Source organism: Sciurus carolinensis, chromosome 17, assembly GCF_902686445.1.
Source record: "Sciurus carolinensis chromosome 17, mSciCar1.2, whole genome shotgun sequence".
NCBI classification, from domain to species: domain Eukaryota; kingdom Metazoa; phylum Chordata; class Mammalia; order Rodentia; family Sciuridae; genus Sciurus; species Sciurus carolinensis.
Window position 1 is genome coordinate 11448853 of NC_062229.1, and position 72089 is coordinate 11520941.

Below are 72089 nucleotides of genomic sequence, written 5' to 3' on the forward strand. Positions count from 1 at the left end.
AGGTTATGTCTAATTCAATCTACTGTCCTTCCTATTCCCATCGACCTTCCCTCCCTTTATTCCCCTTTGTATAATCCAATGAATTTCTTTCCTCCCCATCCCCTTATTTTGCGTTAGCATTGGCATAGCAGAGAAAACACTTGGCCTTTGGTTTGTGGGATTGGCTTATTTCACTTAGCATGACAGTCTCCAGTTCCATTTTGGTGGTCTTTTCTTGACCCAGGTTGAGAACTTCTGCCTTTGATACCTCCAGACATTTAAAATGGTGCACTAATATTACTTGTTATTACTGTGAATAAAAATACCAGTTTGAAAAATAAACACTTAATTGAAAAATAAACATTAAATGGCATATGCTTCTTATGTAACACTCTATCATGGTTTGATTTATGTACAAATTTAAGATCTTGATGTAACTGCCTCTCTCTCTCTCTCATAACATTCATGCACACACACACACACACACACACACACACACACACACAGCACACACAGTTTCAGAATGTCATGAGGGAGCAGATTTCCTCATCATGCCTCCTCAGCCTGGTGTTCTGCCTCACCACAGGGCTGCTGACCATGCGTTGAAATCTCTCAATCTGTGAGCCAAAATAAATATTTCCTCCTTTCAAACTTTTGAATTGTTCTTCTCAGGTATATTGTCACAAGGATAGAAAGTAACACACACAGAGACATTCACATTTACACACATATATCTATATTCAGGATATTTTTGTAGCCTGATATCTTTAATTTCTTCATCATGTTTCACACTAGGAGAGAGATACCCAGGTCAGGGGGGAAAGGAATGGGGAGATTTTGAATGCAGTGCAACTTCTCAGTTGAAGAGGATGAAAGATTTCTGGGGACTGGTGGCATGGCAGATTGCACCACAATGTAAGAACATCATGGAACTGTGCTCACTGAAAATGGTGGAAAGCACACTCTGGGTATATTTTACCACAATGAACAACAGAAGCAGAATGAAAATGGGTATTTCAAAAAATAAGCCAAACAAACAAACAAACAAACAGAAACCCTCTCCAAAAAAAAAAAAAAAAAAAACAAGACACAGCAAGACTAGTATGCATAATCTCTCTCATATCTGGAAGGTGACCAAAGTCAACCTGTATGTGGAGTCATGATTACTAGGAACTGGGGAGGGTGCCCAGGCATGGGGAGACCAGACTGATGGTTGGATGAGGATCAACATGCACTGTGAACATGGAGAGAAATACCACACTGTGCTCCAAAAATGTGAATAAAAATGATGTGAAATAAGTAAAATTTTACATATAAGTTTCCAACTTAGTAGACGAAGAGACAATACTCTTTAGGGGACATTCATTTCCTCTATAAACTGTCATATTTAATAGTGTTCAAATAATGGATTGCTGGCTCTAGCACAGTACTTATAAATATTCTAATGAAGAACATTTGTGCCAATGTCTGAGAATAAAATTGGGTAGATTTAACAGCTTCTTATTTCCTTTAATGACACTGTATTTTTTAAATGGGAAGGATGTTCCTTATTCTCTGCTGCCTTTGAAGACAGTGCTGTACTTTGCCGTGACCATGGCCTTGTTAGTGTGATGTTCTTGGTCTAACACTGCTTATTTCAGTGCCTCTAAAGGACGTGTGTTTCCAAGGAAGAGAGTAACACAGAAGCCAATCATTCAAGAGATCTAGGATTGGGTTTGTCACACTGAGAAAAGTGCTGCAAATGTATTGAATTCAGGTGTGAACCCTTCAGTTGTGCTGCATACCTGATTTTGAGTTACCTTATTCTAAGCCTTTTATTCCCCAAAAGGTGTGCAAGCAATACTCAACAAAACAATCAAACACGTGTCACAGAATTCCAACTCAGGGGCCACTCAGAGGATCCAGACTTGCAGCCCATCCTCTTTGGATTGCTCCTGTCCAGGTACCTGGTCACAGAGCTTGGGAAGCTGCTCATCATGCTGGCTGTTAGCTCTGACTGCCCACCTCCACACCCCCATGTACTTCTTCCTCGCCAATCTGTCCTTGGCTGACGGGGGTTTCATTTCCACCATGGTCCCAAAGATGATTGTGAACCTCCTAAATCACAGCAGAGTCATCTCCTACATGGGTTGCCTGACACAGATGTCTCTTTTTGCCATTTTTGTCTGTATGGATGGCATGCTTCTGACTGTGATGGCCTATGAAAGGTTTAGGGTCACCTGTCACCCACTGCATCACTCAGTCATCGCGAGCCCGCACCTCTGTGGTTCCTTAGTTTTGGAGTCTTTTTATTTAGCATTTTGGACTCCCAGATGCACAACTTGATTCTGTTACATTTACCAATTTTAAGGATGTGGAAATTTTGAATTTCTTTGTCCCCTTTCTCAATTTATTAACCTTGCCTATTCTCATACCTTCACCAATACCACAGTTATTTATTTTTTGGTGCCATATTTGGTATTCTTCCCACCTCAGGGATCTTTTCTCTTACTGTAAGATTGTTTCCCCCATTCTGAAAGTCCCATTTCAGGTGGGAAGAGGAAAATTTAATGCAAATGCAGGATGGTAATAATTCCAAAACAACACAAATGTATTGTCACACAAAGGTGCATTTAAAAATAAAGTGGTAAGGTTTTTTCATTCATTTTTTTTTACCAAAATTAAGAATGAAAATAAAATAAAGTGATATTTAAAATTTGAATACATGACAGAAGTGAATATTTGTAAAATAATTTATAATATCCATGTTGTGGATTAAGCCTAGATATCCCTCAATGCATGAATGGATATGGACAATATAATATACTAACACATGTACACATATATGTATACATGTATATATACATATATATGCATACACAATGAAGTTTTATTCAGTCATAAAGAAGAATGAAATTATGTCATTTGCAGGAAAATGGATGGAACTAGATAGTATAATGTTAAGCAAAAACGTCTGTCAGACACAGAAAGACCAGTGTTGTAGGATTTCTCTCATATGTGGAAGCAAGAGGGCAAAAGATTAAGAAAGGATGTCATTAACATACAAGGAAAAGCATTTGGGTAGTTGAACAGGATCAGGGAAGGTGTATCAAGTGAGGATAAAGGGAGATGCTGGGGAACAGTATTGAGTCAATTAACTTTTAAGCACTAAGGTATGAAATCCACTGTTCTATACAAATCATGTGTGCCAATAAACCGAGAAAGAAGTAAAGAGTACACATGATTCTTGCTTACTACTAGAAGAGCCAAAACACTCTGTGGTCATCTTGTCTCTTCTTTGTCCTCCACTAATATTAGGACATTCCTAGTATTTGAGATAACAGGGAACATTTTGGCTAATTATGAGCTCTGTGCAGGGAGCCTCCAAGCTCTTACCATAGTCAGTGCTCACCCTGGTGGTTCAAGTCCACAGGACCATGCATCTATCTCCTCTCCATGATTGACTTCATCTCATAGCCTTCACTGTATTCACCTCAGTCCTAAGGACAGAGCCTGAGCTTTCTTTAGGCACTGGGTGGAGGGACTGGTATTTATTCTTGGTCCTTGGTCATGATTCTGCAGAGGCTCAGTATAATTCAGAAATTGCTGAGGGAGAGGATGTATCAGGGATGGATTGTCAAAAGTTTTGTTTCCTCCCCATCAGGACAAAATAATACTTGGAACAACATGTTGGAAGGTCACCATTAAGCCAGATTTAAACCTTGTGGAATGTGAACATTTTGTACTTTGTTGTGGAAATGTCATTGAGAATTTTGCTTCCCTCCCACACTGGATCTGCTTCTCTTAAATTTCTTCCATGTTAGGGAAATTTGTGTCCTTCTACCCTGTTTTGCGAGCACTCCAAAAGGTTTGTGAAGGAGAGGATAAGAATGAGGAGGGTTGACAGCAAGCACAACATCATGAAGTATTATTCATGGCTTCTCCACAGCAGGAGTGGTGTTGCTGCTTCTTTTTTGGCCAAATTTTGATGATTGTACATAAAAAGAAAGAGGGCAGATTTGCATATTAAGTGTGTTACACAGGTAGAAAAGACTCAAAACTGGTTTGAGATTTGGTGCTTGAATAGAGACTCCTGGTAGGTCCTCCCCATGAAAATCCAGCCAACCATCTCTTCCCTGTCTTTCCTGAAGGGACCCCTTGCTCTCCATGGTTTTGAGGTTCCCAACAGGTCACAGGAGAGAGCACTGAGAGGCACTTGTGGCCTCTGCTGTGGGAAGGATTCCTACATATGACATGCAAAGATGACAGGAGGGGTAGAGGCATAATAATCCAGCACAGAGCTGTCTCTCTGGCTCCCAATCCAAGAAAGCCTTGTGCTCTCTGCATCCTCCTCTATTCTTGTAAATGGAGCATTGAAACTATAAAGGAGAGGCTGATTCCATTCCTGCTCAGGAGTCTGGAAATGGTTATATGGTGTGCCTAGACCTCTCTGCGTCTGAGACCGCAGGACCTCTTCTCAAACCTTTCTGATGATTGAGAAACAATTAAAATATTCTTTGCATTGAATCCAGAGGATGGTCATTTTATGTGCAACCCTGCTGGGTCTATTACTGTTCTAAGCATCTCTAAGATTCAGCACTGTTGTGTGTTTGATGTGTAATTGATACAACTGCATTGAGTATGAAAGACAGTAGGTGTGCATTGTGTGATGAAAATGTAAAATAAGGGCACAGTCAGAAATATTGCTAATAATCACAGAACTAATGATTGTATTATGGACTTAAATATCCTGTGACCGTGAGTTCTGGCTCTGCTAGTTCCCTAGTGCAATATTTCATTTTTGTCCTCATGAAATAAACACTAAATATTTAGAAAGGAATGATGAACCCTTCATTTCAGGCTACCCAGAGCTTATACTTGGCTAGAAAAAGCATCAGACTCTCTGATGCTTTGCACATAAAATCATCATCCTCTGGATTCAATGCAAAGAATATTTTAACTATTTCTCAACCGTCAGAAAGTTTTGAGAAGAGGTCCTGGGGTCTCAGATGCGGAGAGGTCTAGGCACACTCTCTGAAAATGCTGTTAGACTCCTCTTTGGTCACAGAAACAGAACATGAGGTACAGGGACCCTGCCTTCCAACATTCATGCCTGTATCTTCTTCCTTTCCAGAGTTGTTGAAAGACCCAGATATGAGGTAAAATAATACCTTCTTGCATCTCTGTCTTGTTTACAAGGGACATGCTATTATGGAAAATTACCTATAACATTCAATTATAGAAACATCATGGAAGAAAATTTCATGAATATAAAAAAAAGTGATTGCTAGGGTAATCCTTATTACTTGGGTTCAGAAACACTGGATGTATAGATGGATGTATCACAGTGAGTTCCACTTTTATGTCTAATGAAAATGCACCTATTAAAGAACAGTAAATTAAAAGAAAGGATAACATCAGAGGAGAGGAAGAGATCAGGAGAAGGAGTAAGGAAGAGCAGTGGAACTATTGGGGACTGAAATATAGCATATTGATATATATATGTATATATATATATATTTATGAATACATCCAAATGAACTGACTCCTGTGTATAACTTTAATGCACTAATAAAAACATGAAAAGGAAAGTCAAGATTCAAATAGTCTCCATTGTGTGTTCTAGCAAGGACAAAACAAGAAATCAAAAGGAGATCTTATGAAACTAACAAGGAGAATAGTGGAGCAGAGAAAGGAGATTCAAGGGGAGGGATGGGAGGGAGAGGGAAGTTACTGGGGATTGAAATGGAGCAAATGCTGGTATATGCCTAAACCTGCATAAAACATTACAAAGTCAGTTTTCACATTACAAGACATATTCATTGATGTAGTCTATTAATAATGCCTCCTTTACAATTCACAATTTCATATATTAGGTACATTTAAATCATTTTCTTTTGAAACCTTGATATCCACAAATGCCAGGGACAGTACTTACATATTAAATGCTGCTAAAGAAACAAAAACAAATTGTGGTGCCCACTTACAGTCACAAAGGAGGGCAATCAGAAAACCCTACTATATATATAAACTCACAGTAGGTTCGTGTCACATAACAGTGATTGCTGATCATGAACCTTCAGCTTAGACTGCTTGTTTAGGAAGGCAGTCCACGTGCTTATAGGGTGTTCACAATTATTCCAAGTCAAAATAAATTTTACCATTGTCTAAAAGTAAAATAAAGTATATTTTGCTGCTTAAAATGCCTTTACTTTGAATGCATTTTTCCTTAAGTAGGTAATGAAATTTATTTTATGTGTTCTCTTAGTTTTAAAAAGGCTGCTTTTCACTACAATCATGGAATTTTGTTACCTCTAATACTACGAGTTTTCTACCATTGTTCAGATGATGCTCTAACCTAGTTGTGCAGAGAAGGGCATGAAAAACAGAAATCATCCAGGAAAGAATGCTCAGAAGTTTGGGTTTGTCACCATGGGAAAAAGTCCTGAGGGTGTATGTAGGTTGGGAGTGGCATCAAAACTAAACCTATAGACCTACAAAACCTACCTCCTTTTCATGTTATTTTTATAGATTGTACCTATATTTACTTATAAAGTTTTGTAGTAGAACAGTCATCTCCATGACTTGGAGGGTTCAGGAATATGGGTATTTTAAATGGATTCCAAGTCGCAGTTTAGGAAGACAAATATTTTGGAAATGGGTGTTGGTGATTGCTGCAGAGCAAGGTGAATGTAATCCACACAAATTGATGGTACACTTAAAAAGGTAAAAATGGTAATTAATGTTAGATATATTTCATGTTAATAAAATGGAAATAAAATAGAAGTGAATCTTAGAAAATAAAAGAAAGAAACACAGTGCAGAGCAGACAGAATGTCCTTCTGGGTAGAGAATGAGCCCAAAACTTTGCTGGGCCTTCCTTTCCTCTTCTTTCTTCCTCTGTTAATATTAAATGTTCTTAGAGATTTGGGTGACCTAGACCATTTTGGTTAATTGTGACCTGTGTGTGTGTTGAACCTCCAAGGTCACCTGGTAAGTGATGAGTCTGTGCCTAGAGGTTTCAGCTTGAAGGTTCCCACCCAGTGGGCCCCACGCCTCTGTCTCCTCCTCCCAGGGCTGTCTGCTGGGGAAGCTCATGTCTGACACTGTATTTATACCAAGGCTGAGGACAGAGCAGGAGGCTTCAAGGAGTATGAGGAAGGGGAAGTGCAATGGATCTGCACACCTTGGTCATGACCCAGCAGAGGAGCAGCTTAAACCAGTAAGTGACCAGGGAGAAGATGGGTGCAGGAAGGCCCCTCAGAAACACTGTCTCCTCCCTGTCAGGACTGACTGAGGAAGTGGGTAGCAACATGGGGGACAGTGATGGGCAAAAATCCAGCTCTGAAGAGTGTGTGGTTTGTGTGCTGTTGTGTTCTTAGGGTCCCAGGTACCTCATTCAAAGCCTTGTTTTTCTCCCACACTTGTCATACTTGCTGGACACATCGCAACATGAAAGTACTGGTCCCCACTCTGTTGCCTAACTCTGCAAAGTCATCACAAAGACGATGATGTTGAAGACGAGGACCCAGTCACCATGGCATCGTCACCTGTGTTCCAGGGATTCCTGCAAGCCAGGCTCTGGGCTGCAGGGCCAGCGTAGCTTGATTCATTTCATGTCCTCTCAGAGTCTTCCCAAAGCACTAGTGCCTACGTTTTCCAGGGAAGGAAGGAGGACAGCAATGCTTTATAACTATGCCTAGGTAGAGAAGTCAGAAAAATGAGGAGAGTTTGAATGAGTCTGACTGATTACAGACACAAGGCACCTTCCAGGAGGATCCTGGCAAGTGATCCACTAAAGAACTCGAGAAGGCAATTCACATCCCTGTCCCTCCTTCCTGACTCCCCTCTCAGAGCACCATGTCCTCCACTGGAGCCCTGGCTCAGGGGTGCTTCCACTGTGAGTCTTGGCAGAACAGAGTGGAGAGCTGTGTCTGGTATCTGCCACGCCACGTACAGCAAGGACAGCTCAGGGTCACGGGCAAGGTCCCTGGAGGAGCAGGCACAGGATCACCCAGCACAGATTCCCTTCTGACCACTCCTGGGTCTCCTTGCAACTCTCCACACCCATGTCCACTCTTGTGTTCTGTCCCCTCAATCACAAAAAGAGAGATACAGTAAGTGCTGGTTTTCTTCCTACTGAGGGTACTTCACAGTTTAAATATGTTGCTCAAGTTTCTCTGGGTTTTGGACGTTTGTTTTACCTACTTAAAAATTTATGATTTGTGGAAGCAATGAAAATTGTCAGTGCAATTAAATTTAAGTTCATTTTGAATCGGTTGCTTCAACAGTAGTGTCTGTGGCTCAGGGCAAGGTAGTACTCTCATGCTCAACATTGTCTGCTGAGATAATTTCTTTTTTCTGCATCTGGATTGATTAAGTACAAAACAGAAAATAGTGCTCCTTATCTGATTAATGTGTGATGGACACATAAAATAACAGTGAAACACACCTAGGATTAGTAATGATACAGTTAAGCTTACATTCATCAATAACATTCAGCCCAAATGTCCTTTCATTTGAAATCACTGTTTTCCTATTTCTGTAACAGGACATGTTATTTTACCTTTACATAAACATATGATGTGTGTGTGGAGAGGAATGACTAATCCTCTTTCTTTCCTGATTCCCAGAGCATGACCCTTGCTTAGGAGACAGGAGTCTTCACAAATTTTAATTATCTCTGTTAAACATTGAATGGACTCTTCCTTGTTTCTAGAGCTTGTCTGTAATCAGTGTGGCTTCAACAAGCTTGGTACTCTCCTCTCTGCACTTTTATCCATTTCAGGAATGTTAAAACAAACAGGACACAAGAAACAACAGTTCTTGCTTGAGTTTGTATGGTGGTCACACAAACATCTATGTTATTGAGTTATTCAGAAATGATGGCAGAGATGTTGAGGAATAAAGAGATGTGGCCAAGTCACCTTTACTTTCTGACATACACTTTGGAGTCACAGCTTTTCAGTATTTGCCAGCCTATTGCAAATGTTTTTATCAATAAACTCATTATTTCCATAAGGATTGAATTCTTTACATGGAAAAAGAATACAATGGCCAAATGTTTATTAGGATCTGGTTGTGTCTTATATGTTTTATATGTGGAAGATGTTGGTGCTTTCATCTCCATTTGCATTAAGCAGTATGCACCCTGAGAAGTGGACAGTTTTGCACACATTCCATTTATATTAGCAGGTCAGAGAGCCAGGACTGTAATGTGGATGTTCTGACTCCTGTCTCAGGGTGCTGTGTCCTCTACTGAAATAAAAACTAAAAATATTATTCCCTGTGCATGATGACATTTCTTGATTAATCATCACATCAGGATTATTATGAAACATACATTGGCAGTATTATTTTATTTTGTACACATTTTACTTTATTCCCTAAAAGTTATAGGTTGTATTTGACTAGAATTGATTTTTACTGAGACACCAAACGTAGGTAATAGTGAATTGGAGCATGCAACTAATGGAATAAAAATAACTCCATGCCCATATCACCTGGAAATTTTTATTTCTTTGGTATGGAAAGAGACAGAAGGAGTTCAATTTTTATTTTCACTTTTTTTTTTTTTTTTTGCTTTTCCTGCCTCAGGATATGATATGCATCATCTCAATCATGTGAAGTAGCGCATGTACTTCACAGACATACTTAAATATACATGACTATGTAACTTAGTCCATTTGAGGGGCATAGGACTTATGTTGTATAAAATATATATAATTTGGGGAAGTTTTTAGGTAAGTCTTAAAGAAAACTGCTTATGGACATACAAATCAGTACTGACATGCATATATCTAATACTAATCATACCCACATTGGAATGGGATTTCAGCTCAGTGTGAAGGCATTGAAAGTATGCCCAAGGTTCGAGCTTGTGTCCCCAGTGCTAAAAGTGAATAAAAAAGTTTTATAATGTATCTACTGAGCCATAAGAGCTGTTTCTTTTGCAGAGCAGGTGAGCATTAGAATGGATTCCTGCAGAGAAGGCAGGAAGTGAAATTTTGTAAGCTGACAATTCAAATTCCTATAAATTACCAGTTCTGAAATCCATATTGCTAAATGTTGTTTTTAAATACATGAAGTGGGACTTGCAGGTTGTATTAATGGAGTCTTTTCTAGGTGTTAGCAAAAATTCTAAGGCCCTGGGTCTCAACCCTGGTGTAGGAAAAGATCAAAAATGTTTGAAAACAATCACAGCTATGTTTAATGGTAAAGGAGATTGTAATATAGTAAAGATTTTAATAAAAGTGTTACAATAATACTATAAGCTAAGAAATTATCATCTTCATTTTAGACACGAGTAAATGGTCAAAGAATATTCACCACATTTCTTCTAATTTTCCCTTTTGAAATTTTTTTCTGAAATATATCATGGTGTTTCCTCAAAAATAATAACACTGAATGACCTCCAAGTAGCTGAGGTAAGAGAATTGCATCCAAGTACAGAGATATTGATGTGAAAGTCTGATAAATGGTGTAAAAAGGAAGGACTCACACAGGCTTGGGGTTTTCCCTGGTTCTACAGTCCTCAACCATGTATGGGAGAGTTTAAGGTCAGAAAAACAATGAGATGTTAATCACAGGACATTAGGAAATTGATTTTTTTTAAAGCAAATGCCTGTCTTCCTCACTAGACATTTAATTCGAGTTTTAAGGGACTGACACAAATTATATGCATAAAATATTGAACTCCAAAGTATGTTCCAGCATTTCTTTTCTGTTTTTCCACTGACATATGTGGGGCACAGAGAGGACACGTTTGTGGTCTGTAATGTCAGTGGTTGTGTGTGTGTGTTTAAATGCACTGACAAATAGTGAGAGCCACCAAAGCTAATGATAAAAAATTCTGTATGAATAATTTAAAATATAGAAGTAAAATTTGAGTGAGGATATCAATAACCACAAAGGGATATATGAAAAGGCAAGAAGCTGACATTCTCCTGGGTGGTAACATGCTTTCTGATATGAATTAAAACATTAAGAAAGTACTCTGCTAATACATTCCTAGCTTTTATATAGTGTTTTAAACAGTTACAATCAAAGGAATTGGTGTCATTGAGTGCTTGACATTTATTTGTTCCCTTTTCTAATCATGTTTTCTTTTTCAAAAGTTGTCCAAGCAGAATAGAAGCACAAAATCTATCACTTGCCTTAGAATTCTATCTCATGGAACTGTCAGAGGACCCAGACCTGCAGCCCATCCTCTTTTGACTGTTCCTGTCCAAGTACCTGGTCACACTGCTTGGGAACCTGTTCATCATCCTTGCTGTCAGCTCTGACTCCCACCTCCACACCCCTATGTATTTCTTCCTCTCCAACCTGTCCTTGGCTGACATCTGCTTCATCTCCACCACTGTCCCAAAGATGCTGGTGAACATCCAAACTCACAGCAGAGTCATCTCCTATGTGGGCTACCTGACACAGATGTCTCTTTTTATCATTTTTGCATGTATGGATGACATGCTTCTGACTGTGATGGCCTATGACCGCTTTGTGGCCATCTGTCAGGCAATGCATTACCAAGTCATCATGAACTCTCACCTCTGTGGCCTCTTGGTTTTAGTATCTTTTTTCTTGGGCCTTTTGGAATCCCTGCTGCACAATTTGGTGGGATTACCACTTACCAATTTCAAGAGTGTTGAAATTGCTAATTTCTTCTGTGAACCCTCTCAGGTCCTCAGTCTTTCTTGTTCTGACACCCTTACCAAAAATACAGTCAAGTGTTTTGTTGGTGCCTTCTATGGTTTTCTCCCTCTCTCAGAGATCTGTTTCTCTTATTATAAAATTGTTTCCACCAATCTGAGAATCCCTTCATCAAGTGGGAAGTACAAAACCTTCTCCACCTGTGGGTCTCACCTCTCGGTTGTTTGCTTATTTTATGGAACAGGCATCGGAGTGTACCTTTTATCAGATCAGTCATCTTTCACCAGGAAGGGTGCAGTGGCCTCAGTGATGTACACTGTGGTCACCCCCATGCTGAACCCCTTTGTCTACAGCCTGAGTAACAAGGACATTAAAAATGCCCTGAGGAGGATGCACAGGAGAACAGTGTGATCTCAGGTGTGTGGCATACATTTGGAATGTATTCTGGAAATGCAGCACAAGTAAACATTTAGATATTAAATCCAGACTCATTATCACATTAACTTCAAGGATGATGTCTTTAATTCCTCGTCATGTTTTAGAGTGGAATGGTGGTTTCCAGGGATGGGAGAAGACAGAATGCACAGCTTTTATTGAGTGGTTGCACATTTTTAGTTTAGGAAATTAAAATTCTGGGAGAATGTAGTTAGTTCACTCTGTCTTTACATATGTATATGCTGTGTGTTTGGACAGGAATAACTAAATCTACTTCATTTTCTCTTCCCACATTCCAGACCCTATTTTCTATATCCTACACCTTGCTTGGCACACAAGAGGCCTAAAAATAAAAACCTAATTTATGCATGGAATAGACATTTAGAAAAATACGTTTAAAAGTATTGGTACAATCAATGTACGCTTAAAGTACGTGGTATTTTCCTGTGTCCAATGTCATCTATTTCAGAATCATTCAATAGAAATCAAATATAAAGTAGTCCTTGTTTCTGATTGTTTTATGCTCATTAGGGACTTTTAACTCAACTTTACACAATATACATTTGATTATTCAAAGATTACAGCAGAATATATTAAGTTCATGAAAAAGAAAAAAGAAATAAGTAAAGAAGTGTAGAGGTAGAGAAAACTTTTAAATTAAGCTGAGGGATGTTTACAGTTTTACATCATTCCAGATTCCCATGCCTCCTCACAACTGAATTCATCAATAAACTCCCTGTTTGCTAAGGATAGGTTCTCTATTTGGAAAAAGTATTATGACTAAATATATATTATATTCCAAGTGACTAGGGGCATGCTTATTGAAGAAATGGGTGATACATTTAGCTTCCCTTGGAGTCTGCACGTAGCTGTGGAGAGATGCACACTTGCTGCATATTGCAAATGTCCAGGGACAGGAGACTCCAGTGCTCAATTCCTGACTTTCTTCCAGAGCAGTGAGTCCTCTTCTGCAGCCTAGTGGAAATATCATTCCCTTGTCAAGGTGAAATTTCTTGATTGGTGATCCTGGAAGAATTATTGCTGAATATACTTCAGAAATGTTTTGAATGTAAGTATGAAGGGCAAGAGGATGTGTTCATAATGAGGCTCTTTTATTTGTTGTTTTTAGATATACATGAATGTAGGGTGTAGTTTGACATATTATACATACATGGGGTGCAACCCATTACAATTTTGATCCCATTCTCATTGGTGAACATGATGTGGAGTTACATTAGTCATGTATTTATATATGAGTAGAGGAGAGTGATGTCTGATTCATTCTACATTCTTTTCTATTCCCAAATAGATGTATAAACAGCAAATAAATATTTAACTGAAAAGCAAATATTTAATAGCATGTACTTCATATGTAACATTTTATCATGATTTGAGTTCTCTTCAAATTTAACTTCTTGATATTAATAAGTGCCTTCACATGCTCTCCTTTCTCTTTCTTACACACACACACACACACACACACACACACACACACACAGCTTCAGAATGTCATAAGAGAGCAGATTTCCACCCCATACTTCCTCACCATGGTGTTCTTCTTCACCACAGGGTCACTGGTCATGCACTGAAACCTCTAAGTGAGCCAAAATAAACATTTCCTCCTTTTAAGCTTTTAGTATTTTGTCAAAGGGAGAGAAAGCTAACATACACAGAGGCATTCATATATACATAAGTATATCTATACTCAGAATATTTTTGTAGCTTCATATCCATAATATCTCACCATGTTTCATAGTGGGATGGAGACACCTAGTGTCAGGGAGAAAAAAATGGGGAGATTTTGAATGAAGTAAAATTTTCAGTTCAGGAGGATGAAAAATTTCTGGGAACTGGTGACATGGCAGATTGCACCACAATGTGAATGTCAGAGCATCATGGAACTGTGCTCACTGAAAATGGTGGAAAGCACAATTTGGGTATATTTTACCACAATGAGCAATAGAAGCAAAATGAAAATAGATATTTAAAAAAAAAAAAAACAAAAAATAAAAAATAAACAAGACGCAGCAAGACTAGTACTGCACAATCTCTCTCATATCTGGAAGGAGACCAAAGTCAACCTGCATGTAGAGTGTGATTGCTAGGAACTGGGGAGGGTGCCCAGGCACGGGGATACCAGACTGATGGTTGAATGAGGATCAATGTGCACTGTGTGCATGGAGAGAAATACCACACTGTGCTCCAAAAATGTGAAAAAAATGATGTGAAATAAGTAAAATTTTAGACATTTCACTGTATGGGATTAATTCAAATGAACCTGCATAACATAAAAATGTTGAAAGTGTTTCTTAGCCTATCTGTGTGGTGTCACCAATGACAGATGCAGTGCACACAAATCCCATGGTCGCAGTTGGTGATGAGTTTCACTCCATGACTGCTTTTGTTATGAGCTATCAGCTTTAGCTGAGTGTTCAGATAATGCCATCCTAGCCCTTATATAGTGTTTTAAATATTCTAAGATAAAGGAATTTATATTATCGTTTGACTACGTGGTGCCTGCTTATCTATTTTCTTTTTCAAATACTCTTTTCTCTTTCAAAAGATGTCTAAGAAAAATTGAATTGAAAAAGTCATGTAGCAGAATTCCTCCTCCTGGGACTCTCAGAGAATCCAGAGCTACAGCCTGTCCTCTTTGGCATGTTACTGACCATGTACCTGGTCACAGTACTTGGGAACCTGCTCATCATCCTGGCTGTCAGCTCTGACTCCCACCTCCACACCCCCATGTACTTCTTCTCTAACCTGTCCTTGGCTGACATCTGCTTCACCTCCACCACGTGCCAAAGATGCTTGTGAACATCCAAACTCACAGCAGAGCCATCTTCTATGTGGGCTGCCTGAGTCAGATGTCTCTTTTTAGCATTTTTGGATGTATGAATGACATGCTTCTGACTGTGATGACCTATGACTGCTTTGTGGACACCTGTCACCCCCTGCATTACTCAGTCATCATGAATCCTTGCCTCTGTGGCTTGTTAGTTTTGATGTCTTTTGTTTAACCTTTTGGAATTTCAGCTGCACAATGTGATTGTCTTCCACTTTGCCTACTTCAAAGGTGTGGAAATTACTGATTTCTTTTGTGTGACTTCTCAAGTGCCGAATCTTTCCTGTTCTGATAACTTTACCAAAAATATTTACAAAAATGTATTTTGTTGGTGCCATTTCAGGATTCTTTCCTCTCTCAGGGATCTTTTACTCTTACTACAAAATTGTTTCCACTGTTCTTAGAATCCCATCATCAAGTAGAAAATACAAAGCCTTCTCCATCTGTGGGTCTTACTTCTCAGTTTGCTTATTTTATGGAACAGTGGTTGGAGTGTATCTTGCTTCCACAGTTTCACAATCTCCCAGAAAGATCACTATGTTCTCATTGTTGTATGCTTTGGGCCTCCCTATGATGAATTCCTTAATCTACAGTCTGAGGTACAGGGACATTAATAGTGCTCTCTGAAGGCTGCACAGCAGAAATGTGTAATTTCAGTTGTGTGGCATCCATTTGGAACATGTGCTAGAAAAAGCAGCAATGCTAAACATCTATACTTGCCTGTAAATTATGCCTCCTTGTGATAACATTATTTTCTTAGTTTGATGATTTTATTTCTTCATATTTCATGATAGAATGGTGTTTTCCTGGACTGGGAGAAGGAGGAATGGGAAGTGTTTTTAAAAATGTGTTCAAAATTTCAGTTTGGGAGGATGGAAAGTTTCTGGAAATTGATGATGGTGATGTTTGCACAAAACAGTGGATGCAATTAATGCCGCCCAGCTGTGCACTTCAACAAGAGTGAAAGGAAAACCAGTAAAATAGAGGAAGGAGAATGAGGGAAAGAAGAGGGGAGGGAAAGGGGTAGGACAGGGAGTGAAATGGAGTAAATCAGATTCCATGCATGTACAATTTTGTCAAGATGAACCCAACTACTATATATGATTATAATGTTCTAATCATTTCTTAAGCAACCAAAAAAAAAAAAACACTGAAAGATACATACAAATATACTTGATTATAGGAAGCACCAAAAACCTATTGTAGATGTTCATTTCTCCCTTCTAGTAATGTGAGAAAGTCCTTTCTACATTTTGATATTGTGGATTAATTTGACAAATTGTGAGTTCCATGCTGAGCCCCCAAGCTCGTATGGTAGTAAAAAAATTAGCTTTGCCTACAGCACTTGATTTGAAGATTTCAGTCCACTCCACTCCATACCTGTGTCTCTTCAACCATGGTGCTCTGTATCAGAAAGCTCCCATCCGTCCCTGTATTCATGCTAATTGTTAGCGTGGAGGCTGAGCCTTCATTGGGCACCTGTCATGGGATGAATGTCAGAACCACAGTCCTTGTTCATGGCCCAGCAGAGAAGTATCACAACTCATTCAGTGACAGCAAAATGAAGAGTGGAGGAAGGCTACATGAACCATTGTTTCTCATCATGAAGACAAACACTGAAGTTTAGGCACTGAGATGGGAAGGCACCAATATGCAGTTTCAGTTGTTATGAGTTCCATGAAATATGGGTATTTGGTTATGTTGGGGGGTCCTGAGAATCTCATCCAATATTTCCATTTCCTCCCACACTGGTTCTACCTCTCTTAGACATCTCATCCATGATGGCAGAGTATGCATTCCTGTAACCTGTTTCCCAATCACTGCAAAAGGGCTATGAAAGTGAGGTCAAGGAGAAGGAGGAGAAGAGGACCCATAATATCATAAACAGATATTGAGGGCCATCTAGATGTCAGTATCACATATGTGTTCTTTGTATCTTGTGTCATTTCACCTGTATAATCTCTCACACATTTAAACTCCTATGTTATTATATCATCGTTGTCCTCGTCGTCATCATCATCATTTTCATCATCATCATCATCATCACCATCATCCAGGAAGGGAAGAAGCACCATGCTTTTATGTAGCTAATGCCATGTAGTCTGTTAGAAAACAGAAAGGCATATTTCTGTGTCTGATTAGAGACACGGGGCATCTCGACAGGAGAATCCTGGAATGTCACCCACTGAACAACCCAACCAGCAATTTCACTTGCCTCTTTCTTCATAGAGAATCTATTTCTCATTGTGCCCTTCATTCTGAGGGTTACTGGTACAGCAAAAGGGAGAGAAGTGGTTGGTACCTTCTGGGTTAAATATAGGAATGTCAGGAATAGATTCCAGGCTAAGACCACAGAAAGACAAGATGCACAATGAGCAGCACTGATCGTTGCTCTTTCCTCTACTCCAGAACTTACTCACAGCTGTCCACATCCCCCTCCATTCTTATAGTTAGCCCACCCAGTATCCAAAAAAAGACATTAAAAGCAGGATTTTACATAATTCCTATTAAAAATGGGACTTCAGAGTTTATACCTGCTCACTGGATATACCTGTGGTTTAGAATCTTGGATCTTAGCTTAAAACATTTTGATGGTTGAAAGTAATGAAAAAGTTTAGTGAATCAAGTGCAGTCTGACAATTTTCCTAGTTGTCCACACTATGCAGAAATACAAAATCTAACAGGCCACTCAGAATTCCATCTCCTGGGCCTTTCAGAGGAACCAGACCTGCAGGTTTTACTCTTTGGACTGTCCCTGTCCATGTACCTGGTTATGGTGCTTGGCAACCTGCTCATCATCCTGGTTCTCAGCTCTGACTCCTACCTCCACACTCCTATGTACTTCTTCCTATCCAACCTGTCCTTGTATGATATTTATTTCACTTCCATCATGGTCCCAAAAATGATTGTGGACATACAAGCGGCGTCATCTTCTAGTTGGGCTGCCTTACACAGATGTCTCTTTTTCTCATTTTGGATATATGGATGGTAGCCTTCTGACTGTGATGGCCTATGCTCAGTGGGGCCAACTGCATTTCCAGGGCACCATGAATTCATGCCTCCGTGTCTTCTTAATTTTGAGGTCACTTATTTAACAGCATGAATTAATTGCCTTACAATCTCCCTGATTTTAACGTGTGGAATTTGTAAGTTCTCCCACGATCCTTCTCAACTTCCAATCTCCCCAGTTCTGACATCTTCACTGATAACATGTTCTTGTGTTTTTGTTGCTGCCATCTCTGGATATCTTCCCATGTCATGAATCCTTTTTCCCTTATTCTAAAATTGTTGCCTCCATTCGGATGATCCCATAATCAGAATGGAGGGAAAAACCTTCACAACCTGTGGGTCTCAACTCTCCATTATTAAATTATTTTATGGAACAGACCTTGGAGTGTACTTGATTCAGCTGTATTATGTTCTCCCAGAAAGGGTGAGGGGACCTCAATGATATACACAGTGGTCACCTCCATGCTGAATTCCCTCATCTACAGTCTGAGGAACAGGGACATTTAAAATGCTGAGGAGGCTCAACAGCAGAACGGTCTAATCACAGGATTGTTCGTATTCATTTGGAATGTAAACTAGAAAACCCAGCAGAAATGAATTTGAAGACATGTAAATTCTGTCTACTTGGACCACTATTTTTATAATTTTATGGCTTTACTTCTTCATCCTATTTTATAGTAAAATGGTGCTTGCGATAGATACAAAATGTGAGGAATGGGAAGTTTTTAAATGGGTATAAAGTTTCAGTTTAAGAAAAAATGAAAAATTCTGGAAGTGAATGATTGCTACGGTCTTATAATGATATGACTGTAATTAATGCCACTTAACTGTGCATTTAGCAATGATTAAAATGGTAAATTTTTATGTATATTTACCACAATATAATTTAAATGAAAGTAAATGGATCATAGTAAAAGAAATAAAACATGTAAAGGAGATGCCCAAAATATTTGTAGTCATTCATTTCCTCTTCTTTCTCTTTCTTCATTAACATTAAGGAATCCTTGGAGATTTGAAGAACATGGACCAATTTGACTAATTATGAGCCCTGTGCATGAAACCACTAAGGTCATATAATAGTCAATAATCTTCCTGTGACTGCAGTTCTTCCATTTAATGACTCCATTCCAGTTGGCTTCATACCTGGGTCTGATCCTTCTGTGATTTTCTGCATCAGCCAGCTCCTATCCATCACTCTATTCATATCACTCCTGAGCACACAGCCTCAGCCTTCACTGGGTACCAGCAGAGGAAGAGCATTGGATACTCAGCCCTTGTCATGACTCTACATAGACTCAACATTACCCAGTAAGTTCTGGGGAAGAGAATATATGGAGGAAGGGCTCTCTGAAATATTTTGTCCTCCTCATCAAGACAAACATACAGTTTGGGGTAGATAGATCTGAAGATAAAAATATGCAGAATATCAGCTACTTTAACTTTGAAGTTTATGTACATGAGGGGGGTAGAGGTGCCAAATATCTCAAAGTTTTGATTTCTTTGTACTCTGGTTCTATTTCCCATGTACACCTCATCCATGGAAGTAAAGATTGGAAGTGGAGATTGGGTCCCGGTAAACTATTTCCTAAGCATTTAAAATGGTTTATGAAGGTGATGAGGGGGAGGAGACTGGCAATAACCAATTGTCAGGCTGTTACTGACAGCCTCCTAAAAGGGAGACTCTAATCCATATGTTCTCTGAAGCATGTTTCATTTCACATACATAGTCTTCTGCAACTCATAAGCTCCACCAAAATTATTATTTTACCAAAGGGGAAGGACAGCATTTTTATGTAGTTCATAGCTTTTGTTCAGATATCAGATAATGAAGCCATGATTGAGCTATATGATCACAGACAACAAGCATTTTTCCAGAATACTCTTGCAGATTGTCCTTTTCACAACCCACATAGCTAGTTCAATCCCTGTCACTCCAGGAAAATACCCCACTGTGCTCTTCTAATTAAGGTTCCAGGTGGATCACACAGGACAGCAGTGGGTGGCACCAGCTGCCTCCATTATAGACGGGATGACTGAGATCACAGGAAGAGTAGGCACATGATAATCCTGCATAGGATTATTCCTCTTGCCCTTCCTGCATACTCTTGTGGCTGTCCACATCCTCCTAGTCACTCTCAAAAGGAGACACACAGTCAAGTGTGGATATCATTCCTACTGAGAAAATTGGCCAAAGTTTTAAAATGTACCTCAGATGTACCTGTGTTTAAAATTTGGTCTTCTGCTTAAAAGTTTCTGGTGGTTGGGAAACAATAAAGAAAATTTAGTGTATCAGATCCAGAGTCTGAAAATTTAATTCTGAATCTAGTGGTCCTACTTGTTAGTCTGTGATGCAGCGCTGGTTGTTAGCGTCTCTGAGATGCAGCACTGCCATCCGATTTGATTTCTGAATACACTGAGTGAGAAATAAATAGATATGGGTGCTCCATATATGATTATCATGTGATTTATATGTAACATGGAGGGAAATGTAACTTAGATACTGATTTTGCTAATAATAAGAAAACTCTTCATACTAATCAACTAAATATCCTGTTATCTAAAATTACTATTTTCTTACTTACATCACAGAACTATTTTATTTGTGTTATTCTGCAAGTACATGGTCACTTTTTGGAAAGGAATGCTGGATTCTCTCTCATTTCTAACTCTCTCAACCCTATAACTAACTTAGCAAGAAGGAGGCATTGAATATTAAAAAAAAAAAAAAACTGTGTTAAATACTAAATAGAACCTTCCCTGCTTCAGGAAAATTGACTGTAACCGTCAGGTCTCCAGCACACTTGGTGCTTTTCCCGTCTGCAATTTCAGGAACGCCCAACCAAACAAGAAAGAAGAAATAATAGCTTTTGTTCTTGTTGACATCACAGGTACATGGGCCCTAAATTTTCATTTAACCACATTTATAATATTGTATGATTAAGATTGTGGCAGAAATTTTCATGGGAACTAAGAAAGAGGCACAAAGAGAAGGTGGCAGAGGACCCTCCAGGGCTGGACTGAGACATTTTGGAATTTCACCTCACTCTCGGCTCCCCTGGCCTTCGATGGCTGTTTTTGTCAAAGTACTCACTATTTCCACAATGGTGGGATTCCTTATTTGATAACATGAATTGATGACCACATATGGCTAAGTTCCAGACTTTACCTGGGTGACATACGTGTTGAGGAGATGGGAGTCGTCCTGCCCTCTGTGAAGCATTGCAAGCAGAGATGTGGAGAGATTTGCAAATGTTCTATCCACAGAGATAGGTCAATGATATGGAACTAAAATGTGGATTTCCTGACTCTTATCCTAAAGTCTTCTCTACTGGAGCCCAGTGGAAATATCCCTCCTATACAAGAAGAAATGTCTCAGTAATCAGGCAGGGAATATTATTAGATATACCACAGGAATATTTTGGACAGTACATCTCAACCACAGTAGGTTGTGTTTGATTAGGATCATATTTATTTAACCAAAAATGTACATGATTAATAGAAAAGCTGGAATGCCCATCAAGTATTGGAATTCAAAAAACTGTCTGCTGCCAACATGCTATGTCAAAATTCTCATTTGTACAATATGAACTCAGGCACAAGAATTTTGGAAAACTGGTTATAAAAATAAATTGACAAATTAATTGATGTCCCTTGGGTAATACTGTGCATCAGCTAAGGCCTTTGAAATTCATGATTGTACTTCACATGCCAATATAAATTACTAAATTTCAGAGCCAATAAGTGATGTGTTGTAGATGGCTTGAATGAGCAGTGGATTTTCTTTTCCTTAAGGTAAGTCTTAAAGAAAAGTGCATATGGATATGGAAATCAAAACTGGAAATACAGACATGAAAATATACCCACTGAATTTATGGTAGCAGTTTCTTTGGGGGAGCAGGTGTGAAGAAAATAGAATCATGCAGAGATAGTAAAAATAACATTTCATAGGTAATAATTTAAATCCTTGAAAAATATTGGTTGTGAAGCACAAATTACTAAATGTTTATTTTTAATATGAGTAGTAGTTACTGTTGACAGTCACAATAAATAATATTAATAGGGCATTTTCAGAATGCCAGCAAATATTCTAAGGCTGTGATTCTCAATCATGGTATAAGACAGGATGGCCAAGAAATCCACTAGCTCATACTATGGTTAAACTGATTTTATTCTAATACCAGGGTATCTTGGTATTTCAAAATATTCATGAGTAAATATTATAAATGAAACCAAGAACTGCTACTTCATACAATTTAAAAATTATTTAAAGCATTTTAAAAATAGCACATAAACTAGGTAATTTTTTTCTCCAGTTTAGATTTGAGCAAATGGTCCAGATGTGTTTACATAATTTCCTATAGTTTTCTGTTGCATATTTCCTAATTAAATCACAGTGTGACATGACAAGGAATAAACCCAAGTTGCCTTCAAGTAGCTGATGTAGGAGAATTGTAACCCATGTATCAGGATATATTGATTGAAAATCTATTAGTTGGTATTAGAAGGTTGGTACCCAAACTTGGGTTCTGTGTTTTCCCTTGTGCTAAAGACCTCAAATATATCTAAAGGGTTTGTGATCAGAAAAACAATGAAGCAGTGTTCCCGAGCCATTATAGAATATAGAAGTGTTTAAAAAGCAAGGAATAGATTTCTTTAGTAGATATTCAAGGGAAGATGTATAGAATTGACACAAATAAACACATATCAGATGAGAAAATTCAAAAGCCCAACTTGATATTTCATTACCCGTGAATCCTCAACAGGGCAATGTGCCCTAAGGCTGATGATATTGGTCATGGGCATTTATCTTAAACATATTAATCAACATTAAAGTCATAAACAACTAATGATACTAGGTATACATTAAATTAGTGTCAAAATACATACAAAATTTGAGCAAAGTTTTCATTCACGTGGGAGGGAAAACAAAACACACAAGAAGCAGAAAAACTCAGGGGAAATAAATAGCACATGATGTTTTCTAATATACATTATCAACTTTAGTGTACCAAAATCAGTGAAAAAAGAAAGAAAAGGGTGGAGGGAAGGAATTCCATGAAAATAGAAGAGGTATCAGTGGAGAAGAGGAAGAGCATTAAGGGGAGGAGGGACTGGAGAAAGGAGGAGTGATGGACGGAGCCCGACCAAGCTCTCTATGTGCATATGTGAAGGAACCACAGAGGACCTCACTTTTATATACATGCACAAGACACTGGTTAAAAAAAAAAAAAAACTACAAAAAATTAGAAGAAAGATCATTAGAGTCAAGAAAAGGGAACAAGGAGAGGAAGGAGGGGAGGGAATGGCTGAATCAGAGCAAATGATATTCCATGTTTTTATAATCATGTCAAAATCAACACTAATACTTTGTATAACTAAAGCAAACTAATAAAAAATGCAGTCCTAACTTAGGCATAGTGTTTAAACATTCTAGGCTAATGTAATTTGTACCATTGTTTTCCCACTTGCATGTATTTATTGGTTTCCTTTTTCCAACACATGTCTCTTTCTCAAAAGGTGCCCAAGTGAAATTGAACTGAAAAATCTAACACTTGCCACAGAATTCCAACTCATGAGCCTCTCAGAGGACCCAGACTGCAACCCATCTTCCTTGGACTGTTCCTGTTCATGTACCTGGTCACAGTGCTTGGGAACCTACTCATCATCCTGGCTGTCAGCTCTGACCCCCACCTCCACACCCCCATGTACTTCTTTCTCTCCAACCTGTCCTTGGTCGACAGTCTGCTTCATCTCCACCACAGGTCCAAAGATGCTGGTGAACATCCGAACTCACAGCAGAGCCATCTTCTATGTGGGCTGCCTGATGCAGATGTCTTTTTTTCTCATTTTTGGATGTATGGATGACATGCTCCTGACTGTGACGGCCTAGAACCAGTATGTGTCCATCTGTCACCCTCTGCAATATCCTGTCATCATGAACCCTCGCCTCTGTGTCTTCTTAGTTTTGGTGTCTCTATTGTTCAGTCTTTTGGAATCCCAGATCCACAATTTGATTGCCTTATACTTTACCTACTTCAAAGACATGGAAATTTCTAATTTCTTCTGTCAACCTTCTCAGGTCCTTAGTCTTGTCTGTTTTGATACCTTTACCAAAAATACAGTCATGTATATTGTTGGTGCTATCTATGGTTTTCTTCCAGTCTTAGGGATCTTTTCCTCTTATTATAAAATTGTTTCTTCCATTCTTAGAATCCCATCCTCAGGTGGAAAGTACAAAGCCTTCTCCACCTGTGGGTCTCACCTCTCAGTGGTTTGCTTATTTTACGGGACAGCCATTGGAGTGTACCTTGCTTCAGCTGTATCACATTCTCCTAGAAAGATCACTGTGTTCTCTGTGATGTACACTGTGGTAACCCCCATGCTGAACCCCTTCATCTACAGCCTGAGGAACAAGGACATTAAAACTGCCCTGAAGAAGCTATGGAGCAGACGAACCTAGTCTCCTTATCTCTTCCATTTTTTTAATAATTTGGGTTCGAAAAACCAACCATATAGACCTACCTTCTTGTTTATGTTACTCTAGGAGATTCATGGCTATCATTTCACTCCATGTTTCTATCTAGATATTGCCTCCTTTGGTTTAATTGAATTTCATGAGTGTTCAGAATCATTTTTGTTGCTATAAATATCAAGACTAAATCTGTATATGCAGTCAACCCTTGTAATTTGTAACAACACTGGCCTTGGCTGAAATGTTAAACACTATCTCCTCTGGGTCTGGGGGGAGGCAGGGGTAGTACCAGGTTTGAATTCAGGATCCTTTAACAAATTGCAGTTTTAAAGACGTACACTCAGTTTTTAAATGTTAACAAAAACTGGGGAAAGTATTTTGCACTGTCTAAACACAAAAATAGTATCTAGGGTTAAAGAATTCTTGGAGTCTAAATAAAATATTAGAATTACATCCACCTTGAGATGATGATGATGATGGTGTGGAGCACAAAAATCTTTCCTTAGAAAGGGCTGAGGATGTGGCTCAGTGGTTAAGTGCCCCTGGGTTCAAACCCTAGTGAAGAAGAAGAAAAAGAAGAAGAAGAAGAAGAAGAAGAAGAAGAAGAAGAAGAAGAAGAAGAAGAAGAAGAAAGGGAGGAAGGAGGTGGAGGGGGTCGAACTATAAAGAAGATTAGGATAAGGAGACCCGTATTCACAGACATTTAGAGAGACAGAGCGTGAGAAGGAAGATATGAGAACAGGATACACGTATTTACACTACCCTTGATGCTGACTGGCTTTGATGTTTTATAAATAGTATTGCACTAAATGCACATATTCTTACACTTCCTTAATCCACAAACTTGGCATTTGTGCATTCTGCAACTATCAATGACTTAAAAATAGTAACTGTGAAGAGATATTTTGAATTTTTAAATTTTATGCAGAATTACTTGTATCAACCCCACACAAGCTCAGTAAAAAATCTGGTTTAAAGGACAGGTCTTTGCTTTGTATTTCTTATTCTGTATTCCATAGTGGCCTACTAAGATTACTCTCGTTGTTTACTGATCACGAACTTTCTTATAGGTGCTTCAAAATTCAGATCCATGAAAATCTTCAAAGACTGGGTTTTCATACCAAGCTTCCTAGACCTGAATAATTGGTTTTCACATAAATCCCTCCTGGTATATAGATTGATATTCTATTTCACTACCTGAAGGCAACTCAGATTCAAATTATTTTGTGAACTCACACTAAGGTTTAACTGGGAGAAAACTGCATAATAGAAAAATAGACAATATGAACACAATGGGACTTTTTCTCCTGTGAAAATGGGATAATAGATCTTCCCCTGAAGGCTGTTGTAAGAAAGTTCTTTTGAAATTCTTTTAAATTTCCTATGCCTGGTTATGAGTCTAATTTATCCATATATACACAAATGGATATTTTAAAATATCTGGAAACCCTGACCTCAAACCAAACCAATTGAATCAGAGTATCTGCATGTGATGTTCTTGGGAATTTCTTATAGCAGAGTTGAGAAACACTGACTTGGAATATTTCCTGGCATTTAGAAAACACTTCATTAATATTACTTATTATTGGTATAAAATATGCACTTTTTAAATTAAATATGAAAATTTAGTCCCATTTGCTTCAGAACTAGCATTTTCTAAAATTTCAATTATTCCCAGAGAAATTCAAGTTCTTGGTGACTTTACATGATTCCATTTCATGTTCCCCAAAGATAGAAACTATCCTGAATTCATGGGGTTGATTTTCCGGTCAATACTTCATGTCAATATTAATTTGTATATTTATAAATAATTTTCCTAAAAAAATTACCTATTAAGTACATAAAGTTTGTCAAAGTAGTCTGCAACACAACACCTATTTTCCTCTGAAATGTACTAGTTCACACGGACATGCGTTCTCTCTGTGAAGTACATACATTGACTTCAAATGCAGGGGCTGATGCACAGAAAGACCTGAGGGAGGAACATCATTTAATTTGCCATTATATTGTGACAATCTTTTGACAATACTTCTGACTCTCTTCATATCACACAAGTGAGAACTTCCTGATAATATGTGGGTTGAAGATGGCTGCTTGGCTTCCAACAACTGATGCAACTTCAGTTTTGCAATTTATCATCTACATTTCTGTGCCAATAAAAATTCTGTCCTTATCAAGTCCATCCTCTTATTCATAAGATGTACCATCAAAATATCCCTGCTGCCTATCTAGTAATAATCCTTCCAATATAACCCAACAAGGCATTTCATCTTGTAGAGTTCATGATATCTTCTCTAGTAGAGGAGAAGGTGCCCTGGGAAGGGACTCAGAATTGAATCTCTCATTCAGGCATCTCTGCCCTGCTGCCATATGCAGAGTGGGTGTAAATCTTCACCTCTCTGTGGTTACAGTGTTTAATGGAGATGGGGAGAATAGCACCTCCCTACAACATGGATGACACAGATGGAAGCCTGGAACATAATAAATATTTGGTCATTTGGGGTTTTCTTTAAGCAATAAAAAATTCATCATTATGTAAATATTGACTATTGGTGAACACATTTATCAAAGGGCACTGGAGTTAAGAATGATGTGAAGTTGAAATATCTCAGCCCAAACAATAAGGGAAACCTGCGCTTTCTTTCTCCCTCCTTTTCTTCCTTTATATGCACAATCTCTACTATGATCTTTTAAAAAATGGAAAATTATAGATGATACTGAATTTAAATTTAAGACCCATGTGGCCATGACATGGGCTCAAACAAAGTGCTGCTGTGTCTTGTCTCTTTTTGATCAGACATTCCTGAAACAGACGAAGGTGCAGGCAGCAAAGCACCGAGTGTGTTGATGCCACACTCATTCAATTTCTGTGAACCAAAGAAGGGTCGAGTCAATGTTTAATGATTTTTTTTTGGATGCCTCCTCTGTGTCAGGTAAAGCATAGGCTCTGCAGAATCAAAATGAAAGAGAGTTACTCATTCTTTTCAAACACATGGCATATAAATTTATAGAGACAAAAAAGTCCCATCCACAAATAGAAAAGCAGTAACTTCAGGTCATAGGATACTTAGGTTGAATGGCATGAAGCTTAACCTTCTCATTATTAGTAATGTCTAACCTTCATTCTGCCCTTCTTAACATGCTAAACCAACAGATAGCACTTTCTGTTTAATCCCTACTCAGGGATAGCCGTCTCAACTAGAAACCAATTCATATGACAATGATTACTCTCAGAGGTACTAACAACTAGCCCTACATCACAGAAGTACTAAGTAAAGTCAAGGAGATTCATAATTAAATTTTCAAACTCTGCACAGCTATGTTGATCATGTCCCAGTGAACAGAAAGTTGCAGAGGTTCAATGGTCTTAACCCAGGTGCATCTGAGGAGCATTTGAAACTCTTTCTAGTCTCCTGAGTAGGAGCAAAGTCAGGACCTGACTTCATGTCTCCTTACGAGGTCCAGTGAGCCAAATACAAGCATGGAGGAGGTGTCAGGCTGCTGCAGGAATACCCTGGAGTGGAGGGTCGAGGGACCTCTGTGCTGGATCATCAAGCACCTCCTCTGTCTGTGATCTGTTGCTATCCTTCCTACACTGGGTGCAGCTTGTGCCACCCACTGCTCTGCCTTGTCATCTACCAGAAATGACCTAAGGAGAAGAGCACAGTGTGCAAGGTTCTCTTCTTGGAGTGACAGGGAACGAATGACTGGTTGAGTGGCCAGGAAGACAACCTGCCAGAATTCACCTGGTATGATGCCCTCAATTAAAACATGGCCTCATTCTCTACTGCCTAAATATAGTAAAGGTTTTCTCTTTGGGTTTCTGTAAAATGATAATCATGTTGTCCCTTATAAATACAGGAGGATAATGCACATGGGGTGAAACAAACTGCACAGAACACACAGTTCTCTGCCCAACACGGAGGAAATCGACAGTAATGACTCAGGATGTTACGGTTACCGCCATCCTACTCGGGAAGTAGAGCAAGTGTGAGTGGAAAGCAAAGTTTCAGTAGAATTTTTGGAACCCCAACCACACCCAGGAACATAAAATTCACAGTCCTGGTCAGGGAAATGGCATATGGATACACTCCCACGTGGCTATCCCAATGTCATGTTTGTCCTTATGCTGAGGAAACAATCCTTCCTGCATTCATCTTCTCGCTCTGTACTTACTGGGTTACACTGCTTCTCTGCTGAGACATGACTGAGAAGGACAGATGAGAAGACCCTCCCATGTCTTGCACCCAAAGAAAGCTCAAGCTTGGTCCTCAAGACTGATATGAATGCACTTTCAGATAAGAGTGTCCTCATGCAGACAACCATGGAGAAGGACACACAGGCGTGGAGCCCACTGTAATGAGTCATCCACTGATGAACTGAAGCTACAAGCTGATTTTTGCCTGCTAAATGACCTTGGAGGCTCAATGCACAGAACTCATAATTACTCAAATTGGTCCACATTACCCCAATCTCTAAGGACTTCCCAATGTTGATGGTGGAAGATGATGAACAGAAAATGAATGTCCCCAAATTTATTGAAGTTCCTCTACACTGTAGGACACTTGTGTGAACTTTCCTCTTTTTTCATGTTTTAAATACCTGTTTATTTGAAATAATGCTTCAGAGGAAAAAGTTTTACTTAGCCATAGAGAAGAATAAAATCATGGCATTTGCTGGTAATGAGATGGAACATCTTGCTAAGTGAAATAAGTCAGAGCCAGAAAGGTAAGGACAAATATTTTTTCTCATGTTCAGAAGCTAGACAAAAATGAGGGGGGAAAGGGAGGGGGAAGTTTCATGAAAACAGTAGTGAGATGAGTGCAGTAGAGGAAGGAGACAGAGGGGAAAAAGGAGGGAAGGGAAAAGGGAGGAAATGCTAAGTGTAATTGACCACCTTATGCTATGCACATATATGACTATATCACAGTGAATTTACCTTTATGTGTATTTATAAAGCACCAATTAAAAAACAGGAAGTAAACAGAAGGAAGACCACTAGATCAGGGAAAGAAGAGGGAATGGGAAAAGGAAGTACTGGGGACTGAAAAGAAGCAAATTATATTCCATGCATCTACAATTACATCAAATCAGACCAAAATATCACATATAACTATATAACTACTAAAAGCATTTTTTTTAAACACATTTCAGACTTGAGCATACATTTCGGTGACATTATTTACTTTCACACTATTATGAAATCATCACTATCATTTATCTCTAAAGTTTTCTCTTATTCCTCTACTGAAAATGTGTGTCTATTCTTTAAAACTCTTCAATCCCCTGTCCCACAACTCTGGAGACCACCATACTCTTATGAAACATGTTGAGAAATCAAACTACAAAAATAACATGACCATGGAGGCAGGATTTGCTGGTCTAGATCTTCATATTTGCTGCATATTTCAACTGATATCTCAAATGAGTGTCACAGGAACTCTCTTATAGTTCAGTGGGTCTCTGTTTGCCAGGCTGCAGATGAAGGGATTCAGCATAGGGGTGATCACTGTGCACTCCAGTGAGGCCACCATAGTACTTCTGGGAAAACAGGTTATAGCTTAACCAAGGTCAGCACAAAGTCCATTATATAAAATAAAAAACCGATATGTGTGACCAATTATACATCCAACCCAATAATGGGATTATTAGAATGAAGGCAAAATGATCCCTGAGAGGAAGCCAAAAAAATAACAAATGTGGTGTAAACAAAAATATGACTGTGTTATTGCAGAAGATGTTGGGCCAGTTGAGATTCAGGACTTCAGAAGAAATTAGAAATTTTCACGTCCTTGAAACAGACGCACTGTAAGTCAATAAAATTGCACATCTGAAAGTACTAAAGGATAGCCAAAAATTTAAGAATACACAGATGTGAGAACTCATGATGACTGGATAATGCAGGGGGGTGAGAGGAGAGCACAAATCAGTCTTGGTCCATCACAATCAGAGCATATAAGCCACACCTCTAAAAATGATATTTCAAAAAATCTGCATCTGTATCAGGCAGCCCAGGTAGAAAATGACTGTACTGTGAATTTGCAGGATGAAAATTATCATCTGGGAACATGATGGAGATGAAACGGATGTCAGTCAAGGACAGGTTGGAGAGGAAGAAATGCATGGGGCGCGAAGGTGGGAGTCTAAGGTGATGTTCAGGTTGATGAGAAGGTTCCAAGTATTGTGACCAGTCACAAGGACAAGAACAAGGAGTGTGGGTCAGGATTGTCTGAGAAACACATGAGAAGGGATTCTGATGCATATATTAAATATTATGGTTTTTATTTCTTGGATACCTTTTTAAAAAATAGAAAAAAGATGTAAGTTGGCAGCTAGCTCTCTGTGTGTATTTTAAACTTATGTATTCACAAGAATTCATGTACCTTCTGCAATAATTCTCATTCACAACAAAGATAAACTTATTAAAACTCTTCCATTATTGGTTTCTCCATCATTCTCTTCCTTCTACACATACCTATTCTATACTCAACTGAGCAATGGTAAAGAACAGGAATATTAGAGATAGCAAGTCTGTCATTACAGTAAAATACAGGACACCTTTTAATTATATTTATTAGTGCATATTAATCATACAAAATTTTGTGTTCACTCTGATATTTACATACATGTCTATTATATATATATATTACATATATATACATATATATATATATATATATACATACATATGTATAATGTGTACAAAGTATAATGTGTTTAGGTTTCTCCATTGAAGAAAAAAATCACTCTTATAAAAGGAAATTAAGGGCATCTAGGTTGGTTCCACATCTAGCTATTGTGAACTGAGGTGCTATAAACATTGATGTGGCTGTGTTAATGTAGTATGCTGTTTTTAAGTCCTTTGGGTATAAACTGAGGCATATTATTCAGCCATAAAGAAGAATAATATTATGGCATTTGCAAATAAGGGGATGGAAATGGAGAATATCATGTTAAGTGAAATAAGCCAATCCCAAAAAACCAAAGGCCAAATGTTTTGCCTGATAAGTGGAGGATGATATATAATGGGGGTAGAGTGGTGGGGAGGGAGAGAAGAATGGGGGAACTTTAGATTATGTTCAAGGAAATGAGAGAGAAGTGGGTATAAAAATGGTGGAATGAGACGGGCATCTTTACACTATGTACATGTATGATTACACGAATGGTATGAATCTATATTGTGTACAACCATAGAAATGAAATGATGTATCCCATTTGTGTACAATGAATCAAAATGCAGTCTGTAAAACATTAAGAGATAAATTTAAAAAGAAGGAAATTAAGAAGCAAATATAAGGGTTGGGGTGGTAGCACAGTAGTAGAGTGCTTGCCTCATGTGTAAGGTACTATGTTTGATTGTCAGGATCACATATAAAAAAATAAATAAAAATAAAGGTCCATCAACAACTAAAAATATGTATATTTTTTAAAAAAGAATCAAATATAACATTTTATTATGAGATAATGGTACACATTCTCTTGACTTAGAATACTTATCAAATCCTCTACAAGAGGCAAATGTGTTATCTTAACACTAAAGTTGACAATTTATTATTAAAAAATGTGATGTTCCAATTACCATGCAGAGGTTTCAACAATATTAGGCGTTCTAACTTCCTTCTTGATAGATATATATGCTCACTCAATTTTTACTTGTTTTTTTAAAACTTTAAATTTGTTTTAATTAGTTGTACAAAGCAGTAGAATGCACTTACACATTTTGATAGATCACACATAAATGGAATGTAATTTCTCATTTTTCTGATTATACACATTGCAGGATCATACTGGTCATGCAGTCACACATGTACATGAGGTAATAATGTCTTTCTTACTCTACGGTCCTTTAAAAATCATTTACTCTATAATTGCTGACCTTTACTCTGATGGACTTCAAATTATGGTAAATATGGTTTAGTTGAATACCCATATGACATCATTGGGCACAAATATGGAATTAATGCATACTGTACTTGTCATTGAAAAATAATGAAATATTAAGCATTTGAAATTTTTTTATTTTATACTGGTTTGTTCCAACATCATTCAATGTAAGTAAAGTATGTGGCATAGAAATACCTCTTTACTTCATTTTTAAATTCTGCTTTCTATATTGTTCTGCTAATAATGCTTCATGGCTTCCTGTGTATCATGGACCCTCTTATATACCATTCAAAACTTTAGATACAGGGAAAATCCCAAAACCAAGGTTTTATTCTCATACTTCTTATGTCTAAGTAATTTCTTTTCACATGGCTTACAATTTTCTCATTAGCAGTTTTACTTGAAGGAAACTGGTTATTCTGTTACCTCACATAAATATTTAATTGGGAAAAAATTACAAAAAACTGACAGGAAATAATGTGAACATAGCCGAACAGTTTCCTCATCTGTAAAATGAAGCAATAGTTATCTACAAAACAGATTTGTCAGTAGAAAGGTTTTCATTTTGAGTCTGTTATGTAGATTAGTAATTTTGGGTCTCATTAATATATTTACCTATGGGTATTTTGCAATATCCAGATACCATGGTCTCAGATAAAAAACAAACAATTTAATCAGAATATCTTCATGTGAATTTCTTGATAATCTTTTCTTCCACCAGAGCTGGGAATTATTGCTTTGAAATGCTCTTGTCTTTTAGAACATGGTTCCTTAATATTAACTCTATCTACCATCAATAATACACAATATCTGTGCTAAAGTGTGGAATTTTGTATCTTCTTTGGACCAAATATTTTGTATTTATTTGAATTGTCATCTGTGAAATCGGAATTGTTGTTTTCTCTACATGATTCCATTCCCTTGACACTCATTCCCCAAAGAAAACTATTAATTGGTTAGTAGATTTTCCTGCCCATGTTTCCATGTAAGTAATGGTTTATATACCTATGAAGAATTCCTTTAAAAACTTCCCTATAGGCTACCTAATGCTCATCTAGGTAATATCCAACACCACACTACCAGCTGACCCTGGAATGTGCTGGTTTATATCACCATGTGGTTCTACGATTCCCTGTGTAGTACAAGCATCAACTTCAAATCCTCTAACTGATACTCAGCATTAACAGGAGCAGAACATTGTTTAGTTTGTTAGTTTATTATTAGGAAACTCTTTCAAAAATTTTGTGCCTTTCTTAATATCACACAAATGAGAATTTCTAAACAATATGAGTTTGGGGGGTAGATGTTCAACTTCAAGAATTGTTGAGTATTCAGTTTTATTAATAGCCTTCTACACTTGTTATCCTGATATCATTCATCACCTATATTGTCTTAATAGGTACCAGCAAAAATGTCCCTGATGTCCACCAAGTAATAATTTTTCTAACATTACTGATCATGTGATTCTGTATTAGAAATATTATTTCCATTGGACTACAGGAAAACGAACAGTACTGTGGGATGTGACTCAGGAAACCAACATTTTCTTCTCAAGTCACAGACCAGCCACAGCATGCAGAAGGTTTGTCAGTCTTCATTCTCCGTGCTCACACAGTTTAATGGATATTGAAAACAGCACGTATCTCCCACAACTTGTGTGGCACATAAGCAAAATTTGGTTTAAAAAAAAAGAATTCAACCATTGAGGAAATAGTAAGTTTATTAATGAATCCAGTTGTTAATGGGCACTGGAGCATTGGAATGGGATAGACTTAGAATAGGTTTTGCCCCAGACCTAAGAGTCACCTGGTCCTTTCTATTTGTACCTTTTATTCTTTTTTTTTCTATCATGGAAAATCTCTGCTATGATCTTTGGGTAATTAAGTGCTGTGGATGCTCTTGAATGGGATCATATAGCCCTGGTGTCCTTGACATAGATGCAAGCAAAAGCTATTTTATTTTGCCTCTATTCCTATAGGATGTTCCTAAGAGGAATGTAAGTGCAGTTAGGAAACCCCCAAGTGTGTTGAAGCCACAGTGAGTTGAAGCCACAGTGTGCTGAAGCCACAGTGTACTGAAGCCACATGATTGTGGCCAAGACTTGTGAATAAAAGAAGGGTTATTTTATTTTTGATGTCTTTTTTTGTGCCAAATGAACCAAAGTCTCTGGGGAATCAGAAGAGAAAGGGAGTTAGTCATTTCTTTCCCAATACATGGCAGATAGTCCTTACGTACAAAATGAAGTGTAACATTGCAGAATTAGGAAAACACTAACTTCATGTTCCAGAATATTTAATTGAGAGATATGAAGTTTAATATTATCATAACTATTGATAATATGAACTCATATTTTTAATACAGTCAATACATAGAAATCATAAATGGAGAATTCATTATCTATTTAATGTTTACTCAATATTATTATATCAAAGAGAAATCAATTCACTACACAATGCTGAGTCTCACAGATTCTGACAACCTGCCTTATTGTACAGAAACAATAGGTGAAACCAAGAGCATTAAAAACCACATTGTCTAGGTTGGTTCCACACTCTAACTATTGTGAATTGAGCTGCTATGAACATTGATGTAGCTGTGTCACTGTAGTAGGCTGATTTTAAGTCCTTTGGGTATAGGCCAAGGAGTGGGATAGCTGGGTCAAATGCTGTTCCATTCCAAGTTTTCTAAGAAATCACCACACTGCTTTTCAGAGTGACTGCACCAATTTGGAACCCTACCAGCAATGTATGAGTGTACCTTTTCCCCCACATACTAGCAAACCCCTACTGTTACTTTTATTGTTGATTAAGGAGACATTCTAATTGTGGTGAGATGAAATCATAGGGTAGTTTTGTTTTGCATTTCTCTTATTACTAGAGATGTTGAACATTTTTTCGTATATCAGTTTAGTAGATGAATGGATACAGAAACTGTGGTATATATAAACAATGGAATATCATTCAGTCATAAAGAAAAATAAAATTATAACATTTGCAGGTAAATGGATGGAATTGGAGAACATCATGCTAAATGAGATAAGCCAATCCCAAAAAACCAAAAGACCAAATGAGTTCTCTGATAATGGGATGATGATACATAATGGGGAGTGGGAGGGAGGCAAGAATGGAGGAAGTATCGATTATATAGAGGAAAATGAAGGTAAGGAGAGGGTGAGGGAAGGAAATATAACAGAATGAGACAAACATTATTACTCTATTAACATGTATGATTATGCAAATGGTGCAACTCTACTGCGTGTACAAACAGAGAAAAAACACTTGTACCCCATTTGTGTACAATGAATTAAAATTTAAACAAAAAAGTTGTCAATCTCTGGAACTGATTCAGGAAATATTAGCCTTATTTCCCAAGCATCAGGAAGTTGTAAACAGGGGTCTGGAGGTCTTACCCACAGGAACATCTCAGGTATAATCTTAAATATCTTCTAGTTTCCTGAGTTGGAATGAAATCAAAGATCTGGCAAGAAGTCACCTCTTGAGATTGAACGGGCAGATATAAGAATGGAGGAGGTTGTGGTCTGCTGCAAGAAACATTTGAGCAGGGGCAAGAGAGTGGTTTGTGCTGAACCATCCAGTGCATGCTCTGTGATCTTTCCCTGTGGTCCCTGGATGTCTTTCCTATAAGAGATGCAGTTCATGCCTTCAGCTGCTCCCCTGTGATCTACCAAAACTCCCAAAGCAGTGTGAACAAAGGGATATTCCTGGAGTGACAGGGAAGTCACTACATTTGGTTGCATCGTCAAGAGCACACCGTGCTATGATTCTCCTGAAAAAATGCTCTGTGCCTGTAATGAGAGAGCTCAATTCAAATGTGACAACACATTTTCTACCTAAGATCCTAGTAAAAGTTACATAAAAATATGGCACTCCTTCCATTTCAGTAAAATAATAAAAATGTGGCAGTGCGTGATGTAAGGGAAGACTGTGCAGAAGAAATAAACACACTACCAGCAGCACATAGCTCATTGGCTGGCAATTGGGAAGTCCTGAGAAATGGTTCCCAATGTCATGATGGTGCTGTCCTTCTGGTCACCTTCGTCAACTCTAGGACTGGTGAGGGAGCATTCTAAAGGGACTCCCATTCTAGGATCATGGATGAAATGTCTATGGCAAGTAGGTTGAGAATCAAATGAAAGCAAAACTGGGACTGAGCCTTTTGGGACCTCCAAGCACAACCAAGGACCCAAACTTAACTGTCCTCTTAGCTGAAATGTCATATGTTGATATCCTCCCTTACAGCTACCCAAAATGACCAATTTGTCTTTGTGATTAGGGAACGATGTGTCTGATAGTCCCTCCTCCATGGGTTCTTTTCCTCAGAATCACTGCCTTACTCCACATCTCTGCTGGGTCATGGGCAAGGAAATGCAGAACCAGCTTGCCACCCTGTTGGGGACCCAAGGAAGCCTCAGGCTCTGTTCCCAAAAGTGAAACCCATGCCAGATCACAGGAGTTTAACTTATACAGGTAATCATGAGCAGATAGACAGCTGTGGAGTCACTGCCCTGGAAGCACCAATCTGAAGGGACAGAGGCACAGGCTGATTATTTACTATGATCTACCCTGAAGGAAGAATTCACAGAGTTCATGGTTAGCCAAGGTGTTCCGTGGTATCCAGATCTTTAAGAGCTTCCTAATAGGAATGAGGGAAGAAGAGGTGAACATGAGTGTCTACAATGATTGTGGTCCCTTCTTCTATTCAGAAGGAAGCTCATGTGTACTATTCATTCTTTCTTCTCCCTTGTTTTTAAAGACCAATTGCTTTTTATTTCCTTTATTTATGGTGGTTAAAATTAGCATTTGGGTCATTTGTACATGCTATATCAATAACTTCAATTACGCTCCCTTTGTTAGGCAACCATTAATCAACATGATCCACATGCAAATTTTTTTCATCTCCCCGAAATGAAACTCTGCACACAGCTAAAGCACACCCTATAACTCCAACCCCAGAACCAACACCAACAAACTGCAAAAGTACTGTGCCCATGAGGCAGCATTCAGAGGGGCAGGTGTTTACTACTATGGCTTCTCCCACCTGCATCCAACTGAGTGCCTCAGGTCCTGACATAGACTTTTTCACTGTGCAACATCCTTAGGGAATTTTTAATGTCCCTGTTCCTCAGACTGTAGATGAAGGAATTCAGCATGGGGGTGACAATTGTGTACATCACTGAGGAAGCCACACCCTTTCTGGGAGAATGTGAAACAGCTGACCCAAGGTACATTCCAACACTTGTTCCATAAAATAAGCAAACTACTGAGAGGTGAGACCCACAGGTGGAGAAGGCTTTGTACTTCCCTCCTGGGGATGGAATTTGCAGAATGGAAGAAACAATCTTATAGTAAGAGAAGAGAATTACTGAGATGGGAAAAAGCCCAAATATAGCACCAACAAAATATTTGACTATGTTTTTGATGAAGGAATCAGAACAGTCAAGATTAAGGATTTGAGCAGGTTCACAGCAGAAATTATAAATGTCCACATTCTTGAAGTAGGCAAACTGTAGGATGATCAGATTGTGCAACTGGGACTCCAGAAGGCTAAGTAAAAGTGACACAAAAACAAAGAAGACACAGAGGTGAGGGTTCATAATAACTGGGTCATGCAGTGGGTGACAGATGGCCACATACCGGTCATAGGCCATCACAGTCAGAAGTAGGTCATCCATACATCCAAAAATGATAAGGAAAGACATCTGTGTCAGGGAGCCCACATAGGAGATGGCTCTGCTGTGAGTTAGGATGTCCACAATCATCTTTGGGACTGTGGTGGAGATGAAGCAGATGTCAGCCAAGGACAGGTTGGAGAGGAAGAAGTACATGGGGGTGTGGAGGTGAGAGTCAGAGCTGACAGCCAGGATGATGAGCAGGTTCCCAAGCACTGTGACCAGGTACATGGACAGGAACAGTCCAAAGAGGATGGGCTGCAGGTCTGGATCATTTGAGAGTCCCAGTAGATGGAATTCTGATATGTGTGTTAAATTTTGTGGTACTATATTGCTTGGACACCTTTTGCAAAATAAAAATAATAACTATTGTGGGTAAGAAGAAGTAAATTAATCTGCCCAGTACTCTCTATATATTTGAATTCCTTTGGCAATGTTTCTCATTTGTGACAAACCCAATCTTTGAACTATCTCAATTAGTGTTATTCACTTCCTTGTTTGCACACCTACTTGGAAGAGGCTCAGTTGAACACTGTTTAAAGACCAAGAACATTAGAGATTAACAACTTCAGAATCACATTACAATACGACCTATTCTTTTGAGAAAATAATAGAGAAGAAGTAAATCTTCCTGCTTTCAGGGAAACAAAATCATCATAAAGGAATTTAAGAAGCATTGAAATTTACCTTATTTTTATCTGAATCCAATGTACAGCATCTCTGTACTTGGAATATACAGTACAAACTCTGCAAGATTTAGGACTGCCTTATAGTAATACTATTGGAGCTGACAGTTCATAATCAGAAAACATAGTTACATGCCAGGTATCTCCCAGAAGGTTTTCTTCATTGTTAGGTTTCTGATTTCCTTCCTTTACGCAAGTGCTCACTCAGAATTTGATTTTCTTTTAAGAAGTTTTTAGTATATAATTCCCAACTCTGATGGTAGTGAACTTCAATTTTTATAAAAGGTGTTTGGTTAAATGTACATAATCTTATGATGTTGCTGACCAAATGTGACCTTAATGTAGCATGCACCAGTCAATGATCAAAAACATAATGAAATTCTTTTCAAGTATTATCTTTTATTTCTTCTTAATTTTAATTTTTAATTTAATTTGTAATTTTATTTTTGTCACCTTCTTATAAACTCAGTAGTATATCTGTTGTTACGACCACTCTAGGTTTTTTACATTTTTTTCTTGACCCTCTATTCTGTGGTAACCTGGAAGTGATCCTTCATTTTTGAATCACAAACCATCTCATTCACAGTGGAGAACTTCAGGGCCAGAGATGTATCCATTGCCCAAGTTTCAGTCCTGACGTTCTTATCCCTAGTTAGTAGATTTTCACAGGGATCCTTTCTGATCCTGGATTCCTATTTTCTTATTCCAGCTACCTGAAGGCAATTCAGGGTCATTATTTTGTTCATACTAATTGTGATGAAGTTTGATAATAATGCAAACCAGGGAAGCAGAGGAAATGATGTAAATGACTTGGCAATTTCTTTATTTGTAATATGCCAAAAATACATACTTTATGCAGATATTTAACAAACTTTCTATTAATCCTCAATTGCAAAGAGTAATGGAGTCCAGCACCATTTTCCAATATATTTACCTGGGGATATTTGAACATATTCGGATACTCTGACTTCAGACCTAAACCAATTTTACCAACTCATCTGCATGTTAAGTCCTGTAAACCTTCCGATACCCTGGCTTTTAAAGAAGCATTTAGAACCACTGACTTTGAATACTCCCTGGGGATTATAAAAATGTTCATTGATATGACATTGTTGTCAATAAAAGTGATTGGCAATTTGAAAATATAAACATTTAATGATATTTTTATGAATTATGAATTATTATCTATGAGTTTTGAGTTCTGGGTATTTCTGCATGATTTCACTCTCTTACACATTTATTCCCCAAAGACATTATGTGAGTGGAGGATAATTGAATTCCAACTGAACCACTGTGAAGTTCACCTTTATGTATATCCATAATGCACTAAATTAAAAAACAACTAGAAGTAATTGGAAGAAAAACCCATAGAGTTGAGGGGGGACAGAGGGAAGGGAAGAAGAGAGAGAAAGGGGAAGTATTGGAAGAAGCTCTATCCCATGCTTGTGTAATCACGTCAAAATGAACCTCTTAGTATACAACTATGAATAAAATCTTAGTGTATTCCACAAAAATATTCTTGTCTTTTGCTCTTTAAAATTTATTATTGTATCTTTTTTAAAAATTTTGATCCATGTCAATTTAATTTGTACATGTGTTTTGAATTAAGTTCATTTCTCCTAAATATCTATTCAATTATTGCAGAAGAATTAAGTGGAAAGAAAAAAATAAAAAACCCTGTCTTTTTTCCATTGAATTTTCTCAGTACCATCATTGAAAATGAATTGATAATAACTGTCTGGGTCTACTTTTTGAAATCCCTGATTTCCATCTAGTAGCACTTCTTCCAAGATAAATCAAAGATATGTTTTATCTTGCATGGGTGAGAACATTCCCATCGACTCTAATGAAAGGGACATTGCCATGGGATGTGAGTCAGGGAAACAACACTCAGTCCCTCATAATTGACCTGCTATGACATGAACAACGAGGGTAAATTTCTCCACATCTCTCTTCTCAGACTGCTTAACGGAAATATGGAGAATAACACCCATCTCCAAAACATGCACACCACATATCTAAGTTTGAAACTAATATGTATTTGATCATTGTAGGTTTTATTCAAAAGGTGAATAATTCAACAATTAAACACTGAATTTGAGTATGAAAACAATTGTCAAAGGCTATTGGACCTTTGGAGTAATGCAAAAGTCCCAAATGGGTCTCAACACAAAACCTAAGGCTCACCTGACCACTAATCTTTATGCATATATTTTTTAATCCCATGAAAATCTATGCAAGGGCGCTTTCTTAAACTGGTGCATTACAGTTGTACATATTGATGGGGTTTGTTGTTACATATTTGCTCATGCACACAATATAATTTTCCAAACAAATGTCAATGCACCTAAATAAATTTATAGGACCCAGATGACCCTGGCATATACACAAACATTCTTGTGACTTGTCCCTAGTTCTGTGGCACATTCCTCAAAGAGATGAAAGTGCAGGAAGGAAAACACAAGAATGCCGAGCCACATGATATATGGCCAACTACTGTGGATCAGCAAAAAGTCTCTGATATTTAACAGCCATTTTTATTTTTGATGACCCCTTTATGCCAAATGAGCTATAGGATCTGGGGAAACAAAAATCAGTGTTTTGGTGACACCTGCCAATCTGTTCTGTGATTTACCTGATACCCCAAATGTAAGTGCACCCTGAGGGGCAGGTCTCATGCTGAAATAACAGGCAAGTTAAATGACTGGTTGACTAGTCAAGGGCACAACCATGAGTGTCCTCATTCCCAGTGTCCCTGTACTATAACCAGACAGCTCAATTCAACATGAATTCAGAGTTTACGAGCTAAAAGCCTAGCAAGAGTTTCAAAAAAATACTGCTCTCAGTTGAGTGCAGCAGTGCACACCTGTAAGGTCAGCTACTTAGGAGGCTGAGGCAGGAGGATCACGAGTTCAAAGCCAGCCTCAGGAAAGGCAAGGCACTAAGCAACTCAGTGAGACCCTGTCTCTAAATAAAATACGAAATAGGGCTGGGGATGTGGCTCAGTGGTTGATTGTCCCTGAGTTCAATCCCAGGTACAAAAAAAAAACAAAAAAGAAAAGAGAAAAAATTGCTGTTCTCTTTTCTGTAAAATACACATGTTGCAGCACTTCTAACCTTAAGAAGACTATAATCTATGTAGAATGCCTAGCCCAGAGCCTGACATTCAGGAATCTCTAAATAATGTTCCATCCTATTGTGGATACTGTCTTCATCCTCCTCATCACCTTCATAAACCTTGTGGAGAACTAAGTTAGTGGGACCTACTTTCTGCTGTTGTGGATGATGGGATGTTTATGGGAAATAGAAACCAGTTTGAGGTAAAGCACAACTTTGAATGAGATTTCTAGGACACTTGACCACAACTGAGAACATAAACTTCACAGTCTTCACAACTAAAATTTTGCACATTCTTATTCTCCTGTCTGGCTACCCAAAATGAATGTTTGCTCTAATAATGAGGAAACAGTACTTTGGACGACCTTCCTCCGTCCTTCATCTCCTTCAGCACTTACCGCATCTCTGATGGATCTCCGCCAAACCGTGAAGATTTAAATTTCATCTCCTGCCCGATGCCCAATGATGGCTCCAGCTCCCTCCTCAGGATCAATGCCAGTGCAGTTTCAGGTAGGAGTTCCGCGGTGCTGCCACCCATGGGAGGAGGCACAGGCATGGAGCCAACTGGACTTGGAGCCATTGAGCTGAAAGGCTGCAGGCACAGACTCATTACTGATGAATATATAACCCTGGAGGCTCGATGCACAGGGCTGATTTTTAGCCAGATTGGTGCAGGTTGTCACTAACTCTAAGCGCTTCCTCATACTCATGGAGAAGATAAAAGGGAATATGTCCACGAAAGTTTTGGGGCTCTTCTTTCACACAAGGAAGCTCATCCTTTTAAAAAAGATGTGTTAGGTTTTTATTTCCAGTTTTATTATTGTAAAATTAAAATCCCCAAACAATTTACCACTTTCACCATCCTCGAGCACACAGCACAGTGGCATTAGTTACCCTCACTGTGGTGCATCCATCACCAATCTTCTCCAGAAATTTCCCATCTTCCCAGACGGAAACATTCTACCTATTGGAAAACATTCCCCATTCACTGGGCAACTGTAATCCCAGCAACTCAGAAGGCTAAGGCAGGAAGATCACCAGTTAAAACCAGCCTCAGCAACACAGTGAGGCCCTGTCTCAAAATAAAATAATAAAGGGACTGGGGATGTGGCTTGGTGTTTAAGCAACCCTGGGTTCAATTCCTGGTTACTCCCCCCAAAAAGTTTCCCATTCATCTGCTCCCAAATTAGCTACAACTACTATTCTGTAAAATAAGATAATAAATTAAAACCATTATAACGTACTTGCATACAATAATGTAACCAGGGAGGCAAGCTCTCCAGGTACACAGGTTCAGTTTTGCTGTCTTTCCTACCCTATGGTTAAACCAGGTGTCTCAGGCCATCAGAGTGGGCTGTTCTGTGACTCCTCCTGGCACTTTGGTTTTCCTGTTCCTCATTCTGAAGGGAGTCAGCATAGGGAATAGCATGGCATAAAGGACAAGGACTCCTCTTCCTGGGAGATTGTGACACAGCTGAACCACACCAATGCTTGGTACGTATCAATAATTGGTCCATAAAGTGAGCAAATAACTGGCAGGTGGGAACCACCAAATGATAGCATCCTAAGAATGCAGAAAATGATTTTATAACTGAGAGACATGTCCCTGAGATGAGGGGGGAAAACCAATATGGCACATCAAATACTTTAAAATCCTATTAGTTGAGCTATCAGAAGAGGAAACACTAAGGAGTTGATAAGGGTAACTGAAGAAATAGGAAATTTCCACATCCTTGAAGTAAGTAAATTATAAAGCAATCATATATGTGATTGGGATTCCAAAATGCCAAACTAAAAAGACCACAATGAAGCCACAAAGGTGAGGGCACATGATGATTGGTTGATACAAGGGTGACAGATGGACAGGACCCAGTCAATTGCTATCCCAGTTAAAGCATATCGTCCATAAGTCAAAAATTATAAGAGATGTCTGGGTCATACAACCTACTCAGGTAATGACCATATTGTGAATTGGGGTGTGCAGATTATCTTTGGGACCACGGAGGAGATGAACCAGATGTCAGTCAAGAACAGATTGGGGATGTGGTGGGTGAGTAAGAGCTGGCAGTCAGGATGATGAGCAGGTTCCCAAGCACCTTGATCAGGTACATGGACAGGAACAGTCCAAAGAGGAGGGGCTGTAGTTCTGGATCCTCTGAGAGACTTGAGTGATGGAATATGGAGATATGTTAGGTTGTGTGGTTCTATATGTCTCAGACATATTTTGAAACAGAAAGAGGAAGGGGAAAGAAAATAAATGGGCATCAAACATTCTGTATATAATTTGAACTGAAGTGTTCACAGCTGTGCTGTTCACACTGGAGTTCCAACACATTCAATGATATTTCTGAGTTGTGACAAATCCATTCTCCCCACATTGTGGGATTCTGGGTTATTCATATCCTTCTATATACACTACTTTGGAGATACTCAACTCAACTATGTGAGTACAACTATGTTGTAGACCAGAAACATTAGTGATAGTAAGTCCATGGTTACAGTGTAAGGTTACCTTCTTTTAACAGAAAGCAGAAAATAAGCAACAGAATTTCCTTTGTTAAAATTAAATTTAATCAGGGGCTATTAAAAAATAGTCAATGTTATTATAAGTCAAGAGTAGAAATTCCTTTGACTTAAAATATTTAAAACACTGTGCAAAAGCAAGGACTGCATTATGTGATGAGTAAATTACAGTTGATGACTTGTAATCCTAAACCATTGCCATGCACTAGTTACCTGCTATGGGTTCCCTGCATTCTTTTCTTGTCTGAAATTCCTCTTTCCTAGGTGTAAGTACTTCCTCAGAGGACGTTTCTCTTAAAAATTATGCAATACAGGGGCTGTGATTGTGACTCAGTTGTAGAGCACTTCCCTAGCATGTGTGAGACACTGGATTTGACCCTCAGCACCACATAAAAATAAATAAAATAAAGGTTTTGTGTCCATCTACAACTAAAACAATATTTTTAAAAAAGATTATGCAATATGGACCACTTGCCCTTGACTTTGGTAGACTTCAAATTTTCATAAACATGGTTTAGTTAAATGTACGTAATTAATGGCAAATGTATCATTAGTGCATGTTTCATTTTCAGTGACTCAAAAATGACTAACAAGCAACATATTTTAATGCATTTTATTTTATACAAGTTTATTTGTTTCAACACCAATCTCAATAAATTATCTACCCTAAAAGTTATCTTTTTAATTTATGTATCTTTTTCTGTATTCTCTAGTTTCCTTGCTTTTCTGAAAATATACACTCCTATGTAGACTTGAGAATTCAGCAACAGGAACAGCTCCAGACTCTGTGTTTGTGTCCCTACCTTCTCATACCTAGTTATCTGATGTTCACCTCAATCCTTTCTGCTGCATGCATTGCAGTTCTCTTACCTCAGATACCTGAAGGAAACTCAGGCTCATTAGTCAGCTCTTGGTAAGTTTTAATTGGAAGTAATACAAAAGAGAAAAATGCAAAAATTAATGTTAACTCATCCAGGCAGTTTCCTCCTCTGTAAAATGAAGATAAGAATTACACAGATTATAGGATTGCAGCAAAAATATTTTACAAATACTCTTTAAATTTGCACATGCTTGTGTTTCTTCAGTCTCTTTTATCAATATACTTACCTGTGAATATTTTAAAATAGGCAGATGCCATGTTCTCATATTGAAACTTATTTATTCAGAATATCTTCATATAAATTACTTGGTGATCCTTTTTTACACCAGGGTTGATAACTACTGCCTTGGACTATTTCCCAGTATTTAGAAAATAACTCATTTATATTATGTGATTATAATACACACTACCCGTATTAAAATATAAATATTTAATAGTGTATGCTTCAGTACTGGTATTTTATAGAAACGGGATTTATTACCTATGGCCTTGAGTTCTGGGTATCTCTGTATGTTTCTATTCTCCTCCAAAAATAACTACTGTAGGAATTAAGTATGTACGATTCCTGCCAATGCTTCCATGTCAGAGTATTGACTTATGTATCCATAAATATTTTTCTTAAAAACTTACTTAAAATGTATCTGAAGCTCATCTAAGTAGTCCTCAACACAACTCCCACTGCCTCTGAAATGCACTAGTACACATAGTCAGGAGGAGAATTTCCTCACAGGAGCACATACGTTTACTTCACGTCTTCACTGACACTCTGAACTGCCGGAGGAAGGGACACAATTTAATTCGTAAGTTTCTTAGTTAACATGATAAATTATTACCCATCTGAAATGGGATTAATATCCAGAATATATAAAAAACTGAAAATATTAACTATAAAAGTAATCCAATCTAAAAATGGGCAAATGACCTAAAGAAACTTTTCTCAAAAGGAGTACAAATGGCCAGTAAGTATATGGGGAATGCTGAACATCTTTAGTCATCAAAGAAATGTGAATTTAAACTGAAGTATAATTACATCTCCCCCCAGTTAGAATGGCTATTATCAAAGGCAAACAAGCAGGCAAAAATAACAAATGCTGGCAAGGATGTGAATAAGAAGCCCTTATGCACTGTTGGTTGCAATGTCAATTAATAGAGCCACACCCAAGTTTACCTGACACTATTCATAGAAGATAATGCATGGACAACCAAGGTACCCATCAACACATGAATGGACAAAGAAAACATGATCTACTTACACAGTGGGTACTATTCAGCCACAAAAAAGAATGAAATTCTGTCATTTACCGGAAAATCAATGGAATGGAAAGTTATCACACAAAGAGAAAGAAGTCATATACAGAAAAACAAATATTGCAGTTTTCTGTCATCTGTACCAACTTAAAATATGACCTACAAGTAATAGAGGGTCTATTAGGGAATGGACTGGGGACTGGGGGGAGGGGAGAGAGGCGAGGATGATAGAAGTTAGAAAGGAAGGTGGATCCATACACAACATATGGGTGTGTGGAAACGTCACAGTGAAGCCCACTAATATCCACAATCAATACATATTAACTAAAAAGATAGCACATATGTATATATACATACACATATATATTTGTGTGTGTATATATAGACATTAATGTGTACGTACATATTTGTGTGTGTATATATATACATATATACATATATATATGTCTATTTCTAGCTTTATTTGGAATTATAGATATAGTTATAGTTTGGATATGAACTCTCCTCCAAAGACTCATGTGTTGAAAGCTTTGTCCCCAAAGTTGATGATACTGGAGGTGGTGAAGAATTTAGGAGGTGGGACCTAGCTGTAGGAAGAAGGTCACAGGAGCGAGATGTGTTTGAGGGTCTAACATATTCTTGGCCACTTCCACCTGTGCTTGCTCGCTCTCTGTCTCCTTCCAGCTGATAAGAGATAAAATACTTTTCTCCCCATACCCTCTCTGCCATCTTCTGCCTCACCATAGGCCCCAAACAGTAGATCCAAGAGACCAAAACCTTGAACCTGTGAAACATAAGGTGCAGTAAATCTTTCCTCATTTGACATAGCTTTTCTCAGGAATTCTGTTATAGTAATAGAAGGCTGATTGACACTCAGACAGCTAAGAGCCTGTTTGCTTCTTTTTTTCAACAATTTTCTTTTTAAAGAAAGTATCTGAGCAATATAGAATCACAAGGTAGAACCATGTGTGTGCTCATTCCATCCTCTGGGTTCCCAGAAGATCACTAAATGCAGCTCAACTTCTTCAAGTTGTTCCTGTCCATGTACCTGGTCACAATGCTTGGGAACCTGCCCATCATCCTGGCTGTCAGCTCTGCCTCCCACCTCCACACCCCATGTACTTTTTCCTCTCCAAACTATCCTTGACTGACATTGGCTCCATGTCCACCAGCATCCCAAAGATGGTTGTGGACATCCAAACTGACAGCAGAGTCATCTTCTATGTGGACTGCCTGATGTCTCTGTTTATCATTTTTTAAGGGATAGATGGTATGCTTCTCACTGTGAAGACCTATGCAGGTGTGTGTCATCTGTCACCCACTGCATTACTCTGTTCTCATGAACCCTCACCTGTGTATCATCTTAGTGTTGGTATTTCTTGGCCAGATTTTAGAAATCACAGCTGCACAATTTGATTGCCTTAAAATCTCCCACTTCAAGGATGTAGAAATTGTCAATTTCTTCTCTGACCCTTCTCAACTTCTTAATCTTGCCTATTCTGATACTTTGATCAATAATCGAGTCACATATCAGTAATCGAGTCACATGCCATCTCTGGATTTCTTCTTATCTGTTAGGGTTTGGCTCTGGAGTATCCTTCAAACTCTCACATATTGAAGGCTTGATCCCTATTGAAGCTTGGTTCAGAGGTGGGGTTTGTGGGAAATGATGATTGAATCATGAGGACTCTTACTCTGATAGGTTAATAGCTGGAATGGATTTCTGGGAGGAACTAGAAATCCTAGGCAGTTGGGGCTTGATTGGAAGCTATATTTTGTCCTTGGCCCCTTTCTTTTCTTCTCCTCTTTCTTCCAACACACCCTTCTGCCATGATGTTGAGCCAAATCTCAGGGCAAAGCAATGGAGTGAGCCAATCATAAAGTGTAACCTCTGAAACAGTGAACCCAAATAAGTAGTCCTTCCTTCAAATTTTTGGTCACAGGAACAAATGTTGACTAACACACTACTTCAGGATTCTATTTTCTTACTATGAAATGAATTCCTCTGATGTATGAATTCTATCCCAGGTGGAAAGTGTAAAGACTTCACCTGTGGGTCTCACCTGCCAGTTGTTTTGTTGCTCTATGGAACAAGCATTCCTGTGTAACCTTGGTTTATCTGTATCACATTCTCCCAGAAAGGGCATGGTGGCCTCTGTGTTGTACACAGTGGTCACTCCTATGCTCAGTCCCTTCATCTACAGCCTGAGGGAGAGGGACATTGAAAGCATCCTGAGGGGGCTCCACAGCAGTATTGTCTAATCTCAGGACTCTTGCATCTATTTACAATGCAGATTGGAAAATATGGCAAATGTAAACATCTAGACATATAAATCACACCTCCATGGTCACATTATTTTAGTAGTTTGTAGACCTTACTAATACCTCATGTTTCACAATAGGATGGAGTTAACCAGGTTTGGGGGAGAGAGAAAAGGAAATATTTTAAAATGGTTGTAAATGTTCAGTCTTGGAGGATAAAAAATTGGGCTTGGATGGCCTTGATGGTTGCACAACAATGTAAATGTAATTAATGATGAAAGAAGGGTGGTTAGATATGATCAATGCAGGGTGTAGGTAATTACAGACACATTGCACTGAATCCCACTGATATGTATGACTTGTATGTGTTTATTCAAAATAAACAAATGAAACACATATTCCACGCAAACTTCCTCCTGAGTAGAGGAAGAGACCATAACATCTACAGGGTTATTCAGTTGCTTTACTTCTTCCTCCATTCATATTAGGGAGTCCTTCAAGACTGGAGAACATGGACTAATTTGGCTAATTACGAGCTCTGTGCTTGGAGCCTCCAGGGTCATATAATAACCAGCCTGTGCCTCCTGTCCTTCAGTGTGATGGTTCCAACCCCAGCAGTCTCCAATTCTGGGTCTCCTTCTCCCTCTGTTGCCTGCTTCTGAGAGCTCCTAACTGACACTGTATTCATCTCCATCCTGAGGAGGCAGCCTGGACCTTCACGGGGCACCTAGCTGGGGAGCTGTGTTGTATCCAGACCTTGGTCATGACCCAGCAGAAAAGCAACTTAACCCAGTAAGTTACGATGGGTGGAGGAAGACCCACTGGAAACATCACTTGATCATCATGGAGATTTATATGATAGTTAGGGAGGTCAGAGGGTGGAATATCAATGTGCAAATTTTCAGTTATTAGGACAGTTAAATATCTTTTAGGACTACAAAATTTAGGTTATTCGTTGCAATGGGGCAACAGAAATCTTACTCAAATGCTGTTTTCCACTCATTCTGTTTCTACTTCCAGTAGATAATTCACCCACATTAGCATGTAATGGGCCCCTCAGATGGTTTCCTAGGCAATCTAAAGGGACCATGAGGTGATGATAAGGACAGGAGAAGGTATGCAGTAAACAACCTCACAAAGCATTTGACTTCCTGGGTTTTCTGCTGCAAACAACTTTTTTCACTTCACCTGCATAGTCTCCTTCTAGCTACAAATGACTACATATTTACTGTTTCAGAGAATATAAAAGAGTACATTATATGCACACAATTCTTGTGAGGTTATTAGGTAGAAAGAATAAAGCTATGAGCTCTCTCATTATGGATGCCATGTATCTTTCTCAGGAGAATCCTGGAATTTGTCTCCCAGACAATCCAGATATTTCACTTCCTGAAATGGAAGGAGTTAAGAATGTGTCTGCAGCATACACCGTGGTGTCAGGTACAATAGAAGGAAGGCGTGTTTACATTTTGCTGCCTGGCTACAGCCACAGGACATACTGTCAGGGGAATGGCTGGCAGGTCTTCCCCTTCACAACTTGGCCAACACTTTGGCTTCTACTGTAACTACAGGAAGATAAAGCTCGCTCAGTGCTCTCTTCCTTCTGCTCTGTCAAAGGGCAGAGCAGTGTGCAATATCAGTGACATCCAATATAGGAAGGATAACCAGAGATCAGAGGTAAAAATCCTAGAAAGAGTAAACTCAGAAAACACACTTCTCCCCTCACACCAGGAGGCTCTGTGGCCGCTGCATCCTACATTCTTGCAGTATTCTCACCAAACCTCAAAAGGAGATGTAGAGTCAAGCCTTGGAACTAGAAAGAGTGTAAACATGTACCTCAGTTATACCTGTAGTTAAGAACTCGGGATTTCTGATTAAACTTCTGATGACTGGAGAATAACAAATGAGATCAATGCATCAGACTCAGAGACTAGCTGTTAATTTAGAATGCTGTCTTTACACGTTCTTTTTTCTGAGAAGTACAGGCTATTAGTATCTCTGAAGCTCAGCATTGTTATCTAAATTGATTTCTAGTTGATACAACTGCACTGAATTAGTGATAAACAGATACTGGATGTTCCCTGTGTGATTGACGTGTGATGAATGCATAAGCACCAAACAAAATTAAGAGGTTGCTATTAGTAATGATAAGGTTAACCTTTATCCATCAACTACCATGTTCTATTACCAAAAGTTGCTGTTCTTTTATTTCTGGGTCAGAAAATTTTATAATTCTATGTATAATTATACGTCATGTATTTGATACAAAATGACTAGATTGCTTTCATTTCTGATCATTTGGAGCTTATTTATTGTTTGGCCAAAGGAGACATTAAAAGTTTTAAAGGTGAATTAGGCATGAGGTGTGTAGCTTAGTTGTAGAGTGATTGCCAGGCATGCCTGAGGCCCTGGGTTCTACTCCCAGCACCAAAAATGAAAGGAGAAAGAAAAAATAACAAATCTGTATTAAACATCAAATACACACTTTCTTAGATCACAAACTTTGACCACAGCCAGTGTATTCCCAACACACGGCCTGTCTTCACTTTCATCCCTTTCAAGAATATCCCATAGAAGTAGAGATAAGATGGGATAGGTCATTTGTATCTGTGTCATTGACATGTGGACTCCATAAAGCATGGGCAGAATTATATTTAAAGATCATGATGGAAATGGTCATCAGTACACAGAAAAGAAAAAGAGAAAGAGCAAAAAACCTGCAGGACTGGAGCTGAGACACATTTTGGAGTCCCATGTTATTCCAGTGTCTCTTATCCCTTGACAGTTGCATTCATCGGTAAAGTCACTGTGTCCATCATGATTGAACTCTTTATTTTAAAAAGCAAAACCACCAAATATTTATCAAGTCCAAAGAGGGTCCCTTAGGTTGTGTGCATGTCATAAGGATGGTGATGTCCTGCCTGTTTCACAGAGAGGTGGAGGGATATCCACACATCCACATGTAGTACCAGGTCAATTGCATGGGACCTGAGGGTTCATCTCCAGCATCCCCACCCAGGTCACCTCTAGTGAGACCATATGGGAATATTATTCTCTACACAAAATGAAATTTCTTGGTGAGTTGTCATGGAAGAATTATTACTGGAGATATTTTAGGAATATGTATTTTGCTATCTGTGAAGAAGATGTACTTGATAGTAACTGATTTTTTTATTGAGACAAAAAATGTATGTGATCAGCAGTAAAATGGAAAATCCATTAATTGCTAGAAACTAAAAAAACTATTCTCCAGTCTCATATTATCTGGAAATTCTCACTTTGTGAGACAGAGAGGCACACAAATTATCAAAGGATTGTTGGTATATTAAAACTCAGAAATTAAACAATGCCCCTCCCTCAGGTAATGCTCATATCATTTAAAATATTTGGAGCAGACTATTAGTATCTAATAGCAGGCTATTAGTATCTCTGAAGCTCAGCATTGTTTTCTAAATTGATTTCTAGTTGAAACAACTGCACTGAATTAGTGATAATCAGATACTGGATGTTCCCTGTGTGATTGACATGTGATGAATGCATAAGCACCAAACAAAATTAAGAGATTGTTATTAGTAATGATAAGGTTAACCTTCATATCCATCAACTACCATGTTCTATTACCAAAAGTTGCTGTTCTTTTATTTCTGGGTCAGAAAATTTTATAATTCTATGTATAATTATACATCATTTATAATTAAGTACTTCTCAGAGACTTAAAATCCACACTGTGTAAACAGGTACATTTGGGGGAAATAAGTATTGAATTGTAGACTAGTCAGATGAACTTTAGGTAATTTTCAGGTAAGTTTTTTTAAAGTTTTTATTCATATATACCAAAATTCTGACATAGAAATAGTGAGAGGAAAATGTAGCCACCAAATTTATAATTTTAGTTCCCTTTGGGGAAAGGTATACAGGAGGATGGAATCATGCCGAGATACCAAGAACTTAAAATTCTGTGGATTAGAAATAAAATCTGTGTAATATGTTATTTGTGAATCACACATTATAAAATATTGATACTTGAATTCATGTAGTGGGTTTTATTGACCGTATCAATAGATTATACTTATGGAGCACATTTTAAATGGTAGAAAAATGTTTTGTAATATTTTCTAAAGGACAGAAAATATTATAAGGTAGTGGTTCTCTAAACTAGTGTAAGAAAGAGTGACCAATAGCTTCGGTGCAGATATCCTGGTGAAATTGCTTTTGGGCTGAGGTGAGAGTATATGGATATTATCAAATAACCACAAGCAAACACATTGAGAAATGAGACAAAGAACATATATATACAATTTGATTATTTCTTTCAATTTTTTCTTTAAGAAAATCCTAGTAGATATGTAATTATCCCCATTGTACAGATGAGCAAAATGCTCAGGTGTGCTTATGCTATTTCTTGAAATTGTTCTCTTTTGTATTTTTTTTTTCATTTAAAATATACTGTGAACTGATGAAATAATAAATTTCAGCCAGTAGCTGAAGAAAGAGCAATGCAAATCAGGAAGAAGTGATGAGAGGATCTAATAACTAGTCCTAAACTGTCTCACTAATTGGACTCCTATTAGCAGAAACTCATAAATCAACCCAATTAGGCCTTCACCCATGACTAGTCTCAACACTTAAAGGACTTACACCAGGATTGGCCCTAACATAGTTGTAGCAGGAATTTTTGTATTCATCTACTTTTATTCATTAATACAGAAAACAAAACAAACCAAATATCAATAAGATGTGCAGGTGCTATTAGCACAGAATTTACAGACATCTGCCCTTTAACCCAGAAAGACATATACAATCATCTTGTTCTCTATCTCATGTCAATCAGGGTTAAAAACAGCTGCTGTTGGTGTTAACCACATCTAGCCTTCATCCACATCTGCACACAGGTATTTTATTTTATATCTGCAAGATAAATATGCATGGGCTCCACTCTCAGTAACCTTCACCATGAGCAAGATATTCAAACTGTAGGAGAATCATTTCAAGCCAAACCACTTCTTACCACCTCCTCATGAATTATGGGAAGTCTGGCACCTACAGGTATATCCTTCATTGCAGGCTTTTATTCTAAAGATCTAATCAGTGAATCTGCAAATATGGTGTGCACCAATTCCAGAGGTGCCAGAGCATCTGTCACTCACCACTGCTCCCTAACAACTGTCTGTAATATCTGCATTATCTTCTCTGCACTTTTAGAACAATGCTAGTTTCCAATTTTAGCTAACTAATGAAACAACCCTCTTCTTAAAAATTCAGTTAAGCATCTTGCAAGTGATAGAATTGTTGCTGGATTTTTCATTTTTTACATTCCTCAGATTACTATGAATTTTCCCTAAACTATCAGTCTTTGCCATGATTACCAGGCTTCACTTCAAGAATAGAGCTTAATAAATAGCATAACTTTAAACTTAAATTCTGCTCACACATCTCTGAAGGCCTCAAATGATTAAGAGCACCCAAGGCCTTTGAAGCCTTCACTGGGGCTAAATGACTAAATTGTAAATAGAAGAACTTGTGTTTGGAAAAGCAACGAAACATTATTACCAGACCAGAGTAGAATACAAAAACATGGGAAAATAGTCAAGGCTGTCTTATATACTAGACATTTTAATGGGATGGTTTGGGGTGAATAGAAATAAACCTGTGTAAAATAAAATTCTCAAAAATGTTTCTCAACTTTGCATTACTTTTTCATCATTGGCAGGTGTAGTATCCACTAATGATGTTCAGTTGTATTAAGGGTTATAAGCCATATTTATCAAAAAGTGAAGTTACAAAGGCAGGAATAGGAGTTACATGTCACATGAGTTTTAAAAGAAAAACAGCATTTTCTGGAGCATTTACAACCATGCAGGAGGCAAATCAGAACGTCTAAGAACTATGAAAACTCCCAGAAGAAAACTGGCTCATGACAATCTTTCCCTTTGTGTCTTAGGAACTATAAACTACAACATTGCATACAGTAACGCATCTGTGGCTCTTACGGAACACATGTATATATTCTGTCAGGGGATTCTTACTATTGATTTACAATTTAATAAGAGATATTAACCGTTTCTTCATTTCCTTTGATTAGATTGATTTTTTTCTTAAACAGGGAAGAATATTTCTTACTTTTTTTTTTTAAGTAGGCTATACTTCACTGAGATCATGGACTTGTTATCTCTCATGTTAATGGTCTGGTAATATTGCTGAGTGTTGCTAAAGTAGGTGTTAGTGTAAAAGGAGACTAATAGGTGATATAGGAGTTCAAAGAAGATTTGACTGATTTTAACTGAGAAGCATACTGGAACGGTATAAATCTCAAGTATGAAAACTTGTATTCAAACTATATTCATAACACTTGTACCTGTTTGTTTCATCTTTCCAACCATCTTTTCTTTTCTGAAAGGTGCCCACCCAATATAGAATCACAAAATCTAACAAGTATCTCAGAATTCCATCTCCTGGAACTCTCAGAGGACCCAGACCTGCAGCCCATCCTCTTTGGACTGTTCCTGTCCATGTACCTGGTCACAGTGCTTGGGAACCTGCTCATCATCCTGGCTGTCAGCTCTGACTCCCACCTCCACACCCCCATGTACTTCTTCCTCTCCAACTTGTCCTTGGCTGACATTGGTTTCATCTCTACCCTGGTCCCAAAGATGATTGTGAACACCCAAACTCACAGCAGAGTCATCTCCTATGTGGGCTGCCTGACACAGATGTCTCTGTTTATTATTTTTGGAGGTATGGATGGTATGCTTCTGACTGTGATGGCCTATGACTGATTTGTGACCATCTGTCACCCCCTGCATTATCCAGTCATTATGAGCCCTCACCTCTGTGGCTTCTTGGTATTGATCTCCTTTTTGGTTAGCTTTCTGGACTGTCAGTTGCACAATTTGATTGCCTTAAATTTTCCCTACTTCAAGGATGTGGAGATTGCTAATTTCTTCTGTGACCCTTCTCAGCTCCTCAATCTGGCTTGTTTTGAAACTTTTACCAGGAATACAGTCATGTGGTTTGTTGCTGCCATCTCTGGATTTTGTACCATCTCTGGGATCCTTTTCTCTTACTATAAAATTGTTTCTCCCATTCTGAGCATCCCGTCCTCCAGTGGAAAGTACAAAGCCTTCTCCACCTGTCTCACCTCTCAGTTGTTTGTCTATTTTATGGAACAGGCTTTGGAGTGTACCTTGGATCAGCTATATCACATTCTCCCAGAAAGGGTGCAGTGGCCTCAGTGATGTACACTGTGGTCGCCCCCATGCTGAACCCCTTCATCTACCACCTGAGGAACAAGGACATTAAGAATGCCCTGAGGAGGCTGCAGAGCAGGATGTTCTAATCTCAGGGTCATAGCATTAATTTGGAACACAGAATACAAAAGGTTTAAGATCACCATCTTCTCCTATAAATTCTGCCTTCTTGGTCAGATTATTTTGTAGTTTAGTGGTCATAATCCATCATCATGTTCATCATAGAAAAGTGACAGCCAGAATTGAGGGAGGGAGTAATGGGGAATTTTTCAAATGTGTACAATTTTCAATTTGGAAATATAAAAATTTCTGGAAGTGGATGATGGTGGTTGTTGTAACACAATGTGAGTGCAATGAATAAAACTGAACCATGTGGCTTGAAATGGTTAAAATGGTAAGTTCATGTTATGTATATTTCACAATAAGTGATGGAAATAGAAGGCAGGTGTACCTTTAAAAAAAAAAAAGAAATTTCAACAGCACACAGTACAATGATCTTCCTCATGAGCAGAGGAAATGCCTCAAATGTTTTGTGGACATTTCATTTTCTCATCTTATTCCTTCACTAGTAGGCATTACTTGGGGGATGGGATAACTTGGAACAATTTGGCAAGTTACAAGCTCTGTGCATTGAGTCTTTAGGGCATGGATAGTCAATAATCAGCCTGTGCCTCCAGCCATTTAGCTTGGTGATTCCAAGAGCACTGGGCTCTGTACCTGTACCTCCTCATTCCAAGGTTGTCTACATTTGGAAGCTCTTATCTGACACTGTATTACAACAATCCTGAAGACAGAGCCTGTGCCTTCATTGGGCACCAAGGAAGGGAGTAGCTTTGGGTCTACACTCCTTGGTCATGACTCAGCAGTTATGCAATGTAACTCAGTAAGTGTGGTAGGAGATGCTGGATGGAGGAAGGAGACTCAGGGGAACTGCTTACTCTTCATCAGAACAAACATGGCAGTTTGGGTAGCAAGACAGGAAGTTACTGATTTGCAGAATTTCAGGTATGGGGCCTGTGAAATCTATCTTCTTGGTTGTGGTCCCAGTTTCATAAATCGAATTCAAAGTTTTGAACTGCATGGATTCTTCTTCCCATAGACATCTCACTTATGTTAACATAAAATCCATCCCCCTAAACTGTTCCCCTTAACTTCCAAAATAATAATGAAGTTCGTGTTGAGGATGATAAGGATGAGAGTAACTATCACATCACAAGCTGTAATTGAGACCTTCCTCATGTCAGGGTCTGAGCTATTTTCTAAGTAGTTTGTATCATTTCATATGTATATTCTTTCCCATATTATGATCACCTACACTATTCCTATTTTACAGAAATGAAAGCAGCAGAATGTCTTTATGTAGCTTCTACTAGGTCATTATGTAGTGAAGGGATGACATGGTTTTTTCAGCCTGTCTAACTGGAGACAGCATATCTACCCAGGAGAATCTTGGTGATATGTCCACTTTTAACCATTTCATCCTGTCACTTTAGGAAGAAGCCTGTTAATCAGTGTGACCTTCCCTTTGGGCATCCTTAGTTAATCACAGAGACACTCTATATTTGACACCTGTTGCATCAACTGTATTAAGGACAACTGGGATCACAGGTGAAGAGTAGACACATGGTCAGTATGACCTCTCTTGCCCTCACTGTAGGGAATCCTTTCACCTGTTCATGCCCAGGATCATTATCATAATCATCTGACTTAGTCTCAGAAGTAGACATATGAGGTAGAGCTAGATGTTGGTTGAGTGAGGTCCTCCAGCAATCATCTTGCCTCAGACACAATGAGTTGTGCATCTGTTCATGCACCATATTACATTTATAAGAGCTGGGGAAATCAAATGAGAGAGCTTAGTGCCTACTTTTAGCTAAAAAAATGAAAAGACATATTGAAGAAGGTAGAAGGGAACAAGTTGTCTGTGTGACCCCTGTCCCATCTCCAAGCAGCCCAGTGCAGAGACATGCCTCCCACTAGGGAGGGAGAGAGATTAAGTGTCTTGGACTTAAAATCCAGTAGCAGGCCTGCCATGGTGAAATCCAGTGCTGGGAAGAGCCCTGCTACACTTACCACCATGCCAGCAACCATGGAGTGAGCCACTGAAATTCATGGAGCAGGTGGCAAAGATACTGCTTCAACACTGTTGCTCCCAGCTTAGGTGACAGAAGGACCAGCACTCCATACACTGGGGACCCACACACAGAGGTTGGCACAGGGCTTTGTCTTGGAGTTCAATGTCAGATCCACCCTGGAGATAACTAGCATCTCATAAAAACTGAAGATGCTGTACACAGACTAGACCTCCCAGAACCTCTAAACTGGACCCAGTATCAGGCAGAGATGAGTGTCCAGTGCAACAGACTCAAGTCTCAGCAGCATCATTTTCAAACTTGGATTGTGTCTGGGGCATACCTGCCCTCTTTCCAGTGCTGCACAGGTCTCTGTGGATATGAGGCATAAGCATGACTCAGTTGAGCATCAGTCTAGCTGGGTAAGACACTGACTTCACTTCACCAACACAACTGCAACTTCAGGAAGCATAGTGTCATGCAGAACCCTGTCCCCTGTGCGCAGGACAGGGTAGTAAGCACAGATCTTTGCCCCAGTATTTGTACTGGGCTGGTAAAACCTGACAGCAGACAGATTCTAATGGCTCCCATTACTAGACCTACCTGGGGATATAGTCTCAGAAGCAGATCTGGTACCAGGGAGAGAAATGTGGTTCAGCCTATCAGATCCTCAACTAAGGTTAATTGCAGCAGTCTTGGGTCATGAGTTCACCTCAACAACAGACAACCCATAGCCTTGTGATCCTTGGCCCTATTCTAGTTTTGTGCTGGTCTTGACAGGCTGTGAGTTCACAATGTGACAGAGTTTGGCAGCATTGGTGGCCATGCATGTAGCATAGGAGCCTGGGGCTGGTCTATCTCTTGTATTCTATCAGGTTCTGCAAAATTCTACAGTGCCTGAATATGGGCCAGTAACTGTTGGCAAAGTATCTGGGCCTACTCTGGCTCCATGAAGATGCTTGTAGGAGAGACTAAATACTCTCCTAGTTCATTCTAAACCACACACCAATGATAGATTTGTGATGGATCTTAGGCTTAGGCTTAGATTATCTTCTGGTGCTTAAAGAGTGACAACACACCACCAACTGTCTCCTGAAGACATTCACTGTTGGAAAAGTGAAAGTGTATATAGGCTCAGAGAAAACAAATATCTGGCCTAGAATTTTGCAAAGACAAAACAAATGAAGTCAGATTGAAAAGACTGGAATAAATACAAAATTCTTCAATGCCTGCATGACATTACAGGCCAACAAGTATCAAGAGCTTTCAGGAAAGCATAACTTCACTTGACCTTCCAAATAGGGTCCCAGCTAGGTACAGTGCACATGCCTGTAATACCAGTGACTTGGGGGACTGGGCAGGAGTATCACAAGTTCAAAGCCAAGCTCAGGAACTTAGTGAAGCCCTAAGGAACTCAATGAGACCCTGTCTCCAAATACAATACAAAAAAGGGCTAGGGATGTGGCTCAGTGGTTAAGTGCCAGTGGGTTCAATCCTCAGTACTGAAAAAAAAAAAAAAGAAGAGAAAAGAAAATATACTTAGCAAAAATAAATGCAATGAAGGCATCAATAGGAGTACAGATCAAAGTGAAGAAACGATCAGTAATCTTGAAGACAGGCCATGTGAAAACATGCATTTGGAGGAGTAAATGGATGAAGAAAACCTACAGGAATTTTTAGACAGTATTAAATGAGCAGATATTAAGGTTATTGGGGTGTAAGAGTCTTGTAAATGCCAAAGGGATAGAAAGCATATTCAAAAATTTAATAACAAATTTACCTGCAGCTAGTGAAGAATATACATCCAGGTCAAAGATCACCAGTCAGATAGAACTCAACCAAATCTACCCCCAGGACCTCTCATAATCAGGTTCTCAAAGGGGAAATTTCATCTGATCTCACCTATGTGTGAAATCTAGAAAAGTGAACTCACAAAAGCAGAGTGGAGTGGTTGTTAAATGTTAGAGGCAGAGGCTAGAGAGTGTACTCAGCTCAAAAGCACAGGCGGGGGGGCTAGTGTTGTGGTTCAGTGGTAGTGCACTTGCCTAGCATGTGTAAGGCCCTGGGTTCAAAGCTCGGCATCACATAAAAATAAAATAAAGGTATTATGTCCACCTACAACTAAAATATATATTAAAAAAAAAAAAAAAAACAGGCAGGATACAAGATTCCAGCTAGAAAGGAGACATGTTTATCAGATGCATTTTACAATGCAGTGACTACAGTTAATAGCAATGTATTACACTCTTGAAAATTGGAGTAGATTTTATGTTCTCTCCACAAAAATCTAAAGTATGTGAAAAAATTAATATGTTAGTATACTTGATATAGTAATTTCACAAAATATATGTATTACAAAAATCATATTTACATGGTAAATATTAGCAATTTTGATGTCAATTAAATATTAAATTTAAAGTTAAAACATACTTTTAAAAGAATATAGGAGATTGTGAAGGAAAATATCACAATTGCAAGCAGTTCTAAGACCTTTAAAATTTAATCACTTTTGTTTTGATTTGTTTTAGCACTGGAGATTGAACCCACATGTCTATGTTTACTATATGTTTCAGGATTTATCAATGAGATTTTCCCCAGCCCTTTTTATTTTTATTTTGTGACAGGATCTCACTAAGTTGCTTAGGGCCTCACTAAGTTGCTGAGGCTGGCCTCAAACTTGCAATTCCCCTGCCTCAGCCTCCTGAGTCACTGGGATTTCAGGTTTGCACCACCATGCCCAGCTAAAATCTCATCTTCATCAAGTGGTTTAACAATAGCTGACATACCCAAAAACAAAATTACAAATAGACTTGTCTTTTCATCATTCAGTTGAGAACCCAGAAGGAAATGTTAGAGTTTGTGATCTATAATGATGATGTCGAATAAAAAACTCATTTTACTAAACCTGAAACACTTTATCCCATAAGGATCCCTATTTGTTATTTTCTCAATCAATTTACTTTTATATTGCAAAAAATTCCAACACACCTATTGTCTAATTCTCTAGCTGATAAAGAATAGAAACAAATAAATGAATGAAGTCATAGTGAGAGAGGCGCAGGGACCTGCTACTTGTGGTAGCTGTGGAAATGAGCAGGGAAACTCACCATGACCCTAACTAGCAGGGAGGAGACAGGAAAATGTTAAATGCACCCACCCCAGAAAGTCCCAATGGAATTAAAACATTTCATTTAAAGCTGAAATGCTTTAAAAAGACATAGAAGATAATTAACATGAAACACAACAGCTTGGTTATTTCAAAGAACAACAATAAAGTGAGACATAATGGTTAAAAATAAAGCTCATTCAAGCTAAGGAGAAAGTTTAGATCAGCTTGGTCAGTAGGTTAAGAACAAAACAACACAGGTCAGTAATGATTCTCCAAGGGATTTAAATGTGCTTTAGTTTCAGAACAAATATTTGCATTATTTAACACATCAATAAATCTAACTCAGATCAGTAGAAATCTAAATGCATTTGATAGTTTTAAAGCAACAAATAATGTGTGTGTGTGTGTGTGTGTGTGTGTGTGTTAGAGGAGGGATGCACATTCTCAGACAAAAATTATATGTAATGTTGATTTTAAAAAGAAAGTATTTGAACATGAAGCATTATGAAATTATAGTTCATGAACATGCAAAGAATTGTTGCCAAAAACCTTTCAAATAAATGCATAAGATAAAAAGAAAGCAGAGATATAAACTTTATGAAGTCAAAGATGATTGCATAATATATCTTGTAGATGTGCAGATGAGCTTTTTGGAAGCCAGAGCTTCTCTGAGGACACAGCATTGTGTGGGTCTTACCTCATCCATTTTAACAAATCCTCCAGGTAGTTGTTCTGAAACTTTTGCCATGTAGAAATAAGATTTACCTAGAGGGTTTATTAGACACAAAGAGCTGCCCTGACCCCAGAGCTTCTGATTGCATAGATGGGGTGGAGGCCAAGAATACACACATCTAACAAGCCCCCAGGTGACTCTGACCCTGCTCATCAGATGACAATGCTTTGAGAATCATTGTTCTCTGTGCCCCCAGAGCTTGAGTCTAGTAAAAGTTGTCCTGCACGGTTGGCTTCTGCTATTCCCCAATCCCAGTCCTTGTCAGGTGTGGCACTGTTCCAGATGACATCATGGAATGCCCTGCTGCCCTGGCAGGAGGCACAGGGAGACCTTCCATTCAGGGAATTCCCAGTTCTCCTGCTAGGGTTCAAAGAGGCTCTGCCCTGGGATTCTGGAAGCTCACTGAAACTTTTTAGGACCTTGGAGACTAAATTCTTAGAGCACCTCATTCAAAGAACTCTTCTGACATCTTTTTAGTCTTTACACAATTATGCTCCCGCAGGGTAGAAAGAGAAACTTCCTGCCAATTCCTTCTTCTTAAAGATAGCTGTTGTAGGTGAGTTTATTTCTCTAATTATCCCTCCTTTATCAGATATGTTCAACAGCTTGCAGTTAATGAGATCATTCTCCTGGGGATTTAAAAAGAGTTCCTTTATCTGTCGTCAAAAAGTCTCCTGGGACCCATTAAGATATTTCTCTGACTGTTTTCTTCTCTTCACAGACTTTAATTCCAAAGATAGGAGTTTCTCCCTGAGGGATGTGTTAGTGCTCCAAGGACTCCCAGTAGACATGAATCTGAAAATCCTGCTGTATTGAAATGAAGTCATCACTACCCACTTGAATGTTCAGTGACTTTGCTACCAAATCATCAAACAGTTAGAAGACTGGAAATGCCCTTCTTCACTACAGACCTCAGGGCAAACTACTGAGGTAGAAAGGAAAAGACCTGCTCTGAGTTAGGTGAGGAGAGAGTGAGCACAGGTAAATGGAATTATCAGGTAGAGACAGAAAACTCCCAATACAGAGAGCATGTACCAAAGGGAAGTATAGAGTATGAGTGAGTTTCATTTTTATTAAGATAGGTGGGAATCACTGATTCCATCAGAAATTCCTTAATTACATTTAATTTCACTATGTGCAGACACTGGAATACAGGTGATGGTGAAGTCCCTGAAAAGCAAGAAGGGATGGGATGGAAAGCCCAGGAGGAGATTTTTTAAGAGGCCATCACTAACAGAATATTACACAAATAAGAATGTCAGTTAAGTGGTGCTCACTGCTGTGTGGACGTGTATGGAGACTCATGTGGTCTTTGGGGCTTTCTTTGAGAGTCATGTATGTCAAAGAGCATTACGGGGTCCCTGGAATGAGCACAGCAGGTACACGGGTAGGACTCAGGGCAGGATCATCTTGCCTTTCCAACTCCCACTATCAAGAAGGAAAATTCTCTTTCTCTGTATACAATTAATAGAGTTTTACTGCCACTAGTAGAGACCATTGAAGGCCAAATATGTCCAACTGACATCTAAGAGGAAGTCTGTAATCACTCAACCCTAATGTTCCATGAACAACCTGATGTTTTAACATCCTCCCTGATATGCCCTTTGCTATTATAGCTATATCATTGAAAGTTAACGTGATAGTTCTGTCACCCATGGATTCTGCCCTAGGTGTCTATGACCTACACTTCTCAATTTCTGTCTGCATTACAGACTACTCTCCAAAGGCCCAGACTCCACTGGGATGTCCAACCACCATCTCAGTTTGCTTATTGTAATATTCAGTGTATAATTTTAACCACTTTTATTGAGATTGGATCTCACGATATTTCCCAAGATGCTCTGAAACCCTAGGATTCAAGCAATCCTCCTGCGTCAGCCTTCACCGTAGCTGAGATTAGAGGTGTGCACCAGCATGCCTGCTATCAACCAGTTTTTTGTGTGTGCAATTCTGTGGCACTACGCACATTCACTCCATTTTATAACCATCTATCTCCCAAACTTTTCATCATCCAAACAAAAACTCTGCACCTATTGAAAGTAACCTTTCTTTCACTCTGTAAACTACCTTCCACTTTCTATCTCTATGAATTTCAGTAATATATGTACTTCCTAGGAGTAGAATCATGTAATATTTGTCTACTTGTTTATCTTGATTTTGATATTTCAAACCTATCCCAAAAAGTGATGCAATAAAAAGCTCAGGAAGAGAATTTTGAGAGGTAATCACTAACAAAATAATTACACACACAGTTATTGAATTGAAAATGTGCTCACTGTTGTGTTGGGTGGACGCCAAATCCTTGGACAGCACTGGGCATTTCATTGAGAGTCATGCAAGTCAGTGAGCTTCATGGTCCTATATATGACAGTAGCAGGTTGAAGGGTAGGTTTCAACTTCTCATCTTTCTGACTGCCAACTCTCTAACCTAACCAGGAGCTTTCCTTACTCTGTGTACAATTAAGTGATTTTTTTCTCCCATCAGTGCAAACCAATAAAGATCAAACCAATACATTTGACTTCCAAGATCATAGTACCATTGGGGTCTTCTGTCAGCTCAACTAAAATGTTTCATGATTAACATGACTTTTATCTTCCCTAAGATATTGCCTTTTCTATTTTAGCCATCTCTTGAAAGCTAATGCCATCAGCTCTGTCACCCATGGAATTGTTCTGCATTACTGATTCTCAACTGACTTAGATTATCCCAAGTGACTGGGCTCTGATCTCTTCAATTTCCGTCTTCAGCACAGACTTCTTTCCCAAACTCCAGACTCCACTTGAATATCAAACTTAAATCTGTTTGTTTTACTGTGATAAAATAAATGTAACAAATTTATGATTTTAACCATTTTCTGATTTTCATTCATGTGTTATACATAATAGTGAGATTCCCTGTGACATATTTGTACATGCACAAAATTTATCAATATCTTTTCCCAAAGCCTCCCTTTCTCTCCCTGATCTCCTTCCTCTAATAGACTGGCCTCACTTCTATTATTGCTTAAATTGAGTGCATCATAATTTTACATGAGGTGGTATTCCTTGTGAAACATTTGTACACAGTGTAATATTGACCATGTTTGTGCGTACACTTCCATGGTGTTGAGCACTATCACACTATTGTGCAGCCGTCACCACCATGCATTGCCAAAACTTTTTCATCATCCCAAGCTGAAACTCTGTACCCACTAAAAGTAACCCCTTCACACTCCCTGCAGCCTTGGTTACTCCTGTTTTATTTTCTAACACTATTAATTTGGATATTCTTATGTTTCATATTTTTCCACTTGGTTATCTCAATTTGGACATTTCACACCTAAACTTCTGATGCCTCCTTTCCCTCCCACTGTCTCTTCCCACAGCTCTCCTCACCTCAAGGGGTGCAATCTCTTCTTCACACTCAAGGTATTAGAGCAGCTGCCTCCTCTCTTTCTGTATCCATAGTTTGCTGGCAACAAGCCTCCCAAGTGTACCTTGAAAATAGCCCAGCCTGGGCACTCCCTTCCTCCCCTCTTCCCCCTCGGATCTTAGGTTCTCATACTCACCCACGCTCAGGATGGGTTCTTCTATCTCCGTAGCATACTTCACTCTTAGATGTCCATCACATGCCACCAAAACCTGTTCTCCATCTAAATTTCTACTCATTATTTTTAATCGATCTTCAAGCATATTCTCCCATGGAATTTTTTTCTGAGTACCAAGTGATGGTGAAGATGAGGAAAAACTGGAAATTTTGCTCATAGCTCACAGGAAAGAAAAGTGTCACAAATAATTTTAAAATAGATTTATACTCTCTTAAAAATTAAACATAAATTAACCATGTGACCCAATAATATTAAGACATTTACCCAAGAGAAATGAAAGCACATTACACAAAGATGTGTGAACAATTGTTCATCACATAACTACTTATACTAATCACAAAGTGGAAATATCCATATGCCCACCGATTAGTAAATGGACAAGAAAAATTTGGGATCTTCACATGACAAAATACTTTACATATATTAAGAGGACAAAAATGCTGATACATGTTCCATGTTATATTAAATGAAAGAATTCACATGCAAAAGACCACTGTTGAATGATTCCACATATTACATATTTATATGATATCAAGAAAAGGCAAATTATAGTAGAGTAGATAAGTTGTTCATGACTAAATGGGAGTGCATATTAATGCAAATTGGAACAGGGGAGTTTGGGGGTGATAGATACATTCATCACTTGGTATCTTGATCTATAGGGATGGCTTCACAGCCCCCACCCAGGCCCAAATTCTTGGATGTCCAAGTCCCTGATATAAAATTGTAGAGTTTTTGCACAGTGCATCCTTCCTATGCTTTAAATCACCACTAAGTTATTTCTAATACCTAGAACAATGCAAATGTGTGTAATAAGTATCATGCTGTGATGTTTGGGAATAATGGCAAGAAGAAGCCCATACATGGTAAGTGTAATTGAATCGCAAATGGTTTCAAATATTTTTGATCTACAGTTCATTGAACATGGATGTGTATTCTACAACACAGAGGGTCAGGTGTGTGTGTGTGTGTGTGTGTGTGTGTGTGTGTGTGTGTTGTGGTTTATCTACATAAAATTGTGGCTAAAACTTTGCTAACATCTTTTTTTTTATGATCGAGTCCTAGATGTATAATCTCTGGGACAAAGGTCATTCATTAAACTTTTGAATGTGTGTTGCAGTTGATTTTCAGAAATGCCCACCTACATAAGGAAACAACAAATAAAAAAAGTATGTGAAAACAAAAGAGGTGAAAGACCTCTACAATGAGAACTACAGAACACTAAAGAAAGAAATTAAAGAAAACCTTACAAGATGGAAAGATCTCCCATGTTCCTGGATAGGCAGAATTAATAACGTCAAAATGGCTATACTACCTAAAGTGCTATACAGATTCAATGCAATTCCAATTAAAATCCCAATGATGTACCTTGCAGAAATAGAGCAAGCAATTATGAAATTCATCTGGAAGAATAAAAAACCTAGAATAGCTAAAGCAATCCTCAGTAGCAAGAGCGAAGCAGGGGGTATTGCAATAACAGATCTTCAACTCTATTACAAAGCAATAGTAACAAAAACAGCATGGTATTGGTACCAAAATAGACAGGTAGATCAATGGTACAGAATAGAGGACATGGACACAAACCCAAATAAATACAATTTTCTCATACTAGACAAAGGTTCCAACAATATGCAATGGAGAAAAGATAGCCTCTTCAACAAATGGTGCTGGGAAAACTGGAAAACCATATGCAATAGAATGAAATTAAACCCCTATCTCTCACCCTACACAAAACTCAACTCAAAATGGATCAAGGACCTCGGAATCAGACCAGAGACCCTGCATCTTATAGAAGAAAAAGTAGGTCCAAATCTTCAACTTGTTGGCTTAGGATCAGACTTCCTTAACAGGACTCCCATAGCACAAGAAATAAAAGCAAGAATCAACAACTGGGATAGATTCAAACTTAAAAGCTTTCTCTCAGCAAAGGAAACTATCAGAAATGTGAAGAGAGAGCCTACAGAGTGGGAGAATATCTTTGCCAACCATACCTCAGATAGAGCGCTAATTTCCAGAATCTATAAAGAACTCAAAAAACTCTACACGAAGAATACAAATAATCCATTCAACAAATGGGCTAAGGAAATGAACAGACACTTCACAGAAGAAGATGTACAAGTAATCAACAGATATATGAAAAAATGTTCAACATCCCTAGTAATAAGGGAAATGCAAATCAAAACTACCCTAAGATTTCATCTCACCCCAATTAGAATGGCGATTATCAAGAATACAAGCAACAATAGGTGTTGGCGAGGATGTGGGGAAAAAGGAAAAAGGAACACTCATACATTGCTGGTGGGGTTGCAAATTAGTGCAGCCACTCTGGAAAGCAGTGTGGAGATTCCTCAGAAAGCTTGGAATGGAAACAGCCATTTGACCCAGCTATCCCACTCCTTGGCCTATACCCAAAGGACTTAAAATCAGCATACTACAGAGATACAGCCACATCAATGTTCATTGCTGCTCAATTCACCATAGCCTGATTGTGGAACCAACCTAGATGCCCTTCAGTTGATGAATGGATAAAGAAACTGTGGCATATTTATACAATGGAATATTACTCCGCAATGAAGAATGATAAAATTATGGCATTTGTAGGCAAATGGTCGAAATTGGAGAATATCATGCTAAGTGAGATAAGCCAATCTCAAAAAACTAAAGGACGAATGATCTCGCTGATAAGTGGATGAGGACATATAATGGGGGGTGGGACGGGCTAGCATTAGGTTTAGGGTTAGGTTTAGAGTTAGGCTAAGGAGAGTGGTAAGAATGAAGGAAAGAAGGACTGTGTAGAGGGAAAAGAGGGGTGGGAGGGGTGGGGGGAGGGGAAAAATAAAATAAACATCATTACCCTATGTAAACGTAAAAAAAAATAAAATAAATAAATAAATAAATAAATAAATAAAATATTAAAAAAAAGAATATATGCTATACTACTATGCATGACTACATTTTAAAATTTCCCAAAGTTATATATTTAGTTTTCAGTATTTGGGCATATTGAATAATGATATTATGAAGAATTTTTTTCTGTATTTTAATAACCTGTAATAGCTCTTCAGAATAGGTTTGCAGGAGCAGGTTTTCTTACCAGTGAAGACTTCCATCTTTACTTTTTTCTTTTTCTTTTTTTTTTTTTTTGACCTGAGATGATTTAAAACACAGTTCTCATTTCATCTGGCAGTATCATCATTGGGCCAGTGAAGCACCTGCAATTTTAAATTATTTCCCTGTGATTATAGGAAGAATCTAGTCTTCCCCCAGATTTGAATAAATTAGTGTAAAACCCTAACTCCTAGTACTGAGAAGGTGATAGCATTTGGCAATTGGTCTTTCAAGAAGCTATTGCGTTAAAGAGAGATCCTTAAATTAGGTCCTAATCCAAGAGAAAAGGAGATGAGGGCAGAGAGGAAGATGCACCACACACAAACATACTAGGAGTATCCATGCCAGGATGCAACTGAGGAGTCAGCCATCTGCAGGCCAACGGGTGGCGGATGAGAACTCAAACCCATGGATACCTGGATCTTGGACCTTGGAAATCTTAAATGTAAGAAAATAAATTTACATTATTTAAAAAAAAAAGTATGTGAAAAATACATTAACAGAATGAAGGACAAAAAAGTCATATGATCATTTCAACAGATAAAGTGAAAAGCATTTGACAAAATATGACTCTTTTTGAAACAAACTCTCCACAAATTTAGCATAGAAAGAACATATCTGAACACAGTAAAGTCCACATGTGACAAACACAGAGGTATCATCACAGTCAATGGGGAGAAATGAAAAGCTTTTCTTCTGAGATATGAAAGAAGACAGAGATACACAATCACTCCACTTCTGCCTAACAGATTACCTGAAGTCCCAGCCAGGGCAGTCACACAAAAGAGTGAAATGAAAGGAATCCATGTTCCACAGCAGGGATCAACTGCCCCTGTTTGAGGATGACATAATTGGATATGTAAGAACCCTAATCACTCCATGAAAAAAAAAATAACTGTTAGGACCAATACATGAATAAAATAAAGCTGCTGAATACAAAATGAAGACACAAAATCAGAAGCATTTCTTATAGCAAACTAGAGAGAAATCAAGAAAACAATCCCTTTTAGAGTAGATATAAAAATTAAGCACTCCAGAATAAATTTAACCAAGGTGGTGAAAGTTCTCTACATAGAAAACTACCAAACATGGATGGAAGTGACTGAAAAGACACACACACACACACACACACACACACACACACACACACATAATGGAAAAATAACCCACACTCATGGATTAGAAGATTACCAATGTATAATGTCCACACTGCTGAAGCAATTTGCACACTCAACACACTTCTGAAAAAAAATACCAGCAATATTTTTCAGAAATAGGAAAAAAAATATACCATAGTTTTGGTTGAACCACAAAAGACCTCAAGGGCAACACCAATCCTGAGCAAAAAGAGCAAAGCAGTAGGCAGCCCCTGACCTGACTGCAAACCATACTACAGAGGCATGATAACCAAAACTGTGTGGTACTGGCAAAAAATAAAAAAGATGTAAGATCAAAGAGCAGAACAGAGATCCCTGAAACAAAACTTCATCTCCAGTCAACTGGGTTTCAAAAACATTTTCCACACAATTTTTATTGGTGCATTATAGTTGCACATATAATGGGATCCATTGTTACACATTCACAGATGCACACTGTAGCAACACGATTAGCCAGTGTCACTCCCCAGCACTTTGCCCCCCTCCCTCCAGATCCCATTCCTGTATGGATCTCCCTTTGACTTCCCTGAGATCTGTCTCACCTCTCTGTTTTCCTCTCACGTTTTTCCCTCTCTACCTTTCACATATGAGGAAAACATGTGAACCTTGACCTTCTGAGTTTGACTTATTTCAATGAACATAATGGTCTCTAGTTCCATCTGTTTTCCTGGAAAGGACATAATATCATTCTTTCCTATGGCTGAGTAAAGCTCCACTGTACATGTACCCATGTTTTCTTTATCCATTTACCTGTTGATGGACACCTGCAGTCAACCAAATTTTGATGATGGCACCAAGAACACACAATGGAAAATACAGGATCTTTTCAAGAAATGGTTTGAGAAAACTGGAGAATGAAATTGGATCCTTATCTTGCATGGCACACCACAATCTCCCTAAAATGAATAGACAATAAAATATAATATCAAAACTCCATAATGTCGGTCTTGGAAGAGATGTTTTTGGATATGATCTCAAAAGCATTAGTAACAACAGCAGAAGTAGATCATATGATGCTAAAACATTTCCAACCTATGAAGGAAATACTCCAAACAGTGAAGAGAAAACTATAGAATAGGATAAAATATATGTAAATTACACATCTAATGAGGGTTAAAATGCCAAATATATGAGGAAGTTAAAAAAAACTCAACAGTAAGAAAACAGATCATATGATTAAAAACTTCTGGAAAAATCTGCATTGACATTTCTCAAAAGAAGATCTACAGATGCCCAACAGGTCCAAAAAGTAATTATTAGGGAAATGATCATCAAGACCACCATGAGCCATCACATTCTCCAGTCACAATGACTGTTATGAAAAAGGACAAATGTGGCAAGGTGGTGGAGGAAAGGGAGCCCTTGCACACTGCTCATGGGGATGTGCATTAGTGCAGCCCTGAGATGTCAGTGAGTATGGTACAGAAACAAATATGGAGGCTCATTCAAAGAGTAAAAGTAGAATGTCACATGATCCTGCAACCCAAGGACTAAGTAGTATCCAGAGGAAATGACATCTGCATGTAGAAAGATATTTGCACTCCCTGTTTACTGCAGCACCAGTCACAGGAGCCAATACTTGGAGGCAACCTACGTGAACATCAGTGGATGAATAAAGAAAATGTGGTGTACACACACATGGAATGCTAGCCAGGCATGACTAAGGAAACCCTGTCATTTATTACAACACAGATGAACCTGAAGGATGTGAGATTAAGTGAAATAAACCAGGCAAGAAAATGAACACCACATGATTTCACACGTATGTGTAATGTAAAAATGTTGATCTCACAAAAATGAAGAGCAGATTAGTTGTGAAACCATCTGGGATGATTGAGGGAGGGATTGGGGAAATTTTGGTCAGAGGATGCAAAATTCCATTTAATTACATAGAGGTCATTCAAGAAATATAACTTACAGACTGGTGACTACAGTTAGTGATGATACATTGTATTTTTGAAAGACCAGATATAAAAGTGTCCTTGTCACAAAAATGACAGCTGTTTGAGGTAGGTTATTAAGTCCAACCATTCCACAGTGGATATGTGCTTCAAAACATGTTGCACATCATAAATACACATGATTCTATCTGCCAATTTTTTTAAAGAATATGAAGAATAAAAAACAAGTAGGAAATTTTTTAGAAAGATAGGACTTCTCTTCTATAACATTGTGGTCACCAAGAGAGCATGACATCTGCAAAGGATCTTTAAGGAGAACATCACAGAGAGATGCTTCTGGAATGTGTTTCTTGCAGAAATTAATCTTTCCTTAGGTGACACCTGATGACTGAAATCAAGCCAAAGAAAAATGTATTTCTCCTTGGAGGAACTAAATTCATCATGCCCCACCAGTAACTACATAGACACAAAAATGACTGAAAATTTTCCATAATTCTATATCCTTTCTACATCATGGA

General features: G+C 38.4%; 2 protein-coding genes and 1 pseudogene across 2 annotated transcripts; 2 read left to right on the forward strand and 1 right to left on the reverse strand.

Annotated features, from left to right (window-relative positions):
• Nucleotides 1-11415: 11415 nt before the first annotated feature.
• LOC124968040 (olfactory receptor 18-like) lies at nt 11416-33687 on the forward strand. The gene is made up of 6 exons (XM_047530430.1): nt 11416-11472; nt 15079-15118; nt 17605-17752; nt 19865-19946; nt 23787-24266; nt 33652-33687. Exons 1-6 carry the CDS (start codon nt 11416-11418, stop codon nt 33685-33687), a joined length of 843 nt encoding a protein of 280 aa, XP_047386386.1.
• Nucleotides 33688-37329: 3642 nt separating this feature from the next.
• LOC124968041 (olfactory receptor 18-like) lies at nt 37330-38298 on the reverse strand. Its single transcript, XM_047530431.1, has one exon. The coding sequence runs from the start codon at nt 38170-38172 to the stop codon at nt 37330-37332; it is 843 nt and encodes a 280-aa protein (XP_047386387.1). The 5' UTR covers nt 38173-38298.
• A 16724-nt stretch (nt 38299-55022) lies between these two features.
• LOC124967850 (olfactory receptor 7E24-like) lies at nt 55023-55993 on the forward strand (annotated as a pseudogene).
• The last annotated feature ends 16096 nt before the right edge of the window (nt 55994-72089 follow it).

What these genes read in the sequence shown, in the direction of transcription:
- LOC124968041 (XM_047530431.1), bottom strand. Translation starts at nt 38,172, where the DNA reads ATGTACCTGGTCACAGTGCTTGGGAACCTGCTCATCATCCTGGCTGTC.
- LOC124968040 (XM_047530430.1), top strand. Translation starts at nt 11,416, where the DNA reads ATGGATGACATGCTTCTGACTGTGATGGCCTATGACCGCTTTGTGGCC. An exon ending in CCACTTTGCCTACTTCAAAG is followed by an intron (nt 15,119 to 17,604) that starts GTGTGGAAATTA and finishes TGGGCCTTTCAG; the next exon opens with AGGAACCAGACCTGCAGGTT. An exon ending in TTCCTATCCAACCTGTCCTT is followed by an intron (nt 17,753 to 19,864) that starts GTATGATATTTA and finishes CTTCTAATTAAG; the next exon opens with GTTCCAGGTGGATCACACAG.